Below are 71,369 nucleotides of genomic sequence, written 5' to 3'. Positions count from 1 at the left end.
CAGTTGTGGTTTCCCATGTTTAAGAAGGATGAATTCAAACTGGAACAAGTACAGAGAAGGGCTACTAGGATGATCCGAGGAATGGAAAACCTATCTTATGAAAGGAGACTAAAAGAGCTTGGCTTGTTTAGCCTAACCAAAAGAAGGTTAAAGGGAGATATGATTGTTCTATATAAATATATCAGAGGGATAACTATTAGAGAGGGAGAGGAATTATTTAAGCTCAGTACCAATGTGGACAATTAATTTGGCAACTGATCTTTGATTATCAGCAGGTAAGTATGTCCAGTCGTCTGTGATGGGATGTTAGATGGGTTGGGATCTGAGTTACTACAGAGAATTCTTTCCTGGATGCTGGCTGGTGAGTCTTGCCCACATGCTCAGGGTTTAGCCAATCACCATATCTGGGATCGGGAAGGAATTTTCCTCCAGGGCAGATTGGCAGAGGCCCTGGAAGATTTTCGCCTTCCTCTGCAGCATAGGGCATGGGTCACTTGCTGGAGGATTCTCTGCAGCTTGAGGTCTTCAAACCACAATTTGAAGACTTCAGTAACTCAGACATAGGTTAGAGGGTTGTTCCAGGAGTGGATGGGTGAGATTCTGTGGCCTGCATTGTGCAGGAGGTCAAACTAGATGATCATAATGGTCCCTTCTGACCTTAGAGTCTATGAGTCTATGAGAAGAGTGTCTCCAATCCACTTGCTGGGCCCTCAGAACAATTCAGAGCAGCGTTTTGTTGTTCTGATGTTACCGAGTTCCATAAAAAACCCTCATTGGATCTGAAATCCCCATTTTTGTTTTCAAAAGACAAAACATCATCTTTGTCCGTAATTCAGCCATGTACCACCAGACGCTGCCCTCTAGGATTAAGCTTGTGTCTGTTTAGTGGGCAAAGGGGATATTTTAAGATGTTGAGTGACAAGTGATTTTATCCCAGGTCAGTATAATTTAGAGCATAGAGAAGCAAAGCCTGGGAGGGTAACTTGTCATAATTGTTTTGGTATCAATTCAAGGAGGTGACTCCCTCACTATTTTGAGTCACAGGTGGCTCTTCTTGTACAAACACTTTTCTCATATTTGCCTTCTGATGAACTGGTTTGTTAATTTATAAGCCACAGTTTCTAATAATCACATTTGCAATTAGAGCAGAGATCCCCAAATTTTGGGGTGCATTCCTCTAGGGTTGCAGGGAGGAACATCCGGGGGGGCATAACAGGGCCTGGGCCAGCCCCCACAGGGGATGGGAATGTAGCACCACCAGCAGAAGTGGCGCCAGGGTTTTTGATGCTCTAGGCGGACGGCCATTTCGCCGCCTCCCGCAGGTCCAGTGGACCTACCACAGTCATGCCGGCGGACGGTTCGCTGGTCTAAAGGCTCCGGTGGAGCTGCCGCAGGCATGACTGTGGTAGGTCCTCCGGAGCCTTCAGACCAGCGCACCATCCGCCAAAATGACTGCGGTAGCTCCACCGGAGCCTTTCCAGCAGCGGAGCGTCCGCCAGCATCACTGCGGTAGGTCCACCAGACCCGCGTGCCGCCCCCCTGGCAAAATAGTGCCCCCCCAAAAATTCTGGCACCCTGGGCCATTGCCTAGGTTGCCTAAATGGTAGCGCCGGCCATGAGCACCAGGACTATTCCCACCCCCAGTTCTTCTCCAGCTCCACCCCCAGCCATGTCCCTAGCTCCCGGCCCCGTGCCTGGCCCCATCCCTTGCCTCAGCAGGGCTCCACACCCAGCTGAGGTCCCAGCTGCCGGCCCTCACCAAGGCCTGGTTGCAGTTCCACTCCTGCCCCTGTTCCAGCCAACAGCCTTGGCTTCTGACTGTGGCTCAATTCCTGGCCCAGTGGTGAGGCAGGCTGTGGAGCTGCACCTGGCCACATGCCAGCTGCTGGCCCCCATCAGAGCCCAGCTGCAGCTCCGCTCCCACCCCCAGCCTTGTCCCCTGGCCATGGTCCCACTCCCAGCCCCAAATCCATCCCCAGCTGCAGCCCCAGCCTCAGCCCCCATACACCCCTGTCATCTTGTTCTCCCACCCCCAAGCCACAGCCCCGTTCCCAGACCAGCTCTTGGGGGAGGAGCATGAGGCCGGGGACAGGGATAAGGGGGAGGGCATGACCCTCAAAAGTTTGGGGACCACTGATTTAGCGATTTCTTTCAAATACTCTATGTCAGGCAGAAATCACCTGAATTTACTTCTATAACTGTCTTTTGCACATAACAGAAAAAAACTAGTATACACGTTTAGAAGCTAAGTAGAAGCCACAAAACTACATTCCCAGATCTGTGTAAACAGATGGGGAGATCATAGACGTTTTATAGTGAGAGGGGTGTCATCTTAGCCACACACGTTAGATTGGCATTCAGTCACTGCTTAAAGCCAGAGATTTCCTAAAGAGTTTATTGAACTAGTTTAAATCTTCATTTCGTAAAGCAAGCAAGTAAAAGTACTCACATGGAGTATAGCCCTGGAGGTGAGAGACTAGACAGTAGTGTTAATATGAATCCTAGGCAGAGAGCCTGGAAGCAAGAGAACTTAGATTTCAAACACTCTGACGCACAGAGATACTAGAAGGGTTCAGTTAGGTGGCTTATTTAAATATTTTCTGAGTCTTTTCTCTCCTGCTTCCTCTTGGAGACTTTTCTTTGGATTTTTTCTTGCTGGTTTTTCCCTCTAATATAAAATACAAATTTTTTGACGACAATGCATTTTACTATTCATTTCTGGAAATAGGACACAGCTCAACTCTCATATTATTTTTGCCCTTACACCAGGCCCCCCTGAACAGCTCAAGTCACAGCCCCCAACAAACCTACCTTTATAGTGACCCAAGTTTATCAACTCCCACATGGGGAATGAAGTCAGCAGGGTGTCATTAGAAGATATAAATTCTCTCACCCAGCTGATCCATGCTGAGTGCAGAGTCCTGCAGTTTATGTGTGACTTCAGCATGTGCTGAGAGGTAAGAAGACGCAGCCAGGGTTCAGGTGAGATGGGGTAGTTTATATTAAAGCTAATCAGGATGTTTCTAAATAGGAGTTTTTTAATGGTCATTTAGAAGAGAACTATTTAATTCCATCAAAAAACAAAAAAACTATGCAAAGAAACTACAGAGTTTTCAAAAAATCAGGGATGTTCGGGTTACACATACAGAGCCATAGTTCTCTCCCTTTGTACAATTGCATTGTGAGAGACTCTTTATTGTGTGTCCATGTTATCATGGGTGACTTCTGTCTGGGGGACATATGTTTTTGCAGAGAGACAGGTAATGATTAGGACAGGGCAGTCCTATAAAACGATCTTGATTGCTTGCTAACCTGGGCTCCCTTGAACAATGTACAGGTGATTACAACTAAATGTGAGGTCCCATATCAAGGAACCAGAACCACAGATCACACTTACAGGATGAGGGGCAATGTTTTAGAAAGCACTGACTCAAAAAAGAACTGGGAATGATGATGTAAAGCAGGCTGTACATGAGGTCCCAGTGCACTGTGGTGATGGAGAGAACAAATGCCCTTCTAGAATGTATAAGCAGGGGAGTATGGAGTGAAAATAGAGAGGTGTACAGCTTGGAGAGAGCATCTCTGGACAGAGTTTCCAGGTCCGGTGTCCTCACTTCAAAAAGGTTGTTGACAGATTGAAAAGGGTTCAGAAAAGAGCAACATAAATGATTTCAGAGCTGGAGAATGTGGCCTATACCCAGAGACTGAAGAAGTTCAGGCTATTTAATGTATCCGAGAGAAGGTTAAGAAGTGACTTGATCACAGTCTCCAAGTCCATAGATGGGAAGAGATTTCTGACTGTACAAGGTTCTTTAATCTAGCAGACAAAGACAGAATTAGATCCAATGGCTGGGACCTGAGATAGGACAAATTTAGGCTAGAAACAAAGTGCACATTTAAAGAGGAAGGTTAACTAACATTTGGAAAAACAGCTAGGGGTGTGGTTGGTCGACATCACTTGAAGTCTTTAAATCAAGACTTGACGCCTTTCTCAGCGACACAGTCTCACTCCAAGAGACATTATGGGCTAGATGCAGAACTCACCTGATGAAATTCTGTGCCCTTTTTTATTCAGGAGGTCAGAGCAGGTGATCAGAATGGTCTCTTCTTGCCTTAAAATCTATGACGCCATAATTATTTGATCACCATTTTTTCTCAGTTAATGAAATAATTAATAATTTTTTCAACAACCTTCGATAAATATGGGCTGTAGAAGCTTGTAATATTTTTTTCCTTTGTGAAAATAATCTCTGCATTTCTGCTCATTTGGACTTTTTATATCATAAACGTTCTTCTCTCCAAAGTCTGTTTGTGACTTTTCTTAAGAGCCTTTGGTGAGGGACCTTGTCAAAGGATTCTGAAAGTCCAAATACTCTATATTCACTGGATCACCCTTGTCCACATGTTTGTTGACCTCCTCAAAGAATTCTCCTAGATTGGTGAGGGATGATTTCCCTTTGCAAAAGCCAGGCTAACTCTTCCCCATCAAGTCTTGTTCATCTATATGTCTGGTAATTCTGTTCTTTACTATCGTTTCAACCTATTTGCCTGGTTCCGAAGTTAGGCTCACTGGGCTGTAATTCCCAGGATCACCTCTGGAGCCTTCTCTAAAAATTGACATCTCATTTGCTATCTGCCAGTCATCTGTCATAGGGGGTGATTTAAGGGATAGGTCACATACCACAGTTAGTAGTTCTGCAATTTGATATTTTAGCTCCTTCAGAACTCTGCTCCTGGTGACTTATTACTGTGTAATTTATTAGTTTGTTCCAAAATCTCTTCTTCTGACACCTGGGGACAGTCCCTCAGATTTGACACCGAAAAAGAACAGCTCAGTTATCCCGAAAGTCAGTGGAGAGTTCTCCTCCTGACTTCAACGGGAGCAGGATCAGCCTCATAGGCTCTTTGGGGATGTCTACGCAGCGAGCGGCAGGTAGTCTCACAGCTCGGGTCGACAGACTCGGGCTTGTGTTTCTCGAGGTACCACGCTAAGAATAACTGTGAAGATGCTGAGGCTGCAGCTCTGAAGCTGGTGGTAATGTTCTCCAATGTACTATATGCATCCAGGCTGAATACCCAGAATGTGCTGCTGAATGTGCCAGGTACATCTTGCTACATGCAGCTTAACATGCCAGGCATTCCTAGGCTGAGAGCATGTGCTCTGCAGCCAGATATATTAGGTACTTCACGGCACAATGCACAGCAGGTAGGATACTTGTAAATAAGTGGGCTTCATTACTCGGGACTTGTAATGACGTTCTAAAAACTCTAAATGATTTTGCACAGACAAATTTAAGGGTTTGTGTGATTAGTGTTATTGCAACATGACTGATGAACTCAACAAAAAGTCAATACACTTCTTCCAGAGCTGAGATTGGCCCCATCATATGTATTTAATTTACAGGTTCTCTTCATTCCATGTGTTATGGTTTATTGAAAGGAAAGACATTGATGTGAGCCTCACAAAAGATGCCACAACAAGATAACCTGTCAGGTTCCAACAGCACAGGCATTGATCCTTCTGTGTTCTTCCTGATGGGCATCTCGGGGCTGGAAGCTCTGCACCTCTGGATCTCCATCCCCTTCTGCTCAATGTTCATTGTGGCCCTTCTAGGAAACTGCACCCTCCTGTATGTTATCAAGACAGAGCCCTCCCTACACAAGCCCATGTTCTATTTCCTCACCATGCTGGCCGTGATCGATCTGGTTTTATCCACAACCACCATGCCGAAAATACTGAGCATCTTCTGGTTTAACTCCAGGGAAATCAGCTTTAACGCCTGCCTGGTGCAGATGTTTTTCCTTCACTCCTTCTCCATCATGCAGTCTGCTGTGTTGCTGGCCATGGCCTTCGATAGGTATGTGGCTATCTGCAATCCCCTCAGGTACACCACCATCCTGACCAATTCAGTGATAGCAAAGATTGGACTGGCAGCTTTGACCCGGGCTGTTCTGCTAATGGTCCCCCTGCCCTTCCTCCTCAGGTGGCTGCCCTACTGCCGGTCCCACCTCATCTCCCATTGTTACTGTGAGCACATGGCCGTGGTCAATCTGGCCTGTGCCAATACCAAGTTCAATAACATCTATGGGATCACTGTAGCTCTCCTCATCGTGGGGCTGGATCTAATGTTCATCTCCCTATCATATGTCAAGATCCTAAGGGCTGTCTTAAGCCTGGCATCCAAGGAAAAGCAGCTCAAGGCTTTCAGCACCTGTGGCTCCCACCTTTGTGCCATCTTAGTGGTCTACACACCAGTGGTCCTCTCCTCAACAATACACAGGTTCGGCCACCAAGTCGCCCCACATGTACACATCCTGATGGCCAATTTCTACCTCCTCTTTCCTCCCATGATGAACCCCATTGTATACGGTGTGAAAACCAAACAGATTCGTGACCGGGTGCTTCTCTTTGTCCGAGGGAAAAGCTTCTAGGCTGAGCAGGAGGGGGCTGCTGAGGGATCAGGAAGCAGAGCATGCCGGAGAGGTTTTCTGAGTAACATAGACAGCATGTTTGTAGGGACTTTGTGTATGCTGGGATGGGAACGCCATCTCTGACTCACAGGGAGCCATACACCATCCCCTACACGAGCTTAGCACTGCTGTCCAGAAGGTGATCTTGGCCATGACATTGTCCTCCCTTGGCCCCATGTGTGTAGCGCTGGTAACAAAAATGAGTGTGAAGGATCCTTGCACCTTCTCTTGCTGTGCTGGAACATCTGAGCTTTATTACTGATACACCTGCACACAGCCACAGACATGCCATCGACGCCCATCACTTCAAAAATCCAGAAACGGGAACACTTCTATCCTGCGTACAGTGAGCAGGGCGACAATGCTGAATATCTAAGAATCTCTGAAAGGCTTTGTGTAATATATGAAATCCCTGATGATAAGAGAGTTCCTATCCTGATTGTGAAATTAACTGGTAAAGCTTGAAATGTATTCAGTGGAATGCCTATTCAAGAGGCTTTAGATACAGTTTTATGAAGTTTTCAGATTACCCCCAAAACATGTAGAATTAAATTTAGGAGTCTTAAGAGGGATGATTAATGGGAAATATGGAAACAAGATGAAAGATTTGTTGGGAAAATGGGAATGGGGTAAAGAGGTGGCATGTTTTGAAGGACTGCTTGATCTTGTTGCTCAAAAATATTTCTAGAGCATATGTAAGGCCGAAATGAAGCAGTGTCTATGGGACAAAGATGTAAAGACTGTGGATGAGATGGCTTTTTTAGATGATGCCTTCAAACAGGCTGTGGAGTATGCTGAGGGGACTCTACGGAAAGAAGGAAAGATTTGAAGCTGGTAGGAAGTGGCGATCACATTTTATCCTAGCAAGAGGGAGGGTGACTAGGAGGCTAGGTACTCACCTCCCCAGAACCATTCCTCTAACCCTCATCCCAAATCTTCTGTAAAGCAGAAGAGCCCAAGAGGTGCTATCGGTGTAAAGCCACTGACCTCCTGAGGAATAAATGCCCTGTGCTAGAAGGAAGCAGGCAACCAATGGCTCATGTTATTTCTCCTGTCCTCTCACAGAAACCCCCCAAGCAACTGAAACCCTATCAGATTGGTTTTGTGAGGTTAGCCTCTGCAGAGCCAGATATGGAGCTTGTTAAGGATGTCCAAATTGATGGCAGGGAATGCTTGGGGCAGAGTGATACACGGGCCCAGATCCCTCTGGTTAAGCAGAGTGTGGTCCCAAAGGCCAGTATGTTACCTGGCCAAATAGCAGAGATTGTGGGGGTGGGCGAAAGCAGATTCCTCGTAACACTAGCTAAAAGTCATGCAGTGTGGAAAGGTTTGGAAAGTGTTGTGACTGTGGGGATAATAGAATACCTCCTAGTCGACCTGCTCCTTGGTAATGATTTTTTCCGTGTAGCTCAGATTAAAGTATTTGCCTGCAGCAGGAGATAGTTTTATACTGGGACCTCCAAAGGAAATTGAAAGGTCTCAGGAACTGCTGAGAGAATGGGAAAGAGTCTCCTTGATTCTCCTGCAGCAGGGGGAAGCCACATGCTTGAACGCAGGGTGGGGTTGAGACCAACTCCTGCACTGCAGCTAGAGGCAAGACCACATCAGGAAGGGACAGGGGTGTGATGCCTGCCAGGGAGACAACTGTCCAGGTTGTTAGCTGCCAGCAAGCTGCAGCTGAACCAGACACAGAGCCCGCTCTAGGGAGCACGGAGAAATGTGTCTTAGAAGGGGGCCCAGAGGAGGAAACTGCGGAAGGAACAGTGCGGGTACAGGAATGTTTCCTCACTAGTCAGTTGGAGAGGATTCTCAGGACAGAATGGCTGAGTCAGCATCTGTGCACCCAGGCACTCAGCCCGTGAGCCAGGTCTTGAGAGGAATCTTTGTAACCAACTTCTTAGAGGGGAGCAGACACACAGCTAACTTCTCCGGGACAGGGAAAGGGATGGCGGACAGTACCCAAATCCAGATCCCAGTTTTTCAGGATGCTCTTTCTGAAAAGTTTTTGGAAAGTAACTGTGCCTCTTTACATCAAGATGCAGCTCCAATGCCTGTGACAGCAGAGGAATTGAGACCAAGAAATTGCCAGGTGATAGTTCGTGAGAACATAAATGACCCAACTGACAGAGAAGGGGGTGTTTTCCCCCAGGCTGGTAAAACACAGAGAACAGTTATGGGAAAGCTGCTGGGAAAAGGTGAATCTGATCGAAGGGTAAACAGACCTAGCCCAGAGGGCACAGATCACAGCCCTCTAGGGGGCAGGGAAGGACTCAGAGCAGGGAGGGGAAACACAGGGTAACCCCAAAAAGGGAGCTGGATTTTTTCCATATATACAGTCATGGAGTTGGGAGACTGCTCCCCAAAGGGCCAGACAATGTGCAGGATCTCCCTAAACTCCTATCTTGCCAGACCCTCAGGTACCAAAATCCCAGACACATAATTAAAATAAGAACCCAGGCAGAGGGGAACACTGGAGGGAAAAAAAGCCAGTGACTGATTACATGGGAGAAAGCCAAAGAACACCATGAGTAATGAACGAAGCAACCTCAAACCAGACGGTCTGAACAGAGACTGTGGTATCATAAAGATATTTGTAAACACCCATCTGTGATAAAAATGTTGGCATTAATGTTAAGTCGTGAGATAAGAATTTGGATACTGATGTTAAAACTTAAGGTAACACTAGTTCTCAGTTAATACCTGTAAACAGATATAAAGTTTATCACAGCAGAGAAACCATAAAAAGAACCTAGTTTGCTGTGTGTGAATGGGGAAACTGAGGCACACCTCATCATGGCCTTCATGGCTGGATACCAAAAGAACTATAACACAAACTCCAAACTTCTGCGCTGGAGCCTGATCGTGCAGGAGTTTGACATGGAAATTATCGACATAAAGGAAAGGGCGAACCTGGTAGCAGATACCCTGTCCAGGAAAGAGGACCCCAGGCACACTGCCTTCGAACCTATCAGTGACTAACCCTCTTGCTGTGAACTAAGTGGGGAGGTGCGACACTCTTTACCTCGGGGAAACATCCTGAATCCCGATGTTCATCCTTATAACATGATTGTGTGGTATCCAGTGCAAAGTTTGTCACGTTGGCTGTCTTCAGAAGGCTCATGATGCACTGAGCATAGTTGTTATGGTGATGTTATAGGTTGTAATTTCATGTGTATAGTTATGAGGCTGAAAATGTGTCCGCATGGCTTAAAACAAACCAGAGTAAAACTCGCCAGGAGCAGAGGGGCAGTTCACACCTCATCAGGGCGTGTATGGGACAAACCCAGCCCAGCCTCACAGGAACAAAGGACACTGGCTTAGGCAGCAACAAAGGATCTGTTGGACTCTCAAGTGAGTCACTCTCCTTCCTTTGGTCAGTTTGGGACTGCGATAAGGTAACGCTCACCTGACTCTGAAACGGGGGTGGGGAAACCAAGAGGGAAGAAAGAACATGGTAAAAGGGAGAAACATTTGCCAGGCTCTTCCTCTCTTCCACCTCCATCTACAGACACCACCACCAAGCAACTGAAGTGCGGATCAAAGGGGAGAACCTGGCTGAAGAGCAACCAGCCAGCCTGTGGTGAGAAGCATCTAAGTTTGTAAGGGCAATGAAAGTGTTAAGATCAGCTTAGAATGTGTTTTGATTTTATTTCATTTCACCAAATCTGACTTGTTATGTTTTGACTTATATTCACTTAATATCTATATTTTGTCGTTAATAAATCTGTTTGTGTATTCTACCTGAAGCAGTGTGTTTGGTTTGAAGCATGTCAGAGACTCCCCTTGGGAAAAGAAGCCTGGTACATATCAATTTCTTTGTTAAACTGACAAACTCATAGAAGCTTGCAGTGTCCAGCAGGCATAACTGGACACTGCAAGACGGAGGTTCCTCGGGTTGCGTCTGGGACCGGAGATACTGACTAATATCATTCAGTTGCACAATCCAGGTAGTGGCTGGACAAAAGTACTCACTCACTTAGCTAGGAGCAGCTCACATGCCAGAGGCTGTGCGTGAACAGCCCATGAGTGGGGTTCTCACAGCACAGCAGGGTCAGTCTGGCTCCCAGAGTCAAGGATTGGAGTGAGCTAGCAGATCACTTGTCCAGATAACACCAGGGGAACTTCACAACCACACAGCAACACAACGCCCCAGATCGAGAGAGATGGATGATAAAGGGTGTTTCTGCCTCAAAGTGCACTTCAAAACTCCCCAAAGCCTCACCAGAGTGATCTCAGGCACACAGTATCCAAAGTTCACTTTCTGATAGTAACAATAAATAAATGAAACAGAGTGGTATGGGGTTGGGTGGGTGGGTGTGTGTGAGATAGAATAAAATACTCAGGGAAAAAGTCTTGCTTTACTTTTCTATCATCTTTGTTCCTGTTGCCTAATAGATGCTGGGTAGCATATAGACATATATCACATTCATAATATTTATTATCTGCACCATATATATACATATAGATTTACTAGTGTGCATTAAGAACCAATAACACTAACCACAAATATTCTAACAAATAAACAGGGCCGGTGCAACCATTTAGGCGACCTAGGCGGTGGCCTAGGACACTGGGATTTGGGGGGCACCATTTTCTTAAGCAGCGACCATGGCAGTCGGATCTTCAGCCGCCCCCGTCTCCACCGGCATTTAGGCAGAGGGAGCTGGGGCAGGGAAGCGTGAGGAGGACGGCCAGCAGCAAGAAAGGGGGATGGGGGACGGCATGCAGGGGAACTCCCCGCCCAAGCTCACCCCTGCCCTACCTCCTCCCCGAGCACGCCGTGGCTGCTTTATTTCTCCCGCTTCCAGGCTTGCAGAGCCTAAGCTGATTGGCACCAAAAGCCTGGGAGGCGGGAGAAGTGAAGCAGCGATGGCGTGCTCGGGGTGCTCGGGGTGCTCGTGCTCGTGTGTGGAGCAGTGGTGAGCTGAGGTGGGGTGGTGCCTCTGGGCGGAAGGGGGGATGGGGAGCTGCCACGGGGGTGTGCCACAGAATGGAGGGGGGGAGCTGCCACGGGGGTGTTCAGGGCGGCGGTGCGGGGGTGGGGGCGCAAGGTGGAAGTTTTGCCTAGGGCACAAAACATACTTGCACCGGCCCTGCAAATGAATGACATATGTTTGAAAAAGAACTAGATAAATTAATGGAGCATAGACCAAGCGAGGGCTCTTAGCCAGGATGGGCAGGGATTGTGTCCCTAACCTCTGTTTGCCAGAAGCTGGGAATAGGTGACAGCAGCTGGGTCACTTGATGATTCCCTGTTCTGTTCAGTCCCTCTGGCAGACCATCTGACACTGGTCACTGTCAGCAGACAGGATACTGAGTTAGATGGACCATTGGTCTGACCCAGTACAGCCGTTCTTATGTTCTTAACAGTGATATCACTAAAACTGGCCTATACCATAATCCTGTTAATTCACTTATGTTAAGTATCCCATTATACCTTGCATTTGGCACAAGCAGATAGAAAACTTGTCAAAATCAAGATAGATTTGTTAATGTCTTAATACAAGCCAGGGAAGGACCTTCCCAGATCAGTACCTGGAATGCTAATATTTAAAACAAAGCTAAGGAAGGAACAGAACAAGAAGGTAGGGGACACGAACAATCTGATGGGTTGGATTTTAGTGACGTGTGAAGAAATGTGTAACTTGTAAAATCATATAAACAATGGCAGCTGAAATTTGTAACGGGGGAGCGCACCGTCAGCGTAAGGTGAATGCAGTATCACTGCACAGGATGGCTCTTTGGAGACTGGTATCATATAGAACCTTTTTCCTGAACCATATTAAACAAACTCCCTGACATTGGGCTTACGAGTATATTTCAAAACAAAATAATGAACCAAAGTGTAGTCAAAAGATAAAATTTATCAACAATTCCAGATAGTTTGAATAACCACCCATAGATATCACTGCAGAGATCCTATGGCTCATTTTCCTTGGAAAACTGCTGATTTCTGGCATCCTTTGGGGTAGCATAAAGAGAAATGATCCCTCATCCTCCACAACAGAGCTCCGCTGTGATTCCCCACCCCTGGCTGAGGCCCTTTTCCCATAGTGCCAGGGGTCACAGGTGGAGTTTGGAGGTCTGTGGGGGTGCACTTTCCCCCAGACTGCATATGTTGCTAGTGGGGGGGCAAAATTTAAAGGTTCAGCTGCCCCCCCTGAACAACGTGAGTCACAGCCCCCACCCTAGGCAGGCCCCTCCCAGCCTCATGGCACCCGGCACCACCATGTACACCTGGGAAGTGGACAGCGACGAGGAGTCCTGTGCCACGAACTGACCCCAGCCCCCCTACTGGTGGGGTGGGGTCCAGCAATAGTCCCCTCCCAGGGCCGAAGGAGCCCAGCATGTCCGGCAGGTGGCAGAGGGCGAAGCGGAGCTGCCACAGGTGTGCGAGGAGAAGGGGCCAGCCCCAAGAGGAGGTGGTTCCCAGAGGGCTGGAGGGTTCATGGCTGTTCCTGCTCCGAGCCACCACACCCCATGATCCGTGGCTGTTGGACCCCCTGGAGTATCAGCCCTGCCGCCCCCCAGTGACTGGGGCTGTGGGTGCCACTCTGTTTCCACCTGGACATACCGTGATCTGGACCAACATAGGTTGCAGCCGGGCTTGGCGTGAGCCCCCCGGCACAACAGAGGAGAATCTACATACTAAAGGCCTGATTGTGAGTGCATCCAGGATGGTTGTTGGGGGGAGGCACATCCTCCGAGCCCCCGTACAGTGGCATGGAAGCAGGCGCTGTGCAGCCAAGACCCCCTTCATGAGTGAACAGGCAGAACGGGGAAGGGGGCAGCACTATCATCCAACATTGCCTGCCTGGGAGTAGGGCAGAAATGGTGCCTGGATTCCTGTGGGGGGGCTGGGCAGTTATACACCATTCAGGGCCTTGTCCTGCTGCTCAGTCCAGCCCCGAACAGAGGCACACAGAGAGACACGTGGCTCAGAGGGTAAACAGACGGTGACTGTAACTAATAGGATGTGGCTACACTAGCCCCCCAATGCAAACACGCCCAAGAGCCCTTTCCCCTGTGTCATCCAGCACAGCGGGACTCGGCCTGTCTTTTTATTGAATATTGTTTCTATTGTTCTGCATGGCAGTAATACAGATGAAAGAGGAATGAGATCCTCTGGAGGGGGAAGCTGGGCACTTTGAGCTGAGGCTCTGGGCCACTTCTGCTCCATTTGTCTCTGCAGAAAGGTATCCAGGGCGATGCAATGCTGGAATTGTCTGATATCATGGAATCACAGACCCCCAGGGTGAGAAGGGACTGCAAGGGTCAGCTAGTCTAGTCCCCTGCCAAGATTCAGGGTTCGTTGTGTCTAAACCTGCCGGGACAGATGGCTCCAGCCTCTTTTGGAAAACCAAGCCCTGAGCCCCCTCCCACACCCCAAACTCCTCATCCCCAGCCCCACCCCAGAGCCCCCATCCCCCTGCACCCCAACCTTCTACCCTAGCCCTGAGCTCCCTCCCACACTCCAAACCCCTCGGTCCCACCCTCACCACATGTATTTTATTATGTGCACCAATATGGAGGTGATGTGTCACACATCACCTCCATATTGGTACACATAATAAAATTCATTCTGCACACGGACATATAAAATTAGAGGGAACACTGGTCCTGTCCCCCCTTAATCTCCTCCTTCCAAACTAAACATACACAGTTCCTTCAGCTTTTGCTCATATGGCTTGTTTTCCATCCCTTTCGTCATCTTTGTTGCTCACCTCTCGGGCGTGGCTAGAGAGAAGGACCATGTGACTTATGGAGAACACATGTTGCTGCTGCTGCTGGAATAAAGAGTCCCTGACGCAGCCTGAAGTTGGGGGTGCAGATGCTAAAGGATTGGCCCAGAGAGCTGGCCAGCGCACAATCACAGCCGGTCTGGGAGACCAGCCCAGATGTAGTGGAGAAGCCTGGACCAGCCCGGTGGCCAGAGGCCTGGGCACCAGGCAACACAGTTAAAACTGGGGCTTGCCGCTCTGAGCTAGCTCTACAAGAGGCAGGAGTCACCATGTTTGGGGACTCAGAGACCGTGGGACGAGCAGTTTGGTCTCTAGGCTATGTCTACACTGCTTGTAAGCCCAGGGTTAGTGGGACTTGAGTCAGTTGACCCGTGTTAGAGAACCCTGGGCTGGAGCATCTACACAGTATTTAAACCGTATGTTAAGACTTTTCTATCCCATGCTCAAATCTAGGGCTCTGGTGTCCACACTATAGTGCACAGACCCGAGTCAAAGTAACTGTGTCCAAGCCTGGATTTAGGGACAGGCAACCCAGAAGACCACCTGGGGTGCCGGGCTTGGGGGAGCATTGGGTTCTGGGTGCTCTTTTGTTGTTAGCCATGAAAGGGAAAATAGAATGTTTGAAGTACAATGTTTCAGGCATTCTGTATGCGGGTTCATTCTGTATGTGGGTTCACTAACCTCCTAGAATGTTCTGGACCTTTGTAGAATCTCACGGAACCTTCCAGACTTTCTGCGAATGACATTTTCTTTGAACTTCCAAGAATGTTGTGAGCCAGGCCTCATGTGTAGATAAGGGGTGGGACATCGACAGTCAATCAGTGAGATAGACGAACAAAATGAAGTGAGAGACCAGATGCAATATTGTGAACCTTCTTTTATTGTGTAATTGTGAAAGCGTACGTGTGTTTAAGACTTGAAGAGTGAGCATAAGGCTAGTGAAATACCAAGTGACTGAGGCTTACAATGCCGCCCAGATGGAACTGGTGCAGTCAAGTAAACCTGAAGCCAGAACCTGACACGAGGTGCAAAGCCTGGCAAATCAGATTACTGACTTCAAATTTCTGGTCTCACTTGTGGTTTGGCACGATATTCTGTTCCAAGTAAATGTTTTAAGCAGGGCATTACAAACTCAGTCAATGGACATTGCAACTGCTACTACTTTAATGAAAAGCTGCCTTGAGCTCGTTATGGCTTACAGAGACAATGGATTTGAAGATGCTATCACTGCTGCCAAAGAAATGGTAGAAAACTTAGGAGTTGAGCCTGTCTTCAAAGAATCTCGTATTCATTGTAAGAAGAGACAGTTTAGTTAGGAGGGCAGAGATGAAGTAATGGGAAGCTCAGAAGAAAAATTCAAGAGGGATTTTTTTGCTCACTCATTGACAAGGCTGGAATGTCCTTCAAAGAAAGCTTTGGACAAATGAAGCACCACAAAAAGACTTGGGAGCATTTATATAACCTCAGTAAACTGACGGCAGATGGGAAAACACGCTTGAACAATCGTACAGAACTTCAAAGGATGCTGACACATGGGAAATGCTTGGACATCAGTGATAAAGACTTCTATGTTGAATTGGACAACATTCATCACATTTTGGTACATGGGAAGCGCTCTCCACTCCAAGTTCTCCAATTCATTCATGATGCAGAGCTGAAAGACACTTCTCCTAATGTGTGGAGAGCTTTGAGGATTCTGCTCACGCTGCCAGTCACAGTCGAGAGCAAGGCCGTCCCTAGAGGGGTGTGGGGCCCAGGGTGAAAGTGACGGATTTGTCTTCTGAGACCAACCACACCGGCCAATCGCACCAGCCCATGGGGCCCCCCAAAGCGTTGGGCCTGGAGCGGTTGCCCCGATTCACCCTACCCAAGGGACGTCTCTGGTCGTGAGTGATGAGCACAATTTTGAAGCTTGGGCTCCTTAAAACATATCTTTGATTGATGGCGGCTGACAAGCGACTGACATGGCTTGCTATTTTATCACTTGAAAATGCCATTGGACATTCATTGCCTCTCTCGCTTTGCTGCTGTTCCCAGTGGCAAAGACAAGAAAAGCCAACTTTTGAACTGAAGGGGCTAGGGTTAACATTGTACAGTTGTCACCTGCTATAACACTGTTAAATGCTGATCCATGCAATGTTGGTGCACAGTTCCATTTCTTGATGTTTGTACATTTCAGTTATTCTTAAAATTAAAAAGTTTCTATAAGTGTAGTGGCTCTCTGACAGTGTGTTTGAAGACTGCTGATCAGAAAAGAATGGGTTAAAGCTGCTGTTTGTCCGAGGTCAGGGGATGTCTTCTGTTTTCAACAGAGTGGTTTGTAGATTGTTGGGATAGAAAAGACTAAGGAAGTTGTCCCATGGAATTGTGGGATACTTCCAATGGACTCCTGGGACATGAGGTAAGCAGGGCTGCAGCTCCACTGCAAAGCAATGGGGCTCAAACCCTGGTTCCCAGCTTGACTCAAGCTCGGATCCTCCAGCCCTGCAGGATCCTGGGACCATGAGTCCAAGCCCTGAGTCAGCACAATTAAAGTGTAAATACAACAGGTGATTAGCCCTGAGCCTGGGATCACGCCCAGGTTTATGATCCAGTGTAGACATACACTCAGTCACATTAGTGAGTATTAGGCTGTATATTGAGGCACTGGGGACTCTGTACTTCTGCTAGAGCTGAGAGGAGAACAATGTTTGTGACTCCTCACAGGGGCCCCTGAATGGTCCTTTTCACTGCCTGAGGACTCGTCTCTGCCCAGATTCAATTGTTGGTTTTTAGCTGAGTGCAGTGTTTCTGCCTGGCACTAACTCCTGCCTCCTCAGGGCTTGTGGGAGGGAACCAAGGGGTCTGGGCCTAGTAGGAGACAAGCAGGGTATTCTCAGGAATGTAGGTTGGGATTGGGGATCCACTTAACGAACTTGGGGTTTTCCCACCAGCACTTAGTTCCCAGGGCCAGACTCTATCCAGTAACCACAGCACTTCCAGACCCATCCAGTGATAGGAACTTCCTCCTTCATTAAGCATGAGATACATGCAGGAATGAGTATCCCACTTTCCTTCTGCTGCTTTCTCCATGCCCCCATTCTCAAGGCACATCAGTTGTCCCAACCTGGATTGACAGGAGTGTCCCATCATGTTACCATCCATCAAAAATTAAACATGCGGTTGGATGGACAGTAGAAAACCAGTCGGGACAATAATGATGTCAGGGAAGACAGGTTCTGAGTGCCTCGGGTTACTCTCGTGTGTGTTACAGGTAGAGCATTTCCACTTCCAAAAGGTCTCATTTTCCTTGCGCTGGTTTCTGTGTGACAGATGGATGAGGAGGAGCAGGTCTGGTGCTATTTCCATTTGTCTGGCCTAAATCCCACGGGAATAGCTGATAATATTCATCATAGTTAAAATGGAGTCCTGCATCTCATACGGCAGCGATGATGGCTAGAGAAGGGAGAACCTGTCCAGGGAGGATTAATGGAGTTTTGTTCACCTCAGCAGAGGCTTGGAAAGTGACATCTAAATCCACTGAGTAGGAGTGTGCTCAGATACTGGTGTGCAGCGCTGGGGGGTGGCAGAGAGACAAAGGCTTTCTCACACCTTCTAATTCCAGCTTTGGTTTCACCCCTTTCCACACCCATTGTGAGCTGTGCTGAGACACCCTGTGTAAACACCAATATTATTGAATAATAGCAACAAGGGCTAGTGCAATGGGCCTTGCATACAATCAGTATTACCACAATTTCCAAATGGCACGTTTTAATCATTTCATTTTTCATTGCTCTTGTCATTGTGCATATTGTGCACTATACAGTTTCTCTCTTAAATTTGTCTTTAACATTGTCACAAAACAGACATAAAGGTGAGGAAGACACAAGAAACAGGTGATCAAAAAGTTTGAGACAAGGTGACATTACAAGTGGAAGAAGGAGACTGTCAGGACATTGTTAAGATTTTCTAAAATAGCTTCTGAGTAACTTGCAGGGCTGAGATTCACAAAAATACACCCCTGAGCAATGTAGGGTGATGTCTTTTCGTCTTCCTCTCACAATGCAGCCGAGTTAAGTTTTTCTGTAACAGCGCAAGTAAAGTCGCAAGCTATGGTGGAAAGATACACTATACATCCAGGGGGAATTCTGCTCTTGAACACACAGAGAGTTGCTAGTTAGAGTCAGCAACAGCCACACTTGGGCAGCCATTCAAGGCTATAGATAGGTAGATATGCAGATTGATGCTAGATAGTTGGAAGGAGGGAGGGAGGGAGGGAAGGAGGGATAGATTCATGTGTAGAACTTGACCTCTGATATGGGAACAGTCTTTTACCAGGTGTTGTTGGGAAAAGGAGCATTGGTGATATTCAGTGTAAAAGGAACCTTGGAGACTCTTGGGCTGGGAATCCCACAAGAAGATGTTCTCATGAAATTTCTGGTGCTTCCTTCCTTCCAGCTAGGTTGATAATCCTGGCCAAGACCCAGAAGAACAGAATCGCCATGAACACAAGAAATTATTCTCAGTAGAAGTTAATTCTGACCTCAGTTTTTTGATAGAATGGCCTCAGCACCTGGCCCCTGATCTGCTTGGTCTTCATGCTGTATATGATGGGGTTTAGCATAGGTGGTACCAAGAGATAGAGGTCTGCCAGCAGGATGTGGATGCGCGTGGGGATGTTCTGGCCCCAGTGCTGCATGTAGGAGGAGAACAGCACTGGAGTGTAGAAGACCAGGATGACGCACACATGGGAGCCACAGGTACTGAAGGATTTCAGGCCCTCGTCTCTGGAGGAAAGGCTAAGGACAGCTCGGAGGATCAGGATGTAGGAGATGGCGATGAAGATGGAGTCTGAGCCCACCACAAAGTTTGCGGCCATTATCCCGTAGACATAGTTGAGCGTGATGTCCCCACAGGCCAGCTTCACCACAGCCATGTGCTCACAGTAGGAATGGGAGATGACCCTGGGCCCGCAGAACAGCAGGCGACTGACCGTGCACGTCAAGGGGGTCATCAGCCCAATGCCCCACATAAAGACAGCCAACCCGATCTTGGCGATGATGGCGTTGGTGAGGATGGTGGTGTAGCGCAATGGCTTGCAGATGGAGACGTAGAGGTCGAAGGCCATGGCCAGCAGCACCCCGGACTCCATGGCAGAGAGACTGCGGATGAAGAACATCTGGACCACACAACACTTGAAGACGATTTCATGGGAGTGGAACCAGAAGATTCTCAGGATCTTGGGCATGGTGGAGGTGGTGAGCACCAGGTCGATGCCTGCCAGCATGCAGAGGAAGTAGTAAATGAGCAAGTCCAGGCTCGTGTGATGATGCAGTTCTGACGGGACCCAACTGAGAGTGCCAATTCAGGACCAATTGCTTAAACAGAGTAGTCACAGCCCAAGGCTGGGGTTTTTCCACCTCTGAAGCAAACCAAACCAGCCAGACAAAAAGGACTTTGGTTTACCTCACTGGCTAACCACAAATCACACAAGCAATTTTCTTAGACACTCCAGTCTCCCAGTATCACCACCAGTCCCACATGTCCTGGGGAAGAATGGTCATGAAAACCAACACCCAAGTAAAAGAAAAAGGTTTTCTCGATCCCAAAGGACCAAGCCCCAGACCCAGGTCAATATACACATCAGATCTTACCCACAAATCACACTGTTGCCAATCCTTTACAATCTAAAATCTAAAGGTTTATTCATAAAGGGAAAAAGATAGAGATGAGAGTTAGAATTGGTTAAATGGAATCAATTACATACAGTAATGGCAAAGTTCTTAGTTCAGGCTTGTAGCAGTGATGGAGTAAACTGCAGGTTCAAATCAAGTCTCTGGAGTACTTCCCCTGCTGGGATGGGTCATCAGTCCTTTGTGTAGAGCTTCAGCTTGTAGCAAAGTCCCCCCAGAGGTAGGAAGCAGGATTGAGGACAAGATGGAGATGAGGCATCAACCTTATATAGGCTCTTCCAGGTGTAAGAACACGTCTTTGTTCTTACTGTGGAAAATTACAGCAAAATCGAGTCTGGAGTCACATGGGCAAGTCCCTGCATACTTTGCTGAGTTGCAAGGCATATCTGCCTCCTCTCAATGGGTCAATTGTGTAGCTGATGGTCCTTAATGGGCCATCAAGCAGGATAAGCACAGCTAACACCAGCTTGTCTGGGGTGTCACCCAGAACTACAGCACCAATTTGAAATACAGACAGTATACAGCCAATACTTATAACTTCAACTACAAAATGGTACAGATATACAGACAGCATAATCATAACCAATAACCCATAACCTGGTCTTAGACACCTTCTATGACCCCCTCTACATAAGATCTGGTGCCACTACAGGACCTTGGTTGCAACCCTTATTCTATATGGTCCCAGTTTATATCAATAACGTCACAACTTGGCTCTGTCATGATCACAAAGAGGAGGGTGAAGTTCCCCAGCAGGGCCACAATGTACATGGCACAGAACGGGAAGGCGATCCAGAAGTGGGTGGCCTCCAGCCTGGGAATGCCCATTAGGAGGAAGCTGGAGGGGTTGGAGTGATTGTAGCATGACATGGTGCACGGCCAGTTTCCAGGACCATTTCAGAGTCTGGAATTGAAACCACATGGAGGGTTAGTGTCGGCAATGAAAACTCTTTGTCGCTGCAGGTTGCTGCTCTCTGGACCCCAATGTATGCAGAATGCCTCTGTCTGCCTTCTCCCATAGCAGCCCCTTCACCCTGGCCTCCGCCAACTCCTGGGCCTCCCTGGCTTCATAAACCACAGGATCCAGTTCAAAATGGCCGTCTTTTCTACAGCTCTCCAAGGATTTGCTCAAGCTGTGCACAAGGACCTTTTCTCTATGCTCTTCTAACTGCTGCTTCTCTTCAGAGCTGGACCACAGCTGTACCCTCAGTTCCAGTTTTGAGGACCTGGAAAGACAACTAGCCCAATGTCTGAATGGCTTAGGTTGACAGCTCAGAAGGGCTTAAATGCAAGAGAAATAGAAGGTTCAGTAGAACCCTGAGATAGGGTCACAAATAGGGTCACCCATATGCCTTAGAAGGATGTAAAGAGCATCTCCTTCTGGGGACAGGCAGGTGATGGCTGAGCCTTGTGGGAGCACTGAGTCAGCACTCTCCCCAGGCTTCATCCCTCACTTTTGGAGCAACGTTGGTTGTGGGGCTGCCCCATGGAGGAGGTAGGATTTCACACACTCTGGTCTGTAGCAACCATCTTCTGGATGGACTTTGTATTTGTAGAGGCCTTTCGTTCTGCATTATGCTATGGAAAACTGTGTCTCTTGGGAGTTAAGTGAGGTCAGTGTGTGTAGATGACAACTGTAATAAGAATAGAAGAGCTGCCTTACTGGGTCAGACCAAAGGTCCATCTAGCCCAGTATTCTGTCATCCAACAGCGGCCAGTGCCAGGTGCTATAGAGGGAAAGAACAAAACAGGCCAATTTCAAGTGATCTATCCCTTCAGTGTTGTCCAGTCCCAGCTTCTGGCAGTCAGAGCTACAGGGAGACCCACAGCATGGGGTTGCATCTCTGAGCATCTTACATAATAGCCACTGATGGACCTATCCTCCATGGACTTATCTAATTCTTTTTTTGAACCCAGTTAGATTTTTGGCTTTCACAACATCCCCTGCCAACATGTTCCACAGGTTGACTATGAGTTGGGTGAAGAAATACCCCCTTTGTTTGTTTTAAACCTGCTGCCGATTAATTTCATTGGGTGACCCCTGCTTCTTGAGTCATATGAAGGGGTAAATAACACTTCCAGATTCACTTTCTCCACACCAGTCCTGGTTTTATAGACCTCTGTTATATCCCCCTTTTGCCATCTCTTTTCTGGGCTGAACACTCTTAGTCTTTTTAATCTTTCCTCAGATGGAAGCTGTTCCATACCCATCATCATTTTTGTTGCCCTTAAATATACTTTTTCCATTTCTAATATATCTTTTTTGAGATGTGGCAACCAGAACTACACGCAAGATTCAAGATGTGGGCGTACCATGGATTTATATGGAGGCAATATGATATTTTCTGTCTTATTATCTATCCCTTTCCTAATGGTTCCTAACATTCTATTCCAGCTTCTCCAAAGTGGCCTTGTCTTCCTTGGGTGCTCCTTTGTCACCTCAGTCATTCAATGACCTCATTGATTCACAGGCTTCCTGCTTCTGATGTACTTAAAACTTTTCTTGCTGTTAGTTTTGAGTCTTTGGCTAGTTGTTCTTTAGATTCTTTGTTGACCTGACTAATTACACCTTTACATTTAACTTTCCAGCATTTATGCTCCTTTCTATTTTCCGCAGTAGGCTTTGCCTTTCAATTTTAAAGGATGCCTTTTTGCCTCCAACTGCATCTTCTACTCTGCTGTTTAGCCATGGTGGCATGTTTTGGTCATCTTACTGTATTTTATTAGTTTTTTAGAATTTATTAGTATTATTAGTTGGAGCCTCTAGTATGGTGGTTTTAAATAACTTCCTTACAGCTTACGGGCATTTCATCTTTGTCACTATTCCTTTTAATGGAAGTTTAACTAGCTTCCTCATTTTTATGTAGCTCCTTTTTTTATGTTAAATGCTACTGTGGTGGGCTTCTTTGGTATTTCTCTCCCACAAGGATGTAAATTTAATTATATTGTGGTTGCTATTACCGAGCAGTTCAGCTGTATTCACCTCTTGGACCTGATCCTATACACGACTTAGGATTAAATCAAGAATTGCCTCTACCCTTGTGGGTTCCAGGACCAGCTGCCCCAAGGAGCAGTCCTTAATGCTGCCTAGAAATTTTATCTCTGCAACCCGTCCTGAACTGACATGTACTCAGTGAATCGGGTTGAGGGTAGTAGAAATCCCCCGTTATTATTGAGATTTCTGTATGTGTAGCTCTTTGTTCTCCTGGAGCATTTCACAATCCCCGTCACCAACCTGCTCAGGTGGTCGGTAGTACATTCCTACTGCTATACTCTTATTGTTCAAACATGGCATTTCTATCCATAGAGATTCTGTGGTACAGTTTGATTCATTTAAGATTTTTACTATATTTGACTCTCTGCTTTCTTTCACTCATCACCAGCAAAACCTACTCTGTCATTCCAATATATGTCGTACAAAAGTATTACTGTGTGTCATTCATTATTATCATTTCATGAAATTTCTATGATGAATATTATAGCAATAGTCTCATTTAGTACCAGGCACTCAAATTCACCCACCTAGCATTTAGACTTCTAGCAGTTGTATACAGGCACTTATAAAATTTCTCAATTTTTATCTGTCTGCCTAATGAAGTTGCAATGATCATAATACTTTCATAACTGCCCATCTATAGTGCTTTTAGGCAGAGATCTCAAAATCTTTCACAAAAAAGGGGAAGTATTGTTCTCCTTAACTGTACAGGTGGGGAAACTGAGGCACGGAGCAAGGACTTGCTCAGTTATAGAATAGGAAATAGAACACAGGTCTCCGAATTCCCAGTCTATGGACTTAAACTCATTAAACAACGAGGGAAGCAAAGTCCTGCAGTGTTTAAGCGTCATACAGACTTTGTGCTCTAGGCCCAAGGATAAATCCTCTATCCCTAAAACGCTCTGAGAATTTCAGTCTCACAGGCCAAGAAACATTTCAAAGCACGGTTACCAGGTTCATTTTGTGCGGTTTGCAGTGTAAGTCAACCTATTTCAACGTCATTACTGGGGAAATGTTGTCCAGGTGTTTTTCTCTCTGAGAGTTGATTGTAGAAAGAATGGAGCCTGCAGGGTAATAAACTAGGTGAGCTTAGAGTTCATCGAGCCAGATCCGTAGCTGGTGTACACAAGCACAGCTCCCCCTGACTGCAAGGGGGCAGTGCGTGTGCAGATGCCAGAGCAGCCGGCTGGGACGGCCATGAACGTCCTTCATCCTGTATCCCTGTGTCTGCAAAACCACTTCATTTCTCAGCCTCTCTGTTCCTGGCATTAAATTATCCCTGGGCAGCACTGATATCCCCACTGGTTCCTGGCATTGTACCACATCTTGCTGTATATAATAAAGCACCTTCAGATGCATGTTCCACACAAGATGCTGTACCCGGGGTGCTGTCCTAGAGCCAGTTTCTCCTTGTGTCCACTGCTTCACTCTCTCCTTATGAATGCACATCCCCCTCCCACATGGGACTCCAGTCACAGCCCCTTTCTATGGAGTCTACTGGAATTTCCACCAGGGATAAGAAATCCCCCAAATCTTGGTCTCAAGTTTAAAATCAACCAAGTCTTTTTGAAGGTTTTGAAAAGCTGAGGGAACTCCACCTCACTGAATTGCTTTTTATTTTCACTGCATCTCATCCCTTCTGGGGTCTAGCTAGAAATGGAAGCAGAAGAGCTGAAATCTCACAAGAATGGCTGCCTTGCCATATTGGCAGGTGGACTGCGGTCAGGAAGTGCCAGCACTGCCGTGAAACTGCCTCTTCTTAGGGTACATTTCCATGGCAAACCCCCCGCCCCCACAGAGCAAGTCTTAGAGTCTGGGTGAACATTTTTAGGCTCATGGTATGGGGCTAAAGATAGCAATGTAGCCATTTCTGCTCGGGCTGGAACCTGGGCTCTGAAAGCCGGTGAAGGGGAAAGGCCCAAAGCCCGCACTTCACCCTGAGCGGGAACATCTTCACTGCTCTTTTCAGTGCCACGTATCGAACCCCACAAGCCAGAGTCAATTGACCTGGGCTCTGAGATGCTGCCATGTTTAGGGGGTGGTTTTCAGGGTAGACTTATTTATAGTCAAGAGGATCCACTATTTGCACCAAATGTCATTGTTCACAGGGTTACTGAATGCCTCAGAGGAGTGTGGGGCTGAAATGAAGTGAGATTCCTTCTCCTCGGGAACTTTACCGCACCTGGGAACTGAAACACCAGCACAGATGGGAAACTCTGTAGGGCACCTTCTCATTACAAGTGTGAACAGCACTTGGCATGATGGGGCTCGGTTTCCAGGCTGAGATCTCTCAGCACTATCCCAACGTAAACTAAAAACAATAACTTAAGGCAGCCGGTTGCGAAGTAAATATCTGTGAGGCTGTATTGCCTTTTCACACTCCTACGGCCTCTCCCTGTGAGTGGCGTTCAGTAGCTAGCTTGTATTCGCAGTGACTGCAGACTGTCCAATATTCAGCCAGAAAGCAGCTGAAGTTGACTTGTCCAGCCAGGATGACCCTCTCTCATAGCCAGTGAAAGTACTCCGGGCACTAATGGACTCTCTGGGGTGGATACAACCTCCTAAGGAAATTAGTGGAAGGTTCATTGCTTGGGTTGTTTAAAACGAGACTGGGCAGAGCACTGGGGAATGTACCGTAATGATCAGTTCTGCAGTGGCTGAGGAATCGTGGTCTAGGGGGGATTGAAAATGGCTTTTCTATCTCTCATTCCCAAGACGCAGGAACAGTTTCTTTTCTCCCAAGTCTGAAAACAAAGAGTTAATTCTCTCTCTGCCAGCGATGGGCGGGGAGGAGAAAGTGGAAGCAGAGATTCCCAGCTGAACTGCGAGACCCCCCGCTGGGAGGAGGCGAGTTCTTTCACCGTGGCTATAAATCCACCAAAGGCAGGCAGCTGTGGGTGAGCATGTGGACCTCACACAGCACGGGAGGGAGAGTGAGGCCCTAGGAAAGGAAGGGAGCACTGCAGGATTCTGGTGAGTTCACCCATGAAATCCAATTCATGTGGGCAAAGGAATTGTACTGTTCTGTAGCCAAAGACGGGTCTGAAGCAGAACCTCAGATCCAAACACACCCACATTCTGGGCAAGTTCAAGTTCAAAACCTGATTCAAATTCTGCTGTTGTATACTTTAATTTCCTGTTTCATCTGCAGTTTTCTATTGTTCCCCACCTGATCACACTTGGGTGTCTATCGCTAGCAGCTATGGTCTATGAATGATCTGGTTTTCACTTAAACAAGTGATCTGGTTTTCAAGGGGAGTTGATGGGTGTTCAGCACCTCCAAAAAATTAAGCTATGTGCCCAAGCGTGGATGAAGGCAGATACCTGCGACACCTAAGATTGAGAATGTGGTGCTGAGTGGTTCTTTAGCAGTTTCACAGGCAGATGACCTCTCTTAACTTCAGTGTTGGCCCTAGTTCCTTATTGTTAAGGTGCCGGGATTCTGAAAGGGATTGTGGAATGCAGTTTATGTGCAAGAGACTATGCAGATTACATCTGAGTCTTGCTTTTTTTTAAAACCTGGCTTCCTTTCTGAAGGTATCATTTGCACCTGGAAATAACTGCCCCCGCAAATCAGGGGCTTCCATGCCCACATTCCTGTTGGCAGATCATTGTGGGTGCAAACAAAAGTGGAAAGTCCTGAGAGCTAATGACAGGATGGTGCCAGGAGATACGTGTTAAAATTCCTCCACCAAATGCTACAGAAGTTTGGGGGGATTTTGTACATACTCTAGATATTGAGAATTATTGATCGTCAGGTAGCATTCAGAATGTGCAAGGCACTGTACAGACACACACACTATCTCACACACACACTCACACATGCATGTGTGCACACAGAGACTTTTCTTCATCAACATTAAGCCCCCTGTAACATACGGAGGGGGAGATAAAGGAATACAAACCAAAATATGGACCATTTTCCCTTGCCATTATATGCATCTGTTATGTTAAATACATGCATATCAGCTCTACCCGATGGTCCATTGTTCCTTGGTGGAGTTGATCTTGAGGACGGGTGTGAAGCAGGAATGGGGAGTGGGTTGGGTCCGGGGGTCTGTTCTATACTATGGAGGCACCGTGGGAAACACAGACGGGTGGTTGCTCCGTCCCTGGCAGAGTGGAGGAGATAGGAGACAACACAAGAATAGAAAAGTGTGGATCAGTAAGGAGATGGAGCCGTGAAGGACCCTTAAGATAAGGACAAGGACCCTGTGGAGGGATTTTGTGCTTTGGAGGTGTGAGAAGGGCCATATGGACCAGAGTGGAGGAGGTTGCCGGAACCAAGGCTGCAGATGATGAGGAGATGGAGATGGAGGCGAGCTTTTGTTGTGTAGATAGAAGGGTAGGATCTTAGGAACATGATGTAGAGTGATGTGACAGCACTTGGACACACCCTGCACACACAGGTTGGAGGGGTCAAAGACATCTGCCAGGTTGTAGCCCTGAGTGACTGCGAGGCTGCAGGTGTTGTCAGCAGTGATAGAGATCGGGGAGGGGAGAGAGATGGTAAGAAAGGCAATGAGTTCATCCCCCTCCCCTCCCTCCTCCCCAGCGTAAGAGAGAGTAGGCTGGGGTCAGGGGGGTTCCCTTGGAATTCAGTCCCTACTCAACCTTGGTCAGAAATACCCTAACCATGTTGTAAAGCCCATATCCACTGTCCCAACATCTCACTTGGTCAAGTGTTGGAGTCAGGGAGTGGGTCGCTGTCTGAGGGAGGGAAGGGTTTTGCTAATTTCTAGACTATCTGGTTTTGGCTGATTTGCTTGATATGTTTTGTGGGCTGGGGCCAACCCGGGTTGATCTTACACAAGCGCCTAACTCTCCAAAATAGCAAAATATAATTTGAAATCTGAAAGCTGCAGATGTAAATGAAGTACGAAGTTCATTGTGTCTCTCCAGGTACTCAGGTACCATGGTGATGGCACTGAAAGAAACGCTCATGATAACACAAAAGGTAATGCAAAGGTATGCTGGGAAAATTGGAAAGTCTTCTGAAAAAAAGAGTTGGCGTCACAGACCTGATTTATTGAGCCAACTCCAGACCTGATAGAAGTGGCCTTTTGAAATAATAGAGTGGTAGATTTTAAGGCAAGAAGGGTCCTTTATGGTGATCTAGCCTGACTTCCTGCATACCACAGGCCAAAGAACCCACCCGATGATTCCTGCATGCAGCCCAGTAACTTGTGGTTGAGCTAGAAAATCTCTCTGAGAACATCCAATCTCTATCGAAAGACCCCGAGCCGTGGAGAACTTACTAAGCCTCTGATGGTTCTCTTGAACTGGTTAATTCCATTTTAGTTCCAGTAGCACAGTTGAATCTTATTCACCGTTTGCACTCTGAAGGCTTCGACTTCCAGCCACTAGACTTTGTTATGCCTTTGCCTGACAGATTCAAGAGTCCTGCAGTAGCTGATAGCTTATCACTTAATGTTTCTATCAGCTCCAGACCTTGTCATCCATTCCCAAAGGAGTTGCACCTCATGAGCCAGACACTTGTATAGTGTCTGTTCATCATCTCTTATGTTTTATTGACAGGACAGAGGTTGATGTGAAACTTGCAGAGGATGCTCCTGCAGGGCAACCTGTCAGCTCCCAATGGCACAAGCTCTGATCCAGCCATGTTCTTCCTGACGGGCATCTCAGGGCTGGAAGCTCTGCACCTCTGGATCTCCATCCCCTTCTGCTCAATGTACATTGTGGCCCTTCTAGGAAACTGCATCCTCCTGTGCGTTATCAAGACAGAGCCCTCCCTACACAAGCCCATGTTCTATTTTCTCGCCATGCTGGCCGTGATCAATCTGGTTTTATCCACAACCACCATGCCGAAAATACTGAGCATCTTCTGGTTTAATTCCAGGGAGATCAGCTTTAATGCCTGCCTGGTGCAGATGTTTTTCCTTCACTCGATGTCCATGACGGAGTCTGCTCTACTGCTGGCCATGGCCTTCGACAGGTACGTGGCCATCTGCAACCCCCTGAGATACGTCATCATCCTGACCAATTCAGTGATAGCAAAGATCGGGCTGGCAGCTTTGTCCCGGGCTGTTCTGCTAGTGATCCCCCTGCCCTTGCACCTCAGAAGGCTGCCCTACTGCGGGTCCCACGTCATCTCCCATTGCTACTGTGAGCACATGGCCGTGGTGAAGCTGGCCTGTGCCGACACCGGGTTCAATAACATCTATGGGATCATCATAACTTACTTCATTGTGGGGCTGGATCTGATGTTCATCTCCCTATCGTATGTCAAGATCCTAAGGGCTGTCTTAAGCCTGGCATCCAAAGAAGAGCAGCTCAAGGCTTTCAGCACCTGTGGCTCTCACCTTTGCGCCATCTTAGTTGTCTACACACCAGTGGTCCTCACCTCAACAATACACAGGTTCGGGTGCCATGTCACTCCACACATACATATCCTGCTGGCCAATTTCTACCTCCTCTTTCCTCCCATGATGAACCCCATTGTATACGGTGTGAAAACCAAACAGATTCGTGACAGGGTGCTTCTCTTGGTCCGAGGGAAAAGCTTCTAGGCTGAGCAGGAGGGGGCTGCTAAGCGATCAGGAAGTAGAGGATGCAGGAGAGGTTTTCTGAGTAACTCAGACAGCATGTTTGTGGGGGCTTTGTGTACACTGGGATGGGAAGTCCACCTCCGATTCACAGGGAGCGATACACCGTCCCCTCACTAGCTTAGTGCTGCTGGCTGGAAGGTGATCTTGGCCATGACCTTGTCCTCACTCGGCCTCGTCTGTGGAGTGTGAAGGTGTCTTAAGAGGAGCGTGAAAGCTCCTTGCACCTTCTCATGCTTTGCTGGAACATCTGGTCTTTATTACTGACACACCCAGCCACAGCCATGGAGGTGCATACTGCAGGAACAAATGCTGTATCTGACCCTGACATTCCCTCAGCTCCGAGATGCAGCGACACACCCAGGGCCATTTAGGCACCAGAATAAGTGCTGAGTGCTGGGCTCTTCTGTCCCAAACGTGCAACCATGGAAGCTGCTGGTGCCAACATTTTCTAGGGGAAATCTGGCCTTAGTTGTGGAGTGTGAACATTTAAGATTCTGTCCCCAGTAGTTTAACCCTACCACACAGCAGCACAACGCACAAGCTCGAGAGGGGCGGGAGGAGGAAAGTTGTATCTGCCTCATAGAGCACTTTAAAACTCCCCAAATCCTTACCAGAGTTATCTCAGGCACAAAGTATTTAAAGTTCACTTTCTGATACTGACAATAAATAAATGAAACAGAGTGTTTTTTCTCTTTGTGTGCGTGTGCGTGTGTGTGTGTGTGCGTGTGTGTGTGTTAATGAAATACTTGGGAAAAAGTCTTGCTCTATATTGCTATCACCTTTGTTCCTGTTGTCTAATATATGCTGGACAGTATATAGATATATATCACATTCATAATCTGTATTATCTGCACCATATATATACTAGTAGTATGCATTAACTACCAATAATATTAACCACAAATATTGTAGCAAAAGAACTAGATAAGTTAAAAAAAGAACTAGATAATTTCATGAAGGATAGCTTCATCAATGGCTATTAGCCAGGATGGGCGGGGATGATGTGTCTAGCCTCTGTTTCCAGAAGCTGGGAATGGGCGTGAGAGGATGGATCACTTGATGTTTACCTGTTATGTTCATTCCCTCTGGGGCACCTGGCACTAGCCACTGTCGGACCTTTAGTCTGACCCACTATGACCATTCTTATGTTCTTAACAGTGATATCGCTGAAACAGCCTATACCATAATCCTATTCATTCACTTAAACTTAGTGTCTCATAATACCTTGCATTTACTTAACTAAATATTTGGCACAAGCAGACATAAAACTTGTCAAAATGTGTAACTTCTAAAATCATATATAATAGCAGCTGAAATCTGTTACAGCAGGAGCGCACCGTCAGTATAAGGTGAATGCAACAGAGCCGCACAGGCCAACTTTTTGGAGACTGGTATCATATCGAACCTCATTCCTGCGCCATATTAATAAACCTGAGTGGCATTGGTTATTTGGGCTCAAGAGTATATTTCGTAACAATATAATGAACCAAAGTGTAGTCGAACAATATAATTGAGCAACAATTCCAGACAGTTCGAATCACCCCCCATAGATATCACTGCAGAGATACTATGGCCCATTTTCCCCAGAAAACTTCTAATTTCTGGCACCCTATGGGGTAGCATAAAGAGAAATGGTTCCTTGGCCTCCAAGACATAGCTCCTTTCTGAGGCCCTTTCCCCATAGTGCCAGGGGTCTTGGGTGGAGTTTGGAGGACTATGGGTGGCACTTCCCCCCAAACTGCATAAGTTACTAATGGGGGGCATAATTTAAAGGTTCAGCCACCCCCTCGAACAGTCTGAGTCACAGCTCCCACCCTGGGCAGGCCCCTCCCAGCCGCAAGGCATCCGACACAGCCATGTACACCTGGGAAGCGGACAGCAATGAGGAGTCCTGTGCCAGGAGCCGACCCCAGCCCCCTTACTGGTGGAGTAGTGTCCAGCAATGGTCCCCTCCCAGGCCAGAGGAGCCCAGCATCTCCAGTGGGTGGCAGAGGGCAAAGCGGAGCTGCCGGGGTTGGTGAGGAGAAGGGGCGACCCCGAGAAGAGGTGGTTCCCAGGTGGATGGAGGGTTCATGGTTGTTCCTGCTCAGGACTGCCACACCCTATGATCCGTGGCTGTTGGGCCCCCTGGAGTATCGGCCCTGCTGCCCCACAGGGACTGAGGAGATGGGGCTTGGCAGTGACACTCTGTTTCCAGCTGGACAATGCTGTGATCTGGACCAACAGAGGTAACAGCCTGGCCTGGCATGAGTGTGTCCCTCTGCCCAGCACTGTGTGTCTGTGTTATCATGAGAGATTTCAGTTTGGGGCCATATGTTTTGGCAGAGAGACAAACCATGATTAGGACAGAGCAGTCCTATAAAACGATCTCAATCACTTGCTAAACTGGGCTCACCTGAACAACCTGCAGTTGATTGCAACTAAATTTGAGGTCCTGCATCAAGGAACCAGGTCCGTATATCACACTTACAAGATGGGGGGCTCAGAAAAGAACTCGGAGTCATGATGTATCAACTGTACATGAAGTCCCAGTGCAGTGTGGTGATGGAGAGAACAAATGCCCTCCTTCAATGTATAAGCACTGGATTCTGTCTGGCTACTCCATTGTTGTATGTGAACGGCCAGTTATGGGTGTTTCCAGCCTCACATCACATTTTAGTAACACATTCAGTCACTGCTTGTAGGCAGAGGTTTCCTAAAGAGTTTATTGAACTGGCTTAAATCTTCATTCCATAAAACAAGCATGTAAAAGTGCTCACGTGGGGTATAACCCTGGAGAGGAGAGACATGAGCATTTATATGAATCCTAGGCAGGGAGCCTGGAAGCAAGCGAACTTAGATTTCAAATGCTCTGATGCACAGAGATATTAGACGGGTTCAGTTAGGTGGCTTGTTTAAATATTTTATGAGTCTTCTCTCTCCCACTTCTTCTTGGAGACTTTTCTTTGGATTTATCCTTGTTGGTTTTTACTAATATAAAGTACAAATTATTTGATGACACCACATTTTACTCTTTATTTCTGGAAATAGAACGTAGCTCAGATCTCATATTATTTTAGTCCTATATACCTGGCTTCGTGAGTAATTAGGGACCCCACTTCAAAACACATAAGAACAAATACAAATATTTGAAATATGAAGATTAGACACTCTCTGCTTCCCTGTCCCCATGCCCCTAACACGCACACAGACTTGAAATGAACTGATTCTCCAGACCCCAATGGGATAGGTCAGGTCTACACTACAGAGGTTTGTTGGTACAGCTATTCCAGTCAGGAGTGTGAAAAATACACACCTCTGATAGACATAGCTATGCCAGGAAAACCCTTGTGTAGACACAACTGTGACACTGCACCCCAAAGCACTCCATATTTACCACGGCGATGGAATTATGATAAGTTTTGTACAAAGTATGCCTTGTGAGGTACCATTCTAAAAGTCTTGATCTGCTTAACAGTGATATCTCGCTGGCTCGTATGTGTGATCATTGCATGTGAAGCTATGAAATCTTGCTGTGTGTGAGTTACTAAAGTGTGATGTGAGGCTGGAAACACCCAAAACCGGCCTTTCAGGTATGTTAATGGAGTAGCCAGATGGTGTTAATTGCTGTTATCAACACTCATTGAGGGAAGAAACCACTAGCACCGGAGCTCTGTGTAAGGAAGTCTCCTCAGAGGGAGCATGCAGACAATAGAAAATATTTGGCCAATGGGGGCACACACCCCACGTCACATGCATAGACCTTCCAACAAGCTGGAAGAAACTATAAAGGATGTGGAGTGACATCATCACTTGTCTTCATTCTCCTACAACTCAACATGTGCAATAAGCTCTGGAAGACAAAGGACTTTGAATGGGGGAGGGGAACCCAGGCTGAAGAGCAGATGCAGCCTGTCCCTCAATAATCTTAAGCCTCCTTGCAGCATCAGTCAGGGTGAGATATTGATCATTCCAACCTTATCTAGTGAGTACAAGTCTTAGAATGCAAGTTTGTTTGATTTCCTAGGTCTCCTGCTTTGATCTGTTTGCTATCACTTACAATCACTGTCCTTCTGTAGTTAATACACCTGATTTATGCTTTATCTTAACCAGTGTGTTTTTGAGTGAGGTGTTTGGGAATCTTAGCTCCGTTAGCAAAGGCTGGTGCAGATCTTCCCCTCATCGAGGGGGGAGCGGACTATTTAATGAGTTTACGCTGTACAGATCACTGTGCAGTGCAAGATGGTCTATACTCCAGTAGGGGTGCAAGGCTGGGGAGCTAGGAAATTGGCTGGTGCCTCCATTGTTAGTGCATGAGTGGCTTAGGTAAAGCACTCAGGTAACTTAGATGGGTGTGTGGCGCCACCTGCTGTCATGTTGGGTGATAACAGGACCAGGAGGGGCTGGTTGTGGGTCATCAGAAGTGTAAGAGGCCAACCCAGCTGAATGGTCAGGGGGCAGAGCGGTCCCAACAGCTTCCAGGCTTCAACAACGGAGTACATCCCATCACAACAACTATATCAGCAAAAGAGTCCTTTTGACAATAGACCTGATATCATTCAAGGAGCAGATTTACCTATACCAAAGAAAGATCTCCTTATTCTGGTATGCGCTTCACTTCCTCTAGAAGGTTCTGCTGGTGTAGTTATACCAGCACAGGCATTCTAGAGTAGCCTTCACTAATATGGGGTCTGATCCTGACAGACGGGGACCAATGAGCTCCCACTGTAGCCAATGAGAATTGTGGGAGTTCATCGCATCTGAGGACTAGCCCCACAGTTCTTACAGAACTTTATGATCCTTCTGTGTAAGGTGTATGCAGTATTGCTGCACGGGACAGCTCTTTGGAGACTGGTATAGTATCGAACCTTTTTCCTGCACCATATTAATCATCCTGCCTGACACTGGTTATCTGGGGTCTTGAGTAAATTTTGTAACAAAATAATGAATCAAAGTGTGGTCAAACACTACAATTTATCAACAATTCCAGATAGTTGGAATAACCACCCATAGATATCACTGTAGAGATCCTATGGCCCATTTTCCCTGGAAAACTTCTTAGTTCTGGCACCCTGTGGGGTAGCATAAAGAGAAATGGTCCCTTGGCCTCCATGACATATCTCTGCCATAGCTCCCCTCCCCTGGCTGAAGCCATTTCCACATAGTACCAGGGGTCATGGGTGGAGTTTGTAGGACTATGGGGGGGCACTTCCCCCCAAACTGCATATGTTGCTAGCAGGGGGGCACAATTTAAAGGTTCAGCCGCACCCCAAACAGATCGAGTCACAGCCCCGACCCAGGGCAGGCCCCTCCCAGCTGCAAGTCACCTGGTACCACCATCTACAACTGGGAAGTGAACAGCGATGAGGAGTCCTGTGCCAGGACCAGCCCCAGGTCACCGCTAGTGGAGTGGGTCAGCATTTCTGGCAGGTGGCAGAGGGCGAAGCGGAGCTGCTGAGAGTGGATGAGGAGAAGGGGCTGCCCCCAGAGGAGGTGGTTCCCAGGTTGCTGGAGGATCAATGGCTGTTTCTGCTCCAAGCCGCTGCACCCCATGATCCGTGGCTGTTGGGCCCCCTGGAGTATCAGATCTGCTGCCCCCCAGGGGCTGGGGCTGGGCGGTGCCACTCTATTTCCACCTTGACAATGCCGTGATCTGGACCAACATAGGGAACTGCAGGGCCTGTTCCCGGGCGGGGGTTGCCTGTGAGGTGCACAGGTTACTGGGTGGTGCCTGCGGCAGGGCTGCCGGATGATGAGAGGGTTGTTGCCAGGTGTCCCGTTTTGACTGGAATGTCCAGTCGGAAAGGGGAAGCTGTCAGCATCTGGACAGCACCGCTGCAATAACCTGCCTCCGCCACCGGGGGCAGGGAAGAGCAACAGCTGCTGCTGGAACCTCGAGCGACTCGGCTGCTCCCGGCACAAAGTAGGTACCGGCGCTAGCCGGGAGGGGCAGGGGGGAGACACACCTGTCTGACCCCCCCCATCCTGCTGTGCCTCGATTCCCCCGCCCCGCTGTGCCCCGATTGGGCAGGCTCCTTGTCAGCTCCTCCTGGCCCGACCCTGCGGGCAGCAGGTGAGTCCCAGGGTGTGACGGAGCAATAGGGGAGGGAGTGGAGAACAAGCGACAGGGGGGATACAGGTGGGGCCAGGGCAGGGCCTCAGAGTCAGAGGTGGGGAGCGGGAGGGACCTCGGGGGAAGGAGCAGGACAGGGTTGTTCGGATTTCAGTCAACCCCAGGTGATGAGCTCCAGGCACACAGCGGGGACTGGCTGTGGCACCTGCCTGGTCATAGACATGAGTCATAGACTTTAAGGTCAGAAGGGATCATCATGATCGTCTAGTCTGACCTCCTGTACAACGCAGGCCACAGAATCTCACCCACCCACTCCTGGAACACTTCAATGTGCAGAGAATCCTCCCGCAAGTGACCCATGCCCCACGCTACAGAGGAAGGTGAAGAACCCCCAAGGCCTCTGCCAATCTGCCCTGGAGGAAAATTCCTTCCTAACCCCAAATATGGCGATCAGTTAAACCCTGAGCATGTGGGCAAGATTCACCAGCCAGACACCCAGGAAAGAATTCTCTGTAGTAACTGAGATCCCACCCCATGTAACATCCCATCATAGGCCATTTACCAATAATAGTCAAAGATCAATTAATTGCCACAATTAGGTTATCCCATCATACCATCCCCTCCATAAACTTATCAAGCTTAGGCCTGGTCTACACTGGCGGGGATCGATCTAAGATATGCAACTTCAGCTACAAGAATAGCATAGCTGAAGTCGACGTATCTTAGATCGACTTAGAATCACTCACTTTGCATCCTCACGGCTCATGGTCAGTTGCCACGGCTCCCCCATCAACTTTGCTTTCACCTCTCGCTGAGCTGGAGTTCAGCAGTAGACAGGAGAGCCATAGGGGATTAATTTATCACATCTACATTACACGCGATAAATCAATCCCCGATAGATTGATCACTACCCGCCGATCCGGCAGGTAAAGTAGACGTACCCTTAGTCTTGAAACCAGATATATCTTTTGCCCCCACTACTCCCCTGGGAAGGCTGTTCCAGAACTTCACTCCTCTGGTGGTTAGAAACCTTCATCTAATTTCAAATCTAAACTTCCTGATGGCCAGTTTATATCCATTTGTTCTTGTGTCCACATTGGTACTGAGCTTAAATAATTCCTCTCCCTCCCTGGTATTTATCCCTCTGATATATTTATAAAGAGCAATCATATCTTCCCTCAGCCTTCTTTTGGTTAGGCTAAACAAGCCAAGCTCTTTGAGTCTCCTTTCATAAGACAGGGAAGGGCCTCGGGGGAAGGGGCAGGACAGGGGTGTTTGGATTTCAGGCAACCCCCCGATGATGAGCTCTAGGCACACAGCAGGCTGCTGAGGTGCAGGGTGTTGGTGGGGTCTGGCTGTGGCACCTGCCTGATCCCATCGCCCTCTGCCTGGCCCTGGTCCCAGCTAAGGCGAGGGGCCACGCACGCACTGCGGTGCCCCTCCCCTGATGGATGTGAGGTGGCACGGGGAAGCCAGGCTGGTGCTTACAGCCCCTGGCCTGATTTCCCATTTGGTCAGTGTGTGGAGACAACGGGCTGCCGCCTTGGTGGGCGAGGTGGGAGGGGGCACTATTGTAAGGGGAGACTTTGACAAACCAGTAAAGTGCCTGAAACCACCATGGCTTATTGTTAAAGAAAGCCTAGTCAGCAAGCTGTTAAAAGCAAGTCTCAGCTTGACCAAGGCAGGAGGGGAGGGGGTTTTGGGTGCCACCGAAAGGGCGGCTTGACCCCGAGTGCTTCGTGATAAGAATTGAGTTAAAATTGCTGATTCATGCATTTTCAAAGAGTAGGGTATGCCCCAGGAATGGCTATTGAGGTCTCAAGGCTGCAAGTTCTGGAAAAACCCACTTCTGGTTAATCAATAATCAGAAGGAACCTCTTGCTTGAAACTACTTACTTAATAAGGTTTCTTTAATTACTAATGTATAAATAAGGGGAAAAAGCTTGAGACAGGTGGGACTCATTTCGGGACTGACCTCTCCTTCTGGATGCATCTTTGTGTTCCCCAGCGGTAAACCAGCTGCCGCAGTATCACTCGAAATCCATGCTCAGCTTTGGTAATTATCAAGGGTTGGGGGTGTTTTACTAGCTTGTTGTGGACGTGTGTAAGTGCTTGAGACTAGTAAAATTTAGCTTTACGTGAAAGCACTCTTGTGTTGTCCTGTTTGTGCCAGCCATCTATCAGTCAGACAGCCGTGTGTCCCCTGATTTATTTCCTGTCACCTCCTCGCACAGAGTAAAGTTACCAAGAGCTTTGGGTTGAAAGTACCCTGGGTAACACTATCAACCTGCATCCACTGATAGTGAGGGGCACAATGTAAAGGTTAAGCCACCCTCTAAACAACTCGAGTCATGCCCCCCCCAGGCATGCCCCACCCTGACAGTCCCTCTTCCCTCCCAGAAAGAAACCGCCCTCTCCCTGCTGCACCCAGCTGTAGCTCCTGCCTCTCCCCCCGGGATGCAGCTTGCAATTCACCTGGCCTCCGAACTCACAGGGAAGGGGCCTGGCAGCACCATGTGACCAAGCAGGGGCTGGTTCTGAGTCAGCAGGAAACCCACACGCAGGAGTAGGGCAGCCTCAGCCCCATCCTGACCTCCTGGAGGCTGGGTGCTTTTCAGCCATGGCTTCCAAGGCTCCCCCGGCTGTGGACACTGCACATTAGCCACCGTGTGGCCATGGTTAAATCCCCCACCCCTAGGCTTCCTATACTAGACCTGAAGAGATAACAGGGCAGGTGCCTGGGCCCACGGGCCAGCAGCGACCCCACAGTGGGCCCAGCACTGCAAACCTGGGGTAGGCATGGAATCTGTCCCCCAAACATGGCCCCATTGTCCTGGCTGGAGCTGCCTCCCAAATATTGATGTCAAACTATGCCTATGCAGGGGGCCCCTTTTCCTATCCAAAGAGGAAGTGGTAGCAGCTGTAACTGTGTAGTGTTGCTGCTTATGTTCCACCCCAGACCTGGCTGCATGTCTGCAATGGGTGAGTGGGTCTGTCTAGAATGAGATTTGGGGGATTCTTCTGGATAAAATGTAAGATGTCATTACCCATCTCTTTCCCAAACCAGTGTTCAGTTGTCCTCCTAGTCAAGTCCAAGCAAAGCCCTAACACACAGAAGTCCTGCACACTGTGTGCGCACTTTTTCACCTGCCCACTTTAGGTATGTAAATCCCTTGGTGCATATGTCAGTTGAGGGGATTTGCACACTTGTTGTGGATGAGTACAATATGGCCTACACCTGCATGCACTCTGCTGAGGGTTTGGCCCACACCTTTTCATGTAGCTGTCGATATGAACAGCCACCCAGGAGGAAAGAGCTGGGTTAATCTACCACTTGCTGTGACTTCCTAGGCTCCAAAACAAATGTGCTGCTATAATGACCCAAGTCTCTCAACTCCCACCTGGGGAGAAAAGTCAGCAGGGTATCATTAGGTGATGTAAATACTCTCACCCGGTTGATCCCGGCCGAGTGGAGAATCCTGCAGTTTGTGTGTGACTTCAGCATGTACTGAGAGTGAAGAAGACGCAGCCAGGGTTCAAGTGAGCTGGGGTAGTTTATATTAAAACTAATCAAGGATCTTTCTAAATATGAGGATTCTATGGATTTTTAAAGCAAATGGAAAGCTTTGGGCCAAATCTGTTGTCTGGTATAAACCTGGAATGATACTGGATTTACACCCCTATAAGTGAGAGCAGACCAGTATAAAGTATCAGAGGGTAGCCGTGTTAGTCTGGATCTGTAAAAGCAGCAAAGAATCCTGTGGCACCTTATAGACTAACAAACGTTTTGGAGCATGAGCTTTCGTGGGTGAATACCCACTTCCTCAGATGCAGACCCGTATAAGTGAGGTTAGTCATACAGAAGGGAACTATTTAGTTCCATCAAAAAACAATACAAAAAAAAAACGATGTGAAGAAACCACTGAATATTCAAAAGATATGGGGTGTTGCGTTACACACAGAGCCATAGTTCTCTCTGCATTGTACAATTGCATTGTGAGAGACTCTCTAATGTGTAATTCCGTTATCATGGGCGATTTCAGTCTGGGGGACATATGTTTTGGCAGAGAGGCAAGTAATGATAAGGACAGGGCAGTCCCATAAAGCGATCTCAGTCGCTTCCTAAACTGGGCTCATCTGAACAACGTGCACATTCCTAGAGCCAGGCAAACTAGCATTTGGAACAACTTAGCTAGGGATGTGGTTGGTCGCCATCATCCGAAGTCTTTAAATCAAGACTTGACGCCTTTCTCAGTGATACGCTCTAACTCCAGGAGACGTTATGGGCTAAATACAGAACTCACCTGGTGAAATTCTGTGTGCTGTGTCATTCAGGAGGTCAGAGCAGGTGATCAGAATGGTCCCTCCTTGCCTTAAAATCTATGACCCCATAATTATTTGCTCACAATTTTTTCTCAGTTAATGAAATAATTACCAATTTTTCTACAACCTTAGAAAGATATGGGCTGTAGCAGCTTGTAGTACTTTTTCCCTTTGTCAGAATAGTCTCTGCATCTCTGTTGATTTTGATTTTTATATCATAGGATTTCTTCTCTCCAAAGTCTGTTTTGAATACATGTGTGCTGCAGCCATGCACCACACTACAACCCTCCTGCTGCAATATAAATAGACATAAAGGAGTTCATCTGAATCTGTTTGCTTCTGAATCTGACTGTATGTCCAGGTTTACGGCAGCATGTGGAGTGCCAACACTGCGTGCCTGGCTAGCATGGGGATAAATAGCCGTGTGGATAGAGAGGCCCTGCTTAGGCACGTAGACTACAGGTATGGTAGAACTTTAAGGTCTATACCCGACACAGTTCTCCACACACTCAAGCTGTGACACCATTGAGTGTCCCACTGCCTCCCTGCTGCCAGAGCCTTTCCCCATTGAGATGAAAGGCTCCAGCAGTGGGGAAAGGCTCTGGTAGTGAGCAGCCTCTCCCCGCTGCCTCCCCACTGCCAGAGCCCGTCACTGCCATGTGTAGCTACATGCCTGCTTCTCAATGCGGTGTGTAGCTACACAGACCTTACACGCCAGCACAGACAAAGCTTCGGGAAGACATTACGTAAGTCAGACTTCTTGATGTGACATTTCTAGTTTTCTGCAAGCCAGAAGCTGCATAAGCGTAACCTGACAGTCCTGCAGTATTTCAGTGGAGGTGGGGCCATGCATAGGCCTGGAAACAGGGAGTTTTTGCCATAAAACTGATGAGTTTTGAGGCCTCTGACAAGTATCACACAACATGTTACATAAGAACAGTCATATTGGATGAGATCGTTGGCCTGACTAGACCAGTGTCCTCTCTTCTGACCATGGCCAATGCCACATGCTTCAGAGGCAAAGAACAGAACAGGGCAATAATTGAGTGATCCATCCTCTGTCATCCAGTCCCAGCTTCTGGCAATCAGAGGCTTAGGACATGCAGGTCATGGAGTTGCACCTCTGACCATCTGGACTGATAGCCACCAATGGACCTATCCTCCAGGAATTGATCTAATTCTTTTTTAAACCCAGTTAGACTTTTCGCCTTCACAGCATCCCCTGCCAACAAGTTCCCCAGGTTGATTGTGTGTTGTGTGAAGAAGTACTTCCTCCTGTTTTTTTTAAACCTGCTGCCTATTAATTTCATTGGGTGACCCCTAGTTCTTTTATTATGTGAAGAAGTAAATAACACTTCCCTGTTCTCTTCCTCCACACCAGTCATGATTTTGTAGACCTCTATCCTATCCCCCTGTGGTCATTTTTCCCTTCTCTGTGCCTTTTCCAATTCAAATATAGAGTGTTTGCTTTTTTGACGGCTGCTGTACATTGAGTGGATGTTTTTAGAGCACTATTCACAATGACTCCAAGATCTTTCTTGAGTCGTTAACATCTAATTTAGACCTAATTTCTATGTATAATTGGGATTATGTTTTCCAATGTGAATTGCTTTGCATTTATCAACGTTTAATTTCATCTTCTATTTTGTTGGCCTGTCACCCAGTTTTATGAGATCGCTTTGTAACTCTTCACAGTCTTGTTTGGATATAACTATCTTGAGTAATTTTGTATCATCTGCTAATGTTGCTACCTAACTCACTGTTTACTCCTTTTTCCAGATCGTTTATGAATGTGTTAATCAGCACTGGTACCAGTACAGATGCCTGGGGAGAAGTGCTATTTATCTTTCTCCATTGTGGAAACTGATCATTTATTCCTACCTTTGTTTCTTGTCTTTTAACCAGTTATTGACCTAGCACAGGACCTTCCCTCCTATCCCATGACAGCTTACTTTTCTTAAGAGTCTTTTGTGAGGAACCTTGTCAAAGGCTTTCTGAAAACTGAAATACACTATGTCCACTGGATCACCCTTTTCCACATGTTTGTTGACCTCTTCAAAGAGTTCTGCTAGACCGGTGAGACATGATTTCCCTTTATAAAAGCCAGGCTGACTCTTCCCCAGCAAATCATGTTGATCTATGTGTCTGATAATTCTGTTCTTTACTATAGTTTCAACCAATACGCCTGACGAAGGATCGTGCTTCTCGGGGTATCGCACTAAGAATAGCTGTGTAAATGTTGAGGCTCGGGCTCTGAAACAGGTAGGTTGGAGCCCCAACTCAAGTTACAGAATCTACACAGCTTATTTTAGCGAGGAACCCTGAGTCTGTCGATCCGAGCTCTGAGACTTGCTGCTGGGGGCTGACACCTCCTGTGTAGATGTACCCTTGGTCATCACTGTGATCAAAATAGCACTACTCATGCATGTTCTGCAATGTACTACGTACATCCAGGCTGAATATCCAGAATGTGCTGCTGAAAGTACCAGGAACGTCTTGCTACATGCAGCTTAACATGCCAGGTATTTCTAGGCTGAAAGTATGTGCCGTGAGGCCAGATATACTAGGTACTTCATGGCAGAATGTACACTAAACAATGTGCATCTCCTAGTAGCAAGGTACACCAGGTGGAATACTTGTACCCAAGTGACTCATGACTCATAATGATATTCTAAAAACTAAATAATTTTGCACAGAAAAATATAAGGGTTTGTATGATTAGTGGTATTGCAACATGACTGATGAACTCCACAGGAGGTCAATCCACTTCTTCCAGAGATGACTCTGGCCCCTAGTATGTATTTAATTAACAGGGTCTGTTCATTCCATGTGTTATGTTTTATTGAAAGGAAAGACATTAATGTGAAACTTGCAAAAAGATGCCACAACAAGACAACATGTCAGGTTCCAACGGCACAGGCATTGATCCATCCGTGTTCGTCCAGACAGGCATCCCATGGCTGGAAACTCTGCACCTCTGGATCTCCATCCCCATCTGCTCAGTGTTCATAGTGACCCTTCTAGGAAACTGCACCCTCTTGTATGTTATCGAGACAGAGCCCTCCCTACACAAGCCCATGTTCTATTTCCTCGCCATGCTGGCCATCATCAACTTTGTTTTATCAGCAACCACCATGCCGAAAATACTGAGCATCTTCTAGCTTAATTCCAGGGAGATCAGCTTTAACGGCTGTCTGGTGCAGATGTTTTTCATTCACTCAATGTCCGTCCTGGAATCTGCTGTGCTGCTGGCCATGGCCTTTGACAGGTACGTGGCCATCTGCAACTAGATATGCCACCATCCTGACCAATTCAGTGATAGCAAAGATCAGGCTGGCGGCTTTGGTCCGGGTTGTTATGCTAATACTCCCTCAGCCCTTCCTCCTCAGAAGACTGCCCTACTGCCAGTCCCATGTCATCTCCCATAGCTGCTGTGAGCATATGGCCTTGTTGGAGCTGGCTTGTTCCAAAACCAGGTTCAATAATATCTATGGGATCATCGTAGCTCTCTTCATCGTGGGGCTGGATCTGATGTTCATCACTCTATCATATTTCAAGATCTTGAGGACTGTCTTAAGCCTGGCGTCCAAGGAGAGCAGCTCAAGGCTTTCAGCACCTGTGTTGCCCACCTTTTTGCCATCTTAGTGGTCTACACACCAGGGGTTCTCTCCTCAACAATTTATAGGTTCAGCCAGCAAGTCGTCCCGCACGTACACATCCTCCTGGCCAATTTCTACATCCTTTAGAAGGTTCTGCTGGTGTAGTTACCTTCAAAGGCATTTTAGGGTAGACTACACTAATATGGGGTCTGATCCTGACAGATGGGGACCAATGAACTCCCACTGTAGCCAGTGAGAATTGTGGGAGTTCATCGCATCTGAGGACTAGCCCCACAGTTCTTACAGAACTTTTTGATCCTTCTGGGTGAAAGGGTTTAAAACGTGATCCTAATTCATACTCATTACTGACATGAGCCCATTAAAGTGAATAGATGGACTCCCATTGACATAGAGAGACAAGCTGTGGGAGGTAATATCTTTTAATGGGCCAATTTCTGTTGGTAAAAGACATGAGTTTTCGAGCTATACAGAGTTCTTCTTTAGGTCACTGATTTTGTAAGAATTGGGCTGGGCCTTATTTCAGCCAAAAATGAGGTGCTGAATTGTATTGAAGTTCTGTTCAAGATTCTTCAGTTAGATTGAAAGATAATAGGGTAGGGAACTAGCTATGAGTAAAATGCCATGTCACATGCATTGCAGGCCATGAAATAATCTAATTAAAATTGAAATAATCTCATTGTCATGGAGGCAGCAGGGGTTAATCGCTACAGCCCTAGACTGGGATGCCAGAGACCTAGGATCAGTTCCTAATTCAGTCACTGGGCTGCTGGGCAGAGGTGAAAGTGGGCCGGTACAATGTACCGGTGAGAAGTGGCCACCGATACTGGCCCAAACACAGCCAACGTTAAAGCATGATAGCACTTAAACATCGCTGCCCCTTTCTCCTTCCACCCAGGGCCACAGATGGGGGGGTGTGGGAAAAGTGGCAACTGCCCCAGGGCCTGGCCATTTGAATTGCCATCAGAGGGTGGGGCTGCATGGAGGGGCTGGTTGGGGGAGGCTGACCCCAGCCCTGCCCTTTCAGTCTGAGGCCCTGCCCCATCCAGGGGCCTGGAGCTGGGCCACTGTACAGGTAAGTAATTTATCTTGCTTTCACTGGTGTTGCTGGGTAAGACACTTCACTTCCCTTCAGGCAAGGAGTCAGCAGGCCTAGCCCTCTTGCTAGTGATGGACAAATGAGGCAGGACCACAGCCAAGTGTAACTTCCATGGTGACCACTACAGCTCAGGGAGAACATGAGGACTGTATAGAATCATAGATTATTAGGGTTAGAAGGGACCTCAGGAGATCATCTAGTCCAACCCCCTGCTCAAAGCAGGACCAATCCCCAAATCCCTAAATGGCCCCCTCGGGGATTGAACTCACAACCCTGGGTTTAGCAGGCCAATGCTCAAACCACTGAGCTACCCCTCCCCCCTGCACCACCTGCAAGGGTGATGGTGTTCCCACTCCAGCATGCACAGGCCTTTCACTCCATGGTTTGTGAAGAGCTTTAAATTAGTTCAGGACGCAAGATGCTGCAGAAAGATACATCAGCACTAACGATCCTGGTGCCTATAGGGGGGTGGGGCACTTGCTGATGAGCTTCCCAGCACTAAACTCCACACAAGGTGCAGCCTAGAAGCTTTTTCTTTGGAATAGGAGATGAACTGTTTCGCGAATTTGTTTGGTTTTCACACAGTACATGATGGGGTTCATCATGGGAGGAAAAAAAGGTAGAAAGTGCCCACCAGGACATGTACATGTGGGGCAACTTGCTGGCCGAACCTGTGAATTACTGAGGAGAGAACCCCTGGTATGTAGACCACTAAGATGGCACAAAGGTGAGCAACACAAGTGCCAAAAGCCTTAAGCTGCTCTTCCTTGGACCGAAGGCTTAAGACAGTCCTCAGGATCTTGATGTACGATACAGCAATGAACATCAGATCCAGCCCAACAATTATGAGAGTTACGGTGATCCCATAGATATAATTGAACGTGGTGTCAGCACAGGCCAGCTTCGCCACGGCCATGTGCTTACAGCAGCAATGGGAGTTGACATGGGACTGGCAGAAGGGCAGCCTCCTGAGAACGAAGGGCAGGGGGACCGTTATCAGAACAGCCCGGGTCAAAGCAGCCAGCCCGATCTTTGCTATCACTGAAATGCTGAGAATGGTGGTGTACCTCAAGGGGTTGCAGATGGCCACGTACCTATCAAAGGCCATGGCCAGTAGCAGAGCAGACTCCATCATGGACAATGAGTGAATGAAAAACATCTGCACCAGGCAGGTGTTAAAGCTGATCTCCCTGGAATTAAATCAGAAGACGCTCAGTATTTTCGGCATGGTGGTTGATGATAAAACAAGGTTGATGACGGCCAGCATGGCGAGGAAACAGAACATGGGCTTGCGTAGGGAGGGCTCTGTCTTGATAACATACAAGAGGGTGCTGTTTCCTAGGGGGGTCACGGTGAACACTGAGGAGAAGGGGATGGAGATCCAGAGGTGCAGATCTTCCAGCCCTGGGATGCCCGTCAGAGCCTGTGCCATTGGGAGCTGATATGTTGTCTTGTTGTGGCATCTTTTGCCAGTCTGACATCAATGTCTTTCCTTTCAATAAAACAAAACATACGGAATGAACAGACCCTGTAAATTAAATACACACTAGGGGCCAGTCTCAGCTACGGAAGAAGCGGCCTGAGCTTTTGTTCAGTTCATTAACCATGTTGCAATAACACTAATCATACAAACCCTTATATTTTTCTGTGCAAAATCATTTAGAGTTTTTAGAATATCATTACAAGTCATGAGTCACTTAGTTACAAGCATCCTACCTGGTGTACGTTGCTACTAGGAGATACACTTTGTTTAGTGTGCATTCTGCCATGAAGTAGCTGCATGGCATATGCTTTCAGCCTAGAAATACCTGGTATGTTAAGCTGCATGTAGCAAGACATACCAGGTACATTCAGCAGCACACTCTGGGTATTCAGCCTGGATGTACGTAGTACATCATGGAACATGCATGAGTAGGGCTATTTTGATCTCAGCAATGACCCAGGGTACATCTACACGAGAAGTGTCAGCCCCCGGCAGCAAGTCTCAGAGCTCGGATCGACAGACTCAGGGTACCTCCCTAAAACAAGCTGTGTAGATGCTGTAGCTCAAGTTGGGGCTTCAGCCCACCAGCTTCAGAGCCCGAGACTCAACATCTGCACAACTATTCTTAGCATAGTACCCCGAGAAGCACAAGCCTGTGTCTGTCGACCCGAGCTGTGTGACTAACTTCCACTCGCTGCGTAGACATCCCCAAAGAGCCTATGAGTCTGATCCCGCTCCCATAGAAGTCATGGGGAGAACTCCCCACTGACCCCCAAGATAACCGAGCTGTTCTTTTTAGGTGACAAATCTGAGGAACTGTCCCAAATGTCAATAGAGATGGTTTTGGAACAAAGTGATTAATTAAACAGCAATAAGTCACCAGGACCAGATGGGATTCACTCAAGAGCTCTGTAGGAACTCAAATATGAAATTGCAGAACTATTAACTGTTGTATGTAACTGTGATGTTCCCCTGGTGTTATCTGGACCAGTGATCTGCTAAGTCACTCCAGTCCTTGACTCTGGGAGCCAGCCTTATCCTGAACTGCTATGAGAACCCTCACTCCTGGACTGTTCATGCAGAGCCTCTAGCATGTAAGCTGCTTGGATTGTGTAACTGAATGACACTAGCCAATATTTCTGTTCCCAGACACAACCCTAGGAACCTCAGTCTTGCAGTGTCCAGTTGTGCCTGCTGGACACTGCAAGCTTATGTGAGCTCATTAATTTAACAAAGAAATTGATATGTACCAGGCTTGTTATCCCCAGGGGAATTTCTGTCACGCTTCAAACCAAATGCACTGCTTCAGGTAGAACAAACAAACAAATTTATTAACTACAAAAGATATAATTTTAGTGATTATAACCCAAAGCACAAAAAGTCAGATTTGGTCAAATGAAATAAAAACAAAACACATTCTGAGCTGATTTTAACACTTTCAGTGCCCTTACAAATTTAGAGGCTTCTCACTGCAGGCTGGCTGGTTGCCCGTCAGCCAGGCTCTCCTCTTTGATCAGCACTTCAGTCACTTGATGATGTCTAGATGTGGGTGGAAGAGAGAGGAAGAGCATGGCAAACATCTCTGATGGGGAGGGTGGAGCCAATCTCCATATTAAACAATTTAGAGCAGCTCTTTTATCATGTTCTTTCTTCCCTCTTGGCTTTGCCCCTCTCCACCCTTCAGGATCAGGTGAGCATTACCTCATCATAGTCCCTGACTGACCAAGGAAAAGAGGATGACTCACTCAAGACCTTAACAGATCTTTTGTTGCTGCCTAGGCCAGTGTCCTTTGTTCCTGTGAGGCTGGGCTGGGTTTGTCCCATATATGCCCTGATGAGGTGTGAACTGCCCCTCTATTCCTCGAGAGTTTTGCCTGGGCTTCTTTTAAGCCATGAGGACACATTTTCAGCCTCATAACTATATACATGAAATTACAACCTATAACATCACCATAACAACCATGCTCAGTGCATCATGAGCCTTCCGAACACACTCAAAATGACAAACTTTGCATTGGATACAACACAGTCATGTTATAAAGATGAACATGAGGGTGCAGGGTGTTCCCCTGAGATAAAGAATGTCGCAGTAACCTATCATTTAAATCAGCCTCTGTGCCAGATGACTTGAGGATAGCTAATGTGATGCCAATTTTTAAAGAAGATTCCAGGAGTGATCCTGGTAATTACAGCCCAGCGAGCCTAACTTCAGAACCAGGCAAATTGGTTGAGACAGTATTAAAGAACAGAATTATCAGACACATAGATGAACAAGATTTGTTGGGGAAGAGTCAACCCTGGCTTTTGTAAAGGGAAATCATGTCTCACCAGTCTAGTAGAATTCTTTGAGAAGGTCAGCAGCCATGCAGACAAAGGTGATCCAATGGCTATAGTGTACTTTGACTTTCAGAAAGCTTTTGACGAGGTCCCTCACTAAATGTTCTTAAGCAAAGTGAGTTGCCGTGGCATAAGAGGGAAGGTCCTCTCCAGGGTCTGTAACTGGTTAAAAGACAGGGAACAAAAGGAAGAAATAAATGGTTGGTTTTCAGAATGGAGAGAAGTAAATAGCACAGTCTCCCAGGTGTCTGTACTGGGACCTGGACTGTTCAACATAGTCATAAATGATCTGGAAAAAGAGATAAACAGTGAGGTGGCAACATTTGCAGCTTTTATACAAAATTACTCAAGACAGTTATGTCCAAACAAGACTGTGAAGAGTTACAAAGCAATCTCACAAAAGTGGGCGACTGGGCAACAAAAGAGCAGATGAAATTCAACGTTGATAAATGCAAAGTAATGCACATTGGAAAACATCATCCCAAATACACATACAAAACGATGGGGTCTAAATTAGCTGTTACCACTCAAGAAAGAGATCTTGGAGTCACTGTGGATAATTCTCTGAAAACATTTACTCAGTGTGCAGCTGCAGTCAAAAAAGCAAACAGAATGTTGAGAATCATTTTGAGACAGGGAAAAAATATTACAAGATGCTACAGCCTGTATTTATCTCAGGTGGTGGAAAAAAATAATAATAATTTCATTAACTGAGAAAAAATTATGATCAAATAATTATGGAGTCGCAGATTTTAAGGCAAGAAGGGACCATGCTGATCACCTGCTCTGACCTCCTGAATAACACTGGGCACAGAATTTCGCCAGGTTAGTTCTGCATCTAGCCCATAACATCCCTTGGAGCTAGAGCGTATCACTGAGAAAGGCGTCAAGTCTTGATTTAAAGACTTCAGGCGATGGTGATCCAACCACATCCCTAGCTAAGTTGTTCCAAACGTTAGTTCGCCCTGCCTAAGGAATGTGCACCTTGTTTCTAGTCTCAATTTGTCTAGTCTCAGTTCCCAGCCACTGGATCTCATTCTGCCTTTGTCTGCTAGATTAAAGAACCTTCTACAGTCAGAAATCTCTTCCCATCTATGGACTTGGAAACTGTGATCAAGTCACCTCTTAACCTTCTCTCGGATAAACTAAATACACTGAGCTTCTTCAGTCTCTGGCTATAAGCCACGTTCTCCAGCTCTGAAATCATTCATGTTGCTCTTTTCTGAACCCTTTTCAACCATTTTGAAGTGTGGACACTGGACCTAGGAACAGAGTACAGTGACGGTCTCTCTAAGCCTCACACCTCTCTATTTCTGCTCCATACTCCCCTGCTTATACCTTCAAGGAGAGCTTTTGTTCTCTCCATCACCACACTGCACTGGGACCTCATGTACATCTCGTTACACATCATGATTCCGAGTTCTTTTTTGAGTCAGTGCTTTCTAAAACATCCCCTCCCCACCCCCCATCCTGTAAGTGTGATCTCCGGTCCTGGTTCCTTGATATGGGACCTTGCATTTAGTTGTAATCAACTGCACGTTGCTCAAGTGAGCCCAGGTTAGCAAGCGACTGAGATCGTTTTATAGGACTGCCCTGTCCTAATTATTACTTGTCTCTCTGCCAAAACATATGTCCCCCAGACTGAAATCATCGCCCATGATAACACAGACTCACAATAAAGAGTCTCTCACAAGGCAATTGTACAAGGGGAGAGAACTATGGCTCTGTGTGTGTAACCCAAACATCTCTGATTTTTTGAATACTCAGTGGTTTCTTCACATTGTTTTTTTGTTTGTTTGTTTTTGATGGAATTAAATAGTCCCTTTCTAAATGACCAACCTCACTCTGCTCTCACTGATACTGGAGTAAATCCAGAATAATTACAGATTTACACCAGCGTGACTGATAGCAGATTTGGCCCAAAGCTTTCCATTTGCTTTAAAAATCCAATATTTAGAAAGATCCTTGATTAGCTTTAATATAAACTACCCCAGCTCGCCTGAACTCTGGCTGCGTCTTCTTCACTCTCAGCACATGCTGAAGTCACACACAAACTGCAGGACGCTGCATTCGACTGAGATCAACTAGGTGAGAGTATTTATACCTCCTAATGACACCCTGCTGACTTTACTCCCCACGCAGCTCATTTGTTTTGGAGCCTAGGGAGTCACAGCAAGTGGTGAATGTAGATTAACCCAGCTCTTTCCTCCTGGGTGGCTGTTCATATCGACAGCTACATGAAAAGATGTGGGCCAAACCCTCAGCAGAGTGCATGCAGGTGAGGCCATATTGTACTCATCCACAACAAGTATGCAAATCCCCTCAACTGACATATGCACCAAGGGATTTACATACCTAAACTGGGCAGGTACAAAATTGCGCACATAGTGTGCAGGACTTCACCCTGTGTTTTAGGGCTCTGTTTGGACTTGAATATGAAGACAACTGAACACTGGTTTGGGAAAGGAATGGATAATGACATCTTACATGTACACGGCCTCTTTTATCCAGAACAACACCCCCAAACCTCATTCTGGACAGACTCACTAACCTATTGCAGACATGCAGCCAAGTCTGGGGTGGAACATAAGCAGCAACACTACACAATTGCAGCTGCTACCACTTCCTCTTTGGGTTGAAAGAAGGGCCTCCCTGCACAGGCATAGTTTGACTTCAATATTTGAGGGGCAGCTCCAGCAAGGACAATGAGGCCACGTTTGGGGGACAAATTCCGCTCCTAACCCAGGCTTGCAGTGCTGGGCCCACTGTGGGGTCACTGCCCTGCCCTGGTGTTTGGTCAGGTCTTGCATGGGGTGGGGGCACTCCTGCTGACTCAGAGCCAGCCCTTGCTCGGTCACATGATGCCGCCGGGCCCCTTCCCTGTGTGGCAGCTAGCCGGAGCCGAGCCAGTCAAGCGAGCTCGGAGGCCAGGTGAATTGCAAGCTGCACCCCAGGGGGAGAGGCAGGAGCTACAGCTGGGCATGGCAGGGCGAGGGCGACTTCTTTCCGGGAGGGGAGAGGGAGGGTAAGGATGGGGCCTGCCCAGGGAGGGGTGACTCGAGTTGTTTGGGGGTGGTTGAACCTTTAAAATGTGCCCCCCACTATCAGTGGATGCAGATTGATAGTGCCCCCTCCTGCCTCGCCCACCAGGCCAGCAGCCCGTCATCCCCTCAGATTGATCAAACGGGAAATCAGGCCAGGGGCTGTGAGCACCAGCCAGGCCTCCTGGGCTGCCTCGCATCTGCCAGGAGAGGGGCACCGCAGGGGGTGCGCGGCCCCTCGCCTCAGCTGGGACCAGGGCCAGCCAGAGGGCGACAGGACCAGACAGATGTCACAGCCAGACCCGCCCAACACGCTGCACCTCAGCAGCCTGCTGTGTGCCTGGAGCTCATCACCAGGGGTTGGCAACTTTCTAATCCCTGAGACCCAAACATCTCTGCCACACCTCTGCCCTTGAGGCCCCACCCCTGCCCCACCTCTTCCTCTGAGGCCCCGCCTCTACTCCATCCCTTCCCCAGAGGTCCCACCCCCTCCCCACCTCTTCTTCTGAGGCCCCGCCCCCTGCTCCACCTGTACCCTCCCCGTCACTCAGTCTCCATCCCCTTGGACTCACCTGCTGCCTGCAGAGCCAGGCTGGGAGGAGCTGACGTGGAGCCTGTCCAATCGGGGCACAGCGAGACATGACGGGGTCAGTCCCCAGACCGAGGGGCAGGGTGGGGAAATTGGGGCACAATGGGGGCTGGTACCTTCTTTGGAGCCTGGTCCAGGAGCAGCCAATTCTCTCCATCAGGCTGGGGGGCGGGAAGAGCAGCACCTTGTAACCAATGCCGTTCTCCAGGTTCCAGCAGCAGCAGGTGCTGCTCTTCCCGCTCCCTGCAGCTGTGACCCTTCTGCCAGGCGAAGCCAACAGCAACCAGGGCCAGGTTCAGTATCTAGGGGTTCCTTTCCATCAGTACAACAGAGAACCAGCTCAAGACCCCACTCAGTAACCTAGGAAAATTACACACTACCCCTGGGTGCCTCTGAGTCTCAAAACTTCCCCTCTCGCAAGCACAGAGTCTGAGTGTAGAAAAGAAACTTTTAACAGAAGGAGGGTGGTAACTGGGTACTAATTCGGGAAAACACCATAAACAGGATTCATAAACATAAACCCATCCCCTAGTAAGTTGGGAAGTGTCCTTTTCCCCTCAGGTTCTTAAGTCCAGCAGCCCAAAAGTCCCTTTAGCATGCCCATCCCTTCTGTGCACCTCACTCACAGTTGCTGTCCTTGGTCAGTGCAGACCCAGAGTTCAACGGTGCATTTGCAGAGTTCACCTGCCACCCTGGGTGGAGGTAAGGAGGCACCTTACTCGCTCCACTGCTCGGACACTCATTCACCACCCCTCTCCACCAGCTGAACCACTGTCCAGTCACTGCACCTCTCCACTAGCCACCCTGCTGGCTGCTCACCAACCACTCATTCACCCACTGACTGTCAGTCATCATCTGCTGCCCCCTGCCTTGATTCCTGCACATCAGTCTCTTACTGATTTTCAGCTCTTTGCAGGCTGGGCAGAGACACTGCCTCATCTCAAGTGATTTCAGCTGTCAGTGATAGAGCATTTAAAATAACAAAAGAGGCTCCTAATGAAACCTATTTAGCTCTTCCTTTGAACAGTGGAGAAGGAACATGTCAAACCTCTCTCAGGACTTCTAGGGAGAGTCCACACACCTCCTGGCTGGGGTATCTCTCCTCCACACACCCTTACTGTCACAGGGCTCTGGCAGTTGAGGTCCTGGCTTAATGAGGTTCTTTCAGCTGAAGGTGACCCTCCCACTCCTTTGGGACAGGTTAAGCACAGTCCTGCTTCCATGTATTCCTATAATAACTACAACATTTTGGTAACAGCATTTCAATACTAAAGTGATTTTTACCCAACACCAGCCAAAATATATGGCTTTGATACTGCTCTATCTGCTCAATATATAAGCACAGCAAGAGCAAACTGTATTTACATAAACACATCCAAAGTCTCTCCCCCTCCCAGCTACCTGTCAGGGGAGCATTCATTCAGACCTTGCTTACACAGGTAACTGGAATTCTAGCGTCTGGTTAGCTGACAGTTTTCAACTGGACATTCTGGTCAAAAACTGGACACCTGGCAACCCTGGACACACTCGTACGGGGCCTAGCTGTTACCTATGTTGGTCCAGATCACTGCATTGTCCTGGTGGAAACAGAGTGGCACCGCCCAGCCCCAGTCCCTGGGGCGCAGCAGGGCTGATACTCCAGGGGGCCCAACAGCCACAGATCATGGGGTGCAGCGGCTCAGTGCAGGAACAGCCATGGATCCTCCAGCCACCTAGGAACCACCTCCTCTCGGGACCGGCCCCTTCTCCTTGCTCATCACCCAGCAGCTCCGCTTCACCCTCTGCCACCTGCCAGAGATGCTAGGGTCCTCTGGCCCTGGGTAGGGGCCATCGCCGGACACCACTCCACCAGCAGGGGGGCTGGGGCCGGCTCCTGATACATGACTTCTCATCGCTGTCCACTTCCCAGTTGTACATGGCAGTGCCGGGTGCTTTGTGGCGGGGAGAGGCCTGCCCGAGGTGGGGGCTGTGACTTGCACTGTTAGGGGAGAGGCTGAACCTTTAAATTGTGCCCCCCAGTAGCAACATATGCAGTTTGGGGGGCAACACCCCCCATAGTCCTCCAAACTCCACCCGTGTCCCCCTAGCACTTTGAGGAAAGGGCATCAGCCAGGGGAGGAGAGCCATGGTGGAGCTCTGGCATGGAGGCCGAGGGACCATTTCTCTTTATTCTACCCCAGAAGGTGCATAAAAATCAAAAGTTTTCCAGGGAAAATGGGCCATAGGATCTCTGCAGTGATATCTATGGTGGTTATTCAAACTATCTGGAATTGTTGATAAATTGTATTGTTTGACCACACTTTGGTTCATTATTTTGTTTTGAAATATACTCAAGACCCCAGATAACCAACGTCAGGCAGGTTGATTAATATGGTGCAGGAAAAAGGTTTGGTACTATACCAGACTCCAAAAAGCCGTCCCATTCAGCGATACTGCATTCACCTTACACTGATGGTGTCCTCTTCCAGTTACTAAATGCATACTAGTATCTATATGGTGCCTATAACATATATTATGATTTATCCAGCATATATTAGGCAACAGGAACAAAGGTGATAGCAAAGTAGAGCAAGACTTTTTCCTGAATATTTTATTAACACACACACACGCACACACACACATGGAGACAACACTCTAACTCATTTATTTATTGTCAGTATCAGAAAGTGAACACTAAATACTTTGTGCCTAATGTTAGAGGGCTTTTCCTTCACCCCCTCCCCTGGTTCTTGTCACACAGACAGAAAGCAGAAGACCAGAAGTGCGAAGTGCAGACAAGGTGATGTTTATTGGGGTTAGCTCCAAGCGAACACATCCACAGCTCTACACGCCGGCAGAGTCTGTTCCCCAGTGTTCTATTCTTCCCCATTCCTCGCTTCCATTCCCTATTCCCCACTGCCCCCTGCTCCTCCTGAGCAGGCCCAAATATACCTGCAGTGCACGCCCCTAGTCACACCCCTTACAACTTATGGTCATGTTCCGTTTTGGAGGGTTGTGAGTCTGCAGTCTTCATCCCACCTCTTTTGTACCCCAGGGGAGGAGTAAGAAGTGAGGCTGTGTTTCTTTGGTTTTTAGTGTTTCTTATGCCTCTCCCCTCCCCGCCAACTGCTCTTTCCGCTCCTAACTGCTTGCTTGACCTTGCCTTGAGAAAAGGAGGTGAGGCGGTCTTTAAGTGTGCGCTCATATATGACATTCCCACCATGCCCGGTAACACTTTAGCTGTATCCCTTATCTTTTCCCCTTGTACTAACCGCCTCATCTGGTTGTGGGAAATGCAGCACACGGTGTCTTCGTTCATTGTTCTTCACACATATAAGATATGTGTATAAAAAAGTCAACCCCAAAATTCTATCTCAGGCTGGCAAACAAGCCTATAGACTAACACCCAAGATCACTCTGGTAAGGATTTGGGGAGTTTTGAAGTGCCCTTTGAGGCAGATGCACTGTTCCTCGCCCCCTCTCTCGACGTGGTACATTGTGCTGCTGTGTGGCAGTCAGGGCCGGCTCTAGGTTTTTTGCCACCCCAAGCAAAAAAAATTTTGCCTGCCCCCAACCGCAGTCCTGGGATCTCTCTCCTCCCACGCCCGCACCCCCTGCTGCCCCAGCCCTGGGCTCTCCCTGCCACTTCACCCCACCCGCACCCCCTGCCACCTTAGTCCTGGGCTCCCTCCTCGCCTCCAGCCAGTCCAGTGCTGGCAGGGTCGGGGTAAGCAGCGGGGCTCCCGGGCCATGCCTCAGCCCAGGGTCCCTCCAGCCAGGGCTTCTGCCTTCAGGACCAGCTGGGACCCCGGAGAGAAGAGCCGGGGGACTGCCCCAGCAGGGGGCTGAGGAGCCAGGGCAGGTAGCCCCAGAGGGAACAGAGCCCCAAAGAGCCGGACAGCAGGCCCCATACGGCAGCACCCTGCCCTCTATGGCCCCGCTGCTGCTTCTGGCCACCCTGCCACAGTCCCTGGGCAGCTCGGGCCGCTTCGCTCAGCCCCGGCTGTGGCACTGGGGGGGCGGCCACCCTGCGGCACCTGCAGGCGGCTCCGTGTGCCCTGCAGGGCGGCCCCCAGCCCAAGTGTCCCCCCTCTAGGAGCCTGCCTGGCCCAACCACAAGGTGCAGGTGCTGCTCCCGCATGGCGTGAACTGCTGCAGCCCCAGGGCACCCTCCACACACGACGCACTGCTCCTGCCAGGGCCGGCTCTAGGCTTTTGCCACTGGAAGAAAAAAAAAAGGTGGCCAGAATGCCGCCCACAAAAATGTGCTGCCTTAAGCATGTCTTGGTTTGCTGGTACCTAGAGCCGGCCCTGGTGGCAGTGTTGAACAACTGGGGACAGACTCTCAAATGTTCAGACACCATAACTAAGGCCAGGTTTCCCCTAGAAAAGTTGACACCAGCAGCGTCCATGGTGGCACGTTGGGACAGACAAGCCCAGCACTCCACACTCCCCTTTGTTACCAGCACTACACACATGGGGGCAGAGTGAGGACAAGGCATGGCCAAGGTCACCTTCCGGCAGCAGCGCTAAGCTCATGTAGGGAATGGTGTATTGCTCCCTGTGAGTTGGAGATGGAGTTCCCATCCCAGCACTATGCACTTGCACTATGGGGAAAGGGCCTCAGCCAGGGGTGTGGAGCCATGGCGGAGCTCTGTCATGGAGGCTGAGGGATCATTTCTCTTTATGCTACCCCAAAGGGTGCCAGAAATCAGAAGTTTTCCAGGGAAAATGAGCCATAGGATTTCTGCAGTGATATCTATGGGTGGTTATTCAAACTATCTGGAATTGTTGATAAATTGTATCATTTGGTCACACTTTGGTTCATTATTTTGTTATGAAATATATTCAAGATCCTAAATAACCAGTGCCAGTCAGGTTGATTAATATGGTGCAGGAACAAGGTTCAATATAATACCAGTCTCCAAAGAGCCGTAGGCTATGTTGCATTCACCTTACACTGACGGTGTGATTGCCCAGGGACAAATTTCAGTTGCTATTATTTATATGATTTTAGAAGTTACACATTTTGACAAGTCTGCTCTCTGCTTCTGCCAAATGCTAAGTTAAGCAAATGCAAGGTATTATGGGATACTAAACATAAGCGAATGAACAGGATTATGGTGTAGGCCAGTTTCAGCAATATCACTGTTAAGAACATAAAAACAGCCATAGTGGGTCAGACCGAAGGTCCTTCTAGCCCAGTATCCTGTCTTCTGACAGTGGCCAATGACAGGTGCCCCAGAGGGAATGAACAGAACAGGGAATCAGCAAGTGATCCATCCCCTGTTGCCCATTACCAGCTTCTAGCAAACAGAAGCTGAGGACATCATCCCTGCCCATCCTGGCTCATAGGGTATGAATTGATCTAGTTCTTTTTTTAACTTATCTACTTCTTTTGTTAGAATATTTGAGGCTAATGTTATTGGTACTTAATGCATACAACTAGAATATAGATATGGTGCAGATAATACATATTATGAATGTGACATATATCTACATGCTACCCACCATATATTAGGCAACAGCAACAAAGGTGATAGCAAAGCAGCGTGCGCGCGCGCGCACACACACACACACACACACACACACACTACTCTGTTTCATTTATATATTGTCAGTATCAGAAAGTTAACTTGGAACACTTTGTGCCAGAGGTCACGCTGGTAAGGATTTGACAAGTTTTGAAGTGCATTGTGCTTCTGTGTGGTGGGGTTAAACCACTGGGGACAGACTCTCAAATGTTGAGACACCACAATTAAGGTCAGGTTTCCCCTAGAAAAGGTTGGCACCAGCAGCTTCCATGGTGGCACATTTGGCACAGAAGAACCCAGCACTCAGCACTTATTCTGGTGCCTAAATGGCCCCGAGTGTGTTGCTACATCTCAGCGATGACTGAACTTCAGGGGCAGTTACATCATTTGTTACTGCACCATACACGTCCGTGGCCATGCCTGGGAGTATCAATAATAAAGGCCAGATGTTCCAGCAAAGCAAGAGAAGGTGCAAGGAGGCTTCACACTCTTACACACTCCACACATGTGGCCAAGTGAGGACAAGGTCAGGGCCAAGATCACCTTCTGGCCACCAGTGCTAAGCTCTTGTAGGGGATGGTGTATGGCACCCTGTGAGTCAGAGATGGAGTTCCCACCCCAGCATACACAAAGCACCCACAAACATGCTGTCTGAGTTACTCAGAAAACCTCTCCTGCATCCTCTGCTTCCTGATCGCTTAGCAGCCCCCTCCTGCTCAGCCTAGAAGCTTTTTCCTAGGAACAGAAGAAGCACCTGGTCATGAATCTGTTTGGTTTTTACACCGTACACGATGGGGTTCATCATGGGAGGAAAGAGAAGGTGGAAATTGGCCAGCAGGATGTGTACGTGCGGGGTGACTTGGCACCCGAACCTGTGTATTGTTGAGGAGAGAACCACTAGTGTGTAGACCACAAAGATGGCACAAAGGTGAGAGCCACAGGTGCTGAAAGCCTTGAGCTGCTCTTCCTTGGACGCCAGGCTAAGGACAGCCCTTAGGATCTTGACATACGATAGGGAGATGAACATCAGATCCAGCCCCACAATGAAGATAGTTTCGATGATCCTATAGATGTTATTGAACCTGGTGTCAGCACAGGCCAGCTTCACCACGGCCATGTGCTCACAGTAGCAATGGGAGATGACGTGGGACCGGCAGTAGGGCAGCCTCCTGAGGAGGAAGGGCAGAGGGATCACTGGCAGAACAGCCCTGGCCAAAGCCGCCAGCCCGATCTTTCCTATCACTGAATTGGTCAGGATGGTGACATACTTCAGGGGTTTGCAGATGGCCACGTACCTATCGAAGGCCATGGCCAGAAGCAGAGTAGACTCCAGGGTGGAGAATGAGTGCAGGAAAAACATGTGCACCAGGCAGGCGTTAAAGCTGATCTCCCTGGAATTAAACCAGAAGATGCTCAATATTTTCGGCATGGTGGTTGCAGATAAAATCAGGTCAGTGATGGCCAGCATGGAGAGGAAGTAGAACATGGGCTTGTGTAGGGAGGGCTCTGTCTTGATAGCATACAAGAGGGTGCAGTTTCCTAGAAAGGACACAATGAACATTGAGCAGAAGGGGATGGAGATCCAGAGGTGCAGAGCTTCCAGCCGCGGGATGCCCGTCAGGAAGAACATGGCTGGATCAGAGCCGGTGCCATTGGGAGCTGACTGGTTGCCCTGCAGGAACATCCTCTGCAAGTTTCACATCAACGTCTGTCCTGTCAATAAAATATAGGAGATGGTGAACAGACACTATACACATGTGTCTGGCTCACGGGGTGCAACTCCTTTGGGAATGGATGATGAGGTCTGGAGCTGATAGAAACATTGATTGGGTGGTAAATATCGAGGAGCTCAAATTAACGAAAGCCTGGATGCAGGGGTGTAAGTACAAAGTGATAAGCTATCAGCTACTGCAGGACTCTTCAATCTGTCAGGCAAAGGCATAACAAAGTCTAGTGGCTGGAAGTCGAAGCCTTCAGAGTTCGAACTGTGAATAAGATTCAATTGTGCTACTGGAACTAAGATGGAATTAACTAGTTCAAGAGAACCATCAGAGGCTTAGTAAGTTCTCCATGGCTCGGGGTCTTTCAATAGAGATTGGATGTTCTCAGAAAGATGTTCTAGCTCAACCACAAGTTACTGGGCTGCATGCAGAAATCATCGGGTGGGTTCTTTGGCCTGTGGTTTGCAGGAAGTCAGGCTAGATGGCCATGATGGACCCTTCTTGCCTTAAAATCTACCACTCTATTATTTCAACAGACACTGCATCCATTTCTGTCACGTCTGGAGTTGGCTTTACACATCCAGGGCCGGCGCTTCCATTTAGGCGACCTAGGCGGTCGCCTAGGGCACCAGGACTTGGGGGGGCGGCATTTTGCCGCTCTCGGCAGCAATTTGGTGGCAGGGGGTTCTTCCGCGCTCTGGGTCTTCGGCAGCAATTCTGCGGCAGGTCCTTCACTCGCTCCGGGACCCGCTGCTGAAGTGCCCCGAAGACCAGGAGCACGGAAGGACCCCCCCTGCCGCAGAATTGCTGACGATGACCAGGAGCACAGAAGGACCCCTGCCTAGGGCACCAAAAACCCTGGCACCGCTCCTGTACACATCAGATCTCTGACACCAATCCTTTTCTTCAGAGGACTTTCCAATTTTCCCTGTGTGCCTTTGCACTACCTTTTGTGTTATTGTGAGTGTTTCTTTCAGTGCCATCACCATGGTACCTGAGTGCTTGGGGGAGACGCACTGAACTTCGTACTCCATTTACATCTGCAGCTTTCAGATTTAAAATTATTTATTTTGCTATTTTGGAGCACTGGGCACTTGTGCAAGATCAACCCGGATTGGCCCCAACCCATAAAACATATCAAGCAAATCAGCTGAAACCAGACAAAATTAGCAAAACCCTTCCCTCCCTCAAACAGTGACCCAACCCCTGACTTCTACACTTACCCAGGTGAGAAGTTAGGATAGTAGATATGGGCTTTGCCGCACGGTTATGGTATTTCTGACCAAGGTTGAGTAGGGACTGAATTCCAAGGGAAGTCCCCTGACCCCAGCCTACTCTCTCTTACGCTGGGGAGTAGGGAGGGGAGGGGGATGAACTCACTGCCTTTGTTGCCAAGCCCTCTCCCCTCCCCAATCTCTATCACTGCTGACAACACCTGCAGCCTCGCAGTCACTCAGGGCTACAACCTGGCAGACGTCTTTGACCCCTCCAACCTGCGTGTGTAGGGTGTGTCCAAGTGCTGTCACGTCGCTCTCCATCATGTTCCTAAGATCCTACCCTTCTGTCTACACAACAAAAACTCTCCTCCATCTCCATCTCCTCATCATCTCCAGCCTTAGTTCCGGCAACCTCCTCCACTCTGGTCCACATGGCCCTTCTCACACCTCCAAAGCACAAAATCCCTCCACAGGGTCCTTGTCCTCATCCTCAGGGTCCTTCACAGCTCCATCTCCTTACTGATCCACTCAGTTCTCTTCCTGTGTTGTCCCCTCTTCCCTCTACTCTGCCAGGGACGGAGCAACCAATTGTTTGTGTCTCCCACGTTGCCTCAATAATATAGAATAGCCTCCCTAAACTGGCCCCCTCCCCATTCCTGCTTCACACCCATCCTCAAGAACCACTCGGCCAAGGAACAATGGACCATTTCGTAGGGCTGATATGCATGCATTTAACATAACAGATGCATATAATGGCAGGAAAAAATGGTCCGTATTTTGGTTTGTATTCCTTTATCTCTCCCTCCATATGTTACAGAGGGCTTAATGCTGACGAAGAAAAGTATCTGTGTGTGCATGTGTGAGTGTGTGTGAAATAGTGTATGTGTCTGTACAGTGCCTTGCACATTTTGAGTGTTATCTGAAGGTCAATAATTCTCAAAATCTAGGATATGTACAAAATCCCCCCAAACTTCCCAATCATTTGGTGGAGGAATTTTAACACGTATCTCCTGGCTCCATCCTGTCAACTCTCAGGACTTTCCACCTTTGTTTGCACCCACAATGATCTGCCAGCAGGAATGTGGGCACGGAGGCCCCTATACACCTGATTTGTGGAGGCAGCTATTTCCAAGTGTAAATGATGCCTTCAGAACGGAAGGCCAAGTTCTGAAAAAAAGTGAGCCTCAGATGTAATCTGCCTAGTCTCTTGCACACAAACTGCATTCCACAACCCTTTTCAGAATCCAGGCACCTTAACAGAAAGGAACTAAGACCAACACTGAAGGCAAGAGAGGTCATCTGCCTGTGAAACGTCTAAAGAGCCACTCAGTACCACTTTCTCAATCTTGGGTGTTGAAAGTATTTGTCTTCATCCACGCTTGGGCACATAGCTTGATTTTTAGGAGGTGCTGAACACCCATCAACTCCCATTGAAAACCAGATCACTCGTTTAGGTGAAAACCAGATCATTCGTTCTAAATATAGACCATAGCTGCTAGCGACAGACACCCAAGTGTGATCAGGTGGGGCACAATACAAAGCTGCAGATAAACAGGAAATTAAAATATACAGCAGCAGTATTTGGATCAGGTTTTGAACTTGCCCAGAATGTGGGTGTGTTTGGATCTGAGGTTCTGCTTCAGACCCGTCTATGGCTACAGAACAGTACAATTCCTTTGCCCACAAGAAAACGGATTTCGTGGGTAAACTCACCAGAATCCTGCAGTGCTCCCTTCCTTTCCTAGGGCCTCGCTCTCCCTCACGGGCTGTGAGATGTCCACACGCTCACCCGGAGCTGCCTGCCTTTGGTGGATTTACAGCCACGGTGAGAGAATTCGACTGTTCAGCTGGGAATCTCTGGTTCCACTTTGTCCTCTGCCTCAGACAGAGTTAACTCTTTCTCTTCAGTCTTGGGAGAAAAGAAACTGTTCCTGCGTCTTGGGAATGAGAGATAGAAAAGCCATTTTCAGTCCCTCCTAGACCAAGATCCCTCAGCCATTGCAGAACTGATCATTACGGTACATTCCCCAGTGCTCTGCCCAGTCTCGTTTTAAACAACCCAAGCAATGAACCTTCCACTACTTCCCTTAGGAGGCTGTATCCACCCTAGGGTGTCCATTAGTGCCCGGAGTACCTTCACCAGCTACGTGAGAGGGTCACCTGGGCTGGACAAGTTGACTGCAGCTGCTTTCTGGCTGAATATTGAACAGTCCGCAGTCACTACGAATACAAGCTAGCTACTGAACACCACTCACAGGGAGAGGCCTTAGGAGTTAGAAAAGACAACACAGCCTCAAAGATATTTACTCCGCAGTCAGCCTCCTTGTGTTATTATTGTTAGTTTGCATTGGGATTGTGCTGAGAGGCCTCAGCCTGGAAACCAAGCCCCATTTTGCCAGGTGCTGTACACACGAGTAATGAAAAAGTGCCCTACAGAGTTTCACATCTGTGTCTGTGTTTCAGTTCCCAGGAGCAGTAAACTTCCCAAGGAGAAGGAATCTCACCTCATTTCAGTCCCACACTCCCCTGAGGAATTCAGTAACCCTGTGAACAGTGGGGAGACATTTGGTGCAACGAGTGGATCCTCTTGACTATAAATAAGTCTACACTGAAACCCACCCCCAAAACATGGCAGCATCTCAGAGCCCAGGTCAATTGACTCCGGCTTGTGGGGTTCAGTGCGCGGCACTGAAAAGAGCAGTGAAGATGTTCCCGCTCAGGGTGAAGTCCAGGCTCCAGGCCTTCCCCCTTCACCAGCTTTCAGAGCCCAGGTTCCAGCCCGAGCAGAAATGGCTACACTGCTATCTTTAGCCCTATACCGTGAGCCCGAGTAAGTTCACCCAGACTGTAAGACTTGCTCCCCTGGGGTGGAGGGTTTGTGGTGGAGACGTACCGTAAGAAGAGGCTGTTTCACAGCAGTGCTGGCACTTCCTGACCACAGTCCACCTGTCAATATGGCAAGGCAGCCATTCTTGTGAGATTTCAGCTCTCCCACTTCCATTTCTAGCTAGACCCCAGAAGGGATGAGGTGCAGTGAAAACAAAAAGCAATTCAGTGGGGTGGAGTTCCCTCAGCTTTACAAAACCTTCAAAAACACTTGGCTGATTTTAAACTTGGGACCAAGATTTGGGGGATTTCTTATCTCTGGTGGAAATTCCAGTAGACTACATAGGAATCCTTGAACTGGTCTTTCTCCTCCTCTCTATTGATGTCTTCCGGTCTGTGTATACCAGGGGTAGGCAACCTATGGCACGGGTGCCGATGGCAGCATGAGAGCTGATTTTCAGTGGCACTCACACTGCCTGGGTACTGGCTACTGGTCCAGAGGGCTCTGCATTTTATTTAATTTTAAATGAAGCTTCTAAAACTTTTTAAAAACCTTATTTACTTTACACACAATAATAGTTTAGTTATATATTATAGACTTATAGAAAGAGACCTTCTAAGAACGTTAAAATGTATTACTGGCAAGCGAAACCTTAAATTAGAGTGAATAAATGAAGACTCGGCACAGCACTTCTGAAAGGTTGCCAACCCCTGGTGTAGACTTTTACTGGTCTCTCTTGGTTTCCACTGGAGGATCCGTAGCTGAAGGAACCAGTAGATCTGTTACAAATCTTAGTCTGGCACTTGGAATGAGGTGAAAATTTTCAGCAGGAATTTCCACTAGAGATTCCTGCAATCCTGGACTGTATATACATAGCCAGCACTGAAATGCAGCCATGTATTGGTTTGACTGTGACAGTCGTTGGGCACCCGCTACACAGCCAGCCTGGTTAGCGCAGAAAGTTCAGGAGATGGCCACATCCACTATCACATGGCCTACCGGGGGAAATTGAGGCTGCTGGAATGTAAGGATCCAAGTTGGAATTCCCTCAAGGTACCAGGCTTCCCCCAGCCCCGGTCTTGCTGAACATGAGCTGTTCTAGATACTGCACAGCTATGATAACAGAGTAGGGCAGAGCTATACTTCCCATTTTATAGCTTGGGAATGGAGAGACTGAGGGACTTGCCCAAGGTCACCTGTGGCTGAGTGAAGAATAGAATGCAGGCCTACTAAATTACTGCCCTAACCACTGAGCTTTTCTCTCTCTACGGCTACTGTGCTTGTCCTCATCTGGAAATGTCACCAAGGTGCCACCTGAGATAGTGGGGTGTGTGTTGCAGAGGGTAGAATGGAAGGTGGCTAATGGAACCCTAGAGCTCTGCCTACATCCACCATCCACCATTCCACAGAGGGGACAGCAATTGAGTTGCAGAATTGTCTGCTTTTCCCTGGTCTAGAGGTGGGCCCGAGTAGAAATGCCCTTTTCCTGCCACTAGAACATAGAGGTTTATATGCCTTGCCAGGCAGGAACCTAGGAGTCCCCAGACCAGATCCATCTAGTCCACTATGTTGCCCTCATCACTGGCCAGCACCCGATGCTGCAGAGGAAAATTCATGATACCTTGCAGAGGATAGTGTTGGAATGACTTGCCCACAGAAGGTCTCTCCTTCTCCCCCTCAGTTAGTGGCACACTTACTAGAACCCAACAGAAGTTCCCGTGTCTCTTCATTTTTCTGTAGGACAGTGAGGCCTTTGAGTCTTGCATGCTGAGGCAGCCTCACAGTCAGACAGAAAGGGCAGTTCTTCACTGCATGCATGTCCCATCCCCACTTCTGCATGACACTTCATCTGAATATCTGACTCACCTTTGATTCCTAGTATGGAAAGAGCCCAACAGCTGCAACCAAACCACCGCTGGCCATGATCTTCTCATATCGCACAGAAAAAGCAGTTCTGAGCTTTTGGGAACCCGTCTCTGAATGGATCTCCTGATGTAGGGCACTGGAGCGTACACCAATTCGTGGGACTTTTTTGGACCCAGTGTGGGACAGTGTGCTCTGCTGATGTGTATATGCATTAATCAGTGTCCTGCCTCCAGTGCCGACTTGTAAGCAATTTGAGCAGGGGAAAATCAGTGCACTGTTCTTTGGCCCATTTTCCCAGAATAAATGCAACCTCCCACTCCCCTCTAGTATGCCTTTTGGGGAACTGGGAAGGACGTTCTTGTGGCTAAGGCAGACCAAGGGGAGTTAGTAGATGCAGACTCCATTTCCAGCAATCCCAAAGACTTTCTAGGTTAGATTCTAATCCCAGCTATTGAGATCAGACTATAGGTCCACAAAGGAAAGTAATTTACCCTTTCTGTGCCTCCATTTCCCAACCTGTAAAATGGTGATAATACTGACTTACATTACAGGCTTGTTGTCACTGAAATTATAAAGTGCTTTGAGATCTTTAGAGGAGATCATCCACCCTACCTCTGCCCCCTTGTTGCCCTGGATAGGATGGATGTAGTAACCCCAGATGTTGATCAAGCTAATTGCAACCATATTGTGTGCCTCCAGCCACCATGAATTAATGAAATAGAACACCACATAACTAAGTGATGATCTGAACAAGCAGAGCTTCTGAACACAAGGTCAAAATTAGCTGCAGACTTGGGAGGAGGGGTGAAAAGAATCAACAAATTGAGAGTGAAAGAAAATAAGTTGATAGAGATCATGAGTTTGGGCACCTTTGATATAGAAGCTTATTATAACTAAGATTGTTAGGAATGTCTGTTGATAAGTAATTGATTGAAGTTAGGAGACATGATGACCCACCCCCTATGAGTTGTATGTTTGGTAAAAGTAAGTTAAAAAAGACTCATAGACTCATAGACTTAAGGTCAGAAGGGACCATTATGATCATCTAGTCTGACCTCCTGTACAATGCAGGCCACAAAATCTCACCCACCCACTTTTGTAACAAACCCCTAACCTATGTCTGAGTTATTGAAGTCCTCAAATTGTGGTTTGAAGACCTCAAGCTGCAGAGAATCCTCCAGCAAGTGACCCGTGCCTCACGCTGCAGAGGAACTCGAAAAACCTCCAGGGCCTCTGCCAATCTGCCCTGGAGGAAAATTCCTTCCTGATCCCAAATATGGTGATCAGCTAAACTCTGAGCATGTGGGCAAGACTCACCAGCCAGCACCCAGGAAAGAATTCTCTATAGTAACTCAGATCCCATCCCATCTAACATCCCATCACAGACCACTGGGCATACTTATCTGCTGATGATCAAAGATCAGTTGCCAAATTAATTGCCAAAATTAGGCTATCCCATCATACCATCCCCTCCATAAACTTATCAAGCTTAGTCTTGAAGCCAGATAAGTCTTTTGCTCCCACTACTCCCCTTGGAAGGCTGTTCCAGAACTTCACTCCTCTAATGGTTAGAAACCTTCGTCTAATTTCAGATCTAAACTTCCTAGTGTCCAGTTTATATCCATTTGTTCTTGTGTCCACATTGGTACTAAGCTTAAAGACTAGATAATAGCATATACTTTGGAGCTGTTCTCAGAAGCTGTCCTGAGAGATTTTTTCTTGACATCCTGCTCCCCGGTGGGGAAGCAACCGGGCATCGTTGACCTACTGTCAATTACTCAATGCCATCTCGAATTCTAGGTAATGATATGGGATGTTCCAAACCTATTGCTAGTGTCTGTGGGGGCTTTAATAAATTATCATTGTAAATAAAAGCACATTTACTTGTATCCATCTTTCATCAGCCGGAAGCAGTGTGTTCCCACTGATTTATTCCTGGAGTGAAGCAGTTAAGTTGCCACTGCTGTGGCTTCTGAAAACCCTGGGTAACACCCTTTTTAACCAAAAAGGGCACTGATGACTTCATATTCGAACCTAAGCAGAGCCCTGAACATGCAGGGACAAGTCTTCAAACGTCATAGACGCTTTTGCACATCCACCCCCTCAGTTGTGCAGATCCCCTCATGCAGACATGTCTTAGGGGGTATTTGCACAATTAAACTAGGCACGTGCACGCACACACACACACACACACACACACCCTAGCACGTCCTCTCTTGAAGACCAATCCCATACTATTGAATAGAGATGTAGTTATTAAGCTCCTGTAAAATAGGAATGGGTTAATTTACTGTTACTATTTGTGGCTATTCCCTACGCCCGATAGCAGATTTTCCTCTGTAATGAGGAAAGGCTCTGAATTCCCAGCCGGGGGAGTAAAGAGGATTTCTTTAAGAGGTATAAATATCCCCAGGCAGGTTGTCCTGGCAGACTGGAGAATCACGCAGATTGTGTGTGACTCTAGCATTCACTGCCGGTGAAGCAGACACAGATGGAGCCAGGTGAGTCAGGGCAGTACGGATTTAAACAGGGGCCCTGTTAATGCATCATTTTTAAATGCACTGGAAAACTTTGGGCCAAATCCTGTTCTATGTCACGCTGGTGTAAATATAAAATAGTCCCACTGATTAAAGCAAAGCTACTCCAAATTTACCGCAGTGTAACTGAGCAGAATTTGGCTCTTTATTAATGAACTATTTAATAACATGGGAAAAGGGCATTATGGGAATGGGAAGCGCTCAGAATTCAAGAAATGCCAACGATAACACAACCTGAATTCTGCCCCCTTTGTCTTTAATGATTTGATTGCAAATTATTCCTCAATTAACACAACCTCAAATGTTCTTTTCTACAACTTTAGACACATGCACGTGGTAACACCGTGTAATACTCTTTTCTCCCGTGTTTACTTGCACTACTTTTGGCATCGCACCAGTCCAGTCAGCATCTCTTTGGTGCCTTAGACTCTTTTGTAAAATTCACTTCTCTGAGAGGTCTGTTTTTACATAAATTTCAGCAGCAGCAGCCATGTGTCAGTAACCTAGTCCCAAATTTGGACCTTAGCGTCCAAAATATGGGGGTTAGCATGAAAATCTCCAAGCTTAGTTACCAGCTTGGACCTGGTACTGCTGCCACCACCCAAAAAATTAGAGTGTTTTGGGGCACTCTGGTCCCCCCAAAAACCTTCCCTGGGGACCCCAAGACCCAAATCCCTTGAGTCTCACAACAAAGGGAAATAAACCTTTTCCCTTCCCCCCTCTCCAGGTGTTCCTGGAGAGATACACAGAGGCAACCTCCGTGAATCTAAGCAGAGGGAGTCCACCCTCTCTAATTCCAGTCCTGGAAACAAAAGCACTTCCCTCTTCACCCAGAGGGAATGCAAAGTCAGGCTAGTAAATCTAACACCCACAGATCTCCCACCAATTCCCTGGGTGAGCTGCAGACCCAATTCCCTGGAGTTCCTCACTAAAGAAAAACTCCAACAGGTCTTAAAAGAAAGCTTTATATAAAAAAAGAAAGAAAAATACATACAAATGGCCTCTCTGTATTAAGGTGACAAATACAGGGTCAATTGCTTAAAAGAATATTGAATAAACAGCCTTATTCAAAAAGAATACAATTCAAAGCACTCCAGCCACTATAGACATGTAAATACAAAAGAAAAAAAAACCATATAACTCACTATCTGATCTCTTTGTACTTACAACTGGGAAACAGAAGATTAGAAAGCAGGAAACAGAAATCACTTCTCATCCGAGAGAGCATACAGGCAGACAGAAGACAAAGAACTCAGACACAAACTTCTCTCCACCCAGAGTTGAAAAAATCCTGTTTCCTGATTGGTTCCCTGGTCAGGTGCTTCAGGTTACCTTTTTTTTTTTTTTCAGGTGAAAGAGATATTAACCCTTAGCTATCTGTTTATGACACCATGGTCTCCCTGGTTTCTTTTCAACCAGCAGCACAGCCTTCCTGCTGTAATATTCAATCAGGGAAGCAACCCTCAGGCAAATGACTGGTAATCAAATGTTGCAGCCTCATCTGCTCAGGGCTCTACTGCAATTCGTTTATTACCAAGTGAGTTTCTGTTTCCATGGACTTCTTAAAATCTCCAACCTGTTTTTAAAAAATTGCAATTATTTTGCACACAAAGTGAATGAGATGCAGTTAGCTACGTGCGGGTCCAAAGAGTTGTCTGTGGGGAGCTATTGGAACTCACAATCAAACCTGTCTGTGCGCAGAGAGACAAGGTGGGGGAGAGAATATCTTTTATTGGACCAACTTCTGTTTGCAGGAGAGAGGCCAGGTTCTGGGCCATACAGAGCTCTATGTCTCTCTCTCACCAACAGAGATTGGTCCAGTAAAGATATTCCCTCACTCACCTGGCCTCTCTAATAGCCTGAGACCAATCCAGCTATGACAACAGAGCATAAACTGTGTACATTTATCAACAGGCCTCGTTCCTAAGCTGTGTCCATGCAGCACTGACTGCTCACATGCTGCTAATGGCTCTTCTCTTTCGTTCCGGCTCTCAGTATGTTGGGGACGCACTTGGCATAACCCAGGTAATTCGGGAGAATGGAAGGCCATGAGAGCCGATGAAGTTCTCTTGTTCTGAGCCATAGTGTACCAGCTCCTCCATTTTGAGTTTTACTCCTCCATGTTTGACCTCAGGTTGCCCTTGTTGGGAGGGGATACTCCTACTCCCTCTGTGGCTGGGTAGATTTAACCTTTAAGCGGGAAACTGAACTGTTACTAGGCAGACTCAGCCTTGGGTGGGGACAGTGTGAGTGACAGATCATGTTATAATGTGTATCAGTTTTGGTTCCAGTATAAACAGTTAGGTTAGCTGTTTGTTTGGCGCGCTTGATCTGAGTCCTGTGTGGCTCCAGGCGTCTTATTTGAGCTCAGATAAAGTTTGGTTACTTCTCCACCCTGGTGTGTTTAATTGGATGCGAAGCACACTGGGCAACGGACCCAACCGTTGCCACCCTCGGGCACTCTGTGCCAGCAACATGTAGCTAATACAGAAATATTTTCTTATTACATTTCCATGTAAGCAACGGCTGGCAACTAGTTGCCACAGGGACCGGGGAAGTGGTCCATGGGATCCTGGATGGGAGTGGAGGAGCCCACCCAACAACAGCTCTGTCTCAGATGCCGTGTAAAGGTTTGGGAACCTATAGCAAAGCGCTGGGCCTTGGGCAGACATGTGCTCATGCCCCCAGGGCAGGCCAGAAAGGCCCTGGCCCTTTACAGCTGGGAGCTGTGGTTGCAGGGCACATGACAAGGGCAAACATGTGAGCGAGGAGACAGCAGAGATAAGACTCCCTGCCTTTGAGGCACAAGGGGCAGGCAGGAGAGAGGCAGAGTTAGGGAGGGAATTTTCTGCCCAGGCCAAGGGGACAGTCTGTGTGGGGAGTGAGCCCAAACAGGCCAAAGGGATGGGCTATTTCTGAACTTCCTGCTTCCCAAGGACAGGAACTAGCTTAGATCTGGTATTGCTGCCACCATCCCCCAGGCACTATTTTTTCCCCTGCGGAGTCTTGAGGGACTTCACCAATTCCCTGGTGAACACAAATCCAAATCCCTTGGATCTTAAAACAAGGAGAAATTAACCATCCCCCCTCCTTTCCCCCACCAATTTCTGGTGAGTCCAGATCCAATCCCCTTGGATCTAAAAACAAGGAAAAATCAATCACGTATTAAGAAAAAGACTTTTAATTAAAGAAAAGAAAGGTAAAAGAAAACCCTCTGGAAGAGATTAGCATACCAGCTACTCTCACAGACAACAGATTCAAAACACAGAAGATGTTCCCCTGGGCACAAATTTAGTTACACAAAAAAAAACCAAATACCCAATTTGATTCTACCTCTAATTGCACAAGACAGGTTACAAAGAAATAAACATAAACCTATTTATTCCTTTCTAAAACTTACTACTCTGATAAGAGGCTGGTTCCTTGATCTTTCCACTCACGCTGAAACTGAAACTCTAAACAAAGGAAGAACTTCCCTCCTTCCTTTTGAAACATCTTGTTCCCCCATTGGTTCTTCTGGTCAGGTGTCAGCTAGGCTGGATGAACTTCTTAACCCTTTACAGGTAAAAGAGGCATTAATCCTTAACCATCTGTTTGTGACAAGGTACATTATAAAAAAATAATGCTTTTGTTCATTGCTTTTCAAAGATCATAACAAGAAACATTTGGATGCAGTAGCAGCACAAGATCTGGTCATG

At 47.7% G+C, this 71,369-nt stretch overlaps 4 protein-coding genes and 2 pseudogenes across 5 annotated transcripts; 3 read left to right on the top strand and 3 right to left on the bottom strand.

Annotated features, from left to right (window-relative positions):
- Positions 1 to 5,469: 5,469 nt before the first annotated feature.
- LOC127048311 (olfactory receptor 52K1-like) lies at positions 5,470 to 6,432 on the top strand. The gene has a single exon (XM_050948081.1). The coding sequence runs from the start codon at positions 5,470 to 5,472 to the stop codon at positions 6,430 to 6,432; it is 963 nt and encodes a 320-aa protein (XP_050804038.1).
- A 12,282-nt stretch (positions 6,433 to 18,714) lies between these two features.
- LOC127044013 (olfactory receptor 52K1-like) lies at positions 18,715 to 20,755 on the bottom strand. The gene is made up of 2 exons (XM_050938344.1): positions 20,596 to 20,755; positions 18,715 to 19,529 (listed from the first exon to the last, which is right to left on the bottom strand). Exons 1-2 carry the CDS (start codon positions 20,753 to 20,755, stop codon positions 18,715 to 18,717), a joined length of 975 nt encoding a protein of 324 aa, XP_050794301.1.
- A 7,608-nt stretch (positions 20,756 to 28,363) lies between these two features.
- LOC127048230 (olfactory receptor 52K1-like) lies at positions 28,364 to 29,410 on the top strand. Of its 2 annotated transcripts, XM_050947951.1 has the most exons (2): positions 28,364 to 28,378; positions 28,460 to 29,410. In XM_050947951.1, exons 1-2 carry the CDS (start codon positions 28,364 to 28,366, stop codon positions 29,408 to 29,410), a joined length of 966 nt encoding a protein of 321 aa, XP_050803908.1. The 2 variants fall into 2 exon arrangements, with proteins under 2 accessions (XP_050803908.1, XP_050803821.1); XM_050947864.1 differs by lacking the exon at positions 28,364 to 28,378 and having other exon boundaries at positions 28,448 to 29,410.
- A 13,293-nt stretch (positions 29,411 to 42,703) lies between these two features.
- On the top strand, positions 42,704 to 43,570 carry LOC127033374 (olfactory receptor 52K1-like; annotated as a pseudogene).
- A 1,491-nt stretch (positions 43,571 to 45,061) lies between these two features.
- On the bottom strand, positions 45,062 to 46,003 carry LOC127054134 (olfactory receptor 52K1-like; annotated as a pseudogene).
- Positions 46,004 to 58,224: 12,221 nt separating this feature from the next.
- LOC127048432 (olfactory receptor 52K1-like) lies at positions 58,225 to 59,187 on the bottom strand. The gene has a single exon (XM_050948281.1). The coding sequence runs from the start codon at positions 59,185 to 59,187 to the stop codon at positions 58,225 to 58,227; it is 963 nt and encodes a 320-aa protein (XP_050804238.1).
- Between the last annotated feature and the right edge of the window lie 12,182 nt (positions 59,188 to 71,369).

This window comes from Gopherus flavomarginatus, chromosome 1, assembly GCF_025201925.1.
Source record: "Gopherus flavomarginatus isolate rGopFla2 chromosome 1, rGopFla2.mat.asm, whole genome shotgun sequence".
Lineage (NCBI taxonomy): Eukaryota > Metazoa > Chordata > Testudines > Testudinidae > Gopherus > Gopherus flavomarginatus.
The sequence above is the reverse complement of the archived record's forward strand: the minus strand, read 5'-3'. Positions and strand labels throughout refer to the sequence as shown.

Coding starts and splice junctions, on each gene's coding strand:
- LOC127044013 (XM_050938344.1), bottom strand. CDS start 20,755: ATGTCATGCTACAATCACTCCAACCCCTCCAGCTTCCTCCTAATGGGC. Junction 19,530..20,595: donor TGTGATCATGACAGAGCCAA/GTTGTGACGTTA, acceptor GGGTCCCGTCAG/AACTGCATCATCACACGAGC.
- LOC127048432 (XM_050948281.1), bottom strand. CDS start 59,187: ATGTTCCTGCAGGGCAACCAGTCAGCTCCCAATGGCACCGGCTCTGAT.
- LOC127048311 (XM_050948081.1), top strand. CDS start 5,470: ATGCCACAACAAGATAACCTGTCAGGTTCCAACAGCACAGGCATTGAT.